General features: G+C 46.0%; 9 non-coding genes across 9 annotated transcripts; all 9 read left to right on the forward strand.

Moving 5' to 3' along the window:
• The first annotated feature begins 1,831 nt into the window (after positions 1-1,831).
• Positions 1,832-1,904, forward strand: TRNAR-UCG (transfer RNA arginine (anticodon UCG)). Its single transcript has one exon. It is a non-coding gene; the product is annotated as a tRNA-Arg (tRNA).
• A 7,963-nt stretch (positions 1,905-9,867) lies between these two features.
• On the forward strand, positions 9,868-9,940 carry TRNAR-UCG (transfer RNA arginine (anticodon UCG)). Its single transcript has one exon. It is a non-coding gene; the product is annotated as a tRNA-Arg (tRNA).
• A 9,193-nt stretch (positions 9,941-19,133) lies between these two features.
• Positions 19,134-19,206, forward strand: TRNAR-UCG (transfer RNA arginine (anticodon UCG)). Its single transcript has one exon. It is a non-coding gene; the product is annotated as a tRNA-Arg (tRNA).
• A 10,333-nt stretch (positions 19,207-29,539) lies between these two features.
• TRNAR-UCG (transfer RNA arginine (anticodon UCG)) lies at positions 29,540-29,612 on the forward strand. Its single transcript has one exon. It is a non-coding gene; the product is annotated as a tRNA-Arg (tRNA).
• A 7,334-nt stretch (positions 29,613-36,946) lies between these two features.
• On the forward strand, positions 36,947-37,019 carry TRNAR-UCG (transfer RNA arginine (anticodon UCG)). The gene has a single exon. It is a non-coding gene; the product is annotated as a tRNA-Arg (tRNA).
• A 9,404-nt stretch (positions 37,020-46,423) lies between these two features.
• TRNAR-UCG (transfer RNA arginine (anticodon UCG)) lies at positions 46,424-46,496 on the forward strand. The gene has a single exon. It is a non-coding gene; the product is annotated as a tRNA-Arg (tRNA).
• A 9,416-nt stretch (positions 46,497-55,912) lies between these two features.
• Positions 55,913-55,985, forward strand: TRNAR-UCG (transfer RNA arginine (anticodon UCG)). Its single transcript has one exon. It is a non-coding gene; the product is annotated as a tRNA-Arg (tRNA).
• Positions 55,986-63,654: 7,669 nt separating this feature from the next.
• On the forward strand, positions 63,655-63,727 carry TRNAR-UCG (transfer RNA arginine (anticodon UCG)). The gene has a single exon. It is a non-coding gene; the product is annotated as a tRNA-Arg (tRNA).
• An 8,105-nt stretch (positions 63,728-71,832) lies between these two features.
• On the forward strand, positions 71,833-71,905 carry TRNAR-UCG (transfer RNA arginine (anticodon UCG)). Its single transcript has one exon. It is a non-coding gene; the product is annotated as a tRNA-Arg (tRNA).
• The last annotated feature ends 184 nt before the right edge of the window (positions 71,906-72,089 follow it).

A 72,089-nucleotide genomic window follows, 5' to 3' on the forward strand; every position in this document is an offset into this window, starting at 1 on the left:
ATTTAGTTTCTATTTTCACTTCAGGGGAGCACATTCCAGTGTGCCAGTAAGAGTCAAATCCCCAGCAGCTTGAAACTGAAGTATTTCCTGGTAATATGGGAATATCACCATCACTTCTGAACACAAGCTTCTTGTCATGAAATAAAAGCTGACAAAGTGAACATTTTGCTTTGTTAGTGTTTCGCAGAAGAGCCACCGTCCTATGCAGCTGCACGGAGCTGTTTCCAATATCAGTCTAACAATAGGTTTCAACTTCATCTACACGCACTCGGCGAAACCACACTGTATTGAGAAAAATTCCTCTTTTGCCCTCTTTCATTGAGAGCACGGTGTTAAGTGCTATTGTCCCAGCAAAAGTGACAGTCACTTAGACAAACCAGCGCTAAACAGCTCTGCACCCGGGTAGTCTATGAGCGCATTTTCGAATCCATGCATACTGCTTCCAACTAAAAACAGCTCCGAATGCGCATCATGCGTTGAATATACTTCAAAAATTTTACAAAAAAAATTATTGTGGCAAAAGAAGCAATATTACGTTTATTTGAAAAATAGCATATTGTTGCCAGACTCTCGTGAAAAACACTGTGGCCAGATTTCGAAAGTAAATTAGTAATTTATTTCCGAACAATATTCTTTAAGAACCAAATATTACTTCACGGCAATAAAAATGATGACTTAAAATTGGCAACGCGTACGTTATAATTTTGAGTTTATGTAATACGCACATTGTGTCTAGATTTTCGAGCTTTAAAAGTGCATAGTGGCCAGACTTCTATGCTAAATGACTTTTTTTTAACACCTTTTAGGAGTCCATTATTACTTAACGTCATTTAAAATGATGACGCAAATTTGGCGACGCGTAGATTATGATTCTATATATGTGTGTGTGTGTGAGGCACATTGTGTGCAGATTTTCGAAGTTAGAAGAGTGGTGGCCAGAGTTATATGCTGACAAAGAAAAACAACTTTTTCTTTTTTGAAACAAGTTTTGCGTTATAGTATACGACGTGTTTTTATATGTGTGGTAAAAAGTTATGATTTCCTTGAAAGGTTCAATTTGCTTTACAGTCTCCAAAATCGACTGCAGTCGACATCGATGGCTGGGCAGGTAAAGCTTCGAATAAAACTAATGTTAGTATAATGTAAAACCATAGCGATAAAGGAACGTTGCATTATTTCTAAGGTTTGACGTATCTCGGAATATTTCTGTTTGGCACGTAGTGAGGTTTTCCTATTAGCAGAACTTTTCTGTTTCATGAGACGGTATTAGAGTAGAACTTTTTGCTGGGATAGATGGTCCATTCTGACGTAAGTTCGGCAGCGCGAATGAAGGTGCCCGAAGGCGTCCCTTCTTCGTTTCTACTTCGAGCTTCTTCATTCGCCCTGCTTTACTTATGCCTTAGAGATTGTGATTGCCATAGAGCGCATGTACAGTCCCGAATTGTCACGAGAAAACTCTAAATGTCACCCATCCGCCGTGATCAATTATGGCACCCTTCACGGTAGGCTGTTTAATCTTGGAGTCGATGCTGTCCGTTTCAAGGGGAATTTTTAAGTAGTACGTATTAATTGTGCTCTGTTGTATTTCGTGTCGCTTTGTAGCCCCAGGCTGCAACGTCTTATTAACTGCGTGGTTTAATGTTTCAAAGTTTAAATGTTTACTGAAGGTCAGGAAAAGTTATTCCAGCGTTTATTTCCAACGTTTATAAAACAACAACAAACGAACATATAGAACAACACACTGACAAAAAAAAGGAACGTGGCAGTTAATCTTTGGTTACACTCTTCCCCTGTATTAATAAATAAAATAGATGAACCCGGAGCTCTCTGTGGGCCTGTGGCGCAACGGATAACGCGTCTGACTTCGGATCAGAAGATTCCAGGTTCGAGTCCTGGCAGGCTCTTTTTTAATTTTTCCCTTCTTGGCCACCATATTGCGAACGGTTTAACATACAAGATATATCGTTCCTCCGACAACCAAAATGTAACCTAGATGGCCAGGTGGTCGAAGTTATTCCGGAACCCTCCACAACGGCACCTCTTTTTTCCCTTACGGCGTGGTTGGGGTGTCCAACGAGAAGTGAGACAATTCCTGCGCCATTTCCTTTCCTCAAAAACCAATCTTTCCACTGTGTGCAACGCGACAGCGGCCAACATACCATCTTATTTGTGTGGGCACGTGAACCATCATTGCTGCTTTAGAAGTATTGCTGTCTTAGAGTATTTCTGTCGGACACGAACCCTTGACTGTGAATACCCGGCCTTCGCCGTGGCTATACCATACTGCAGACTCATCCTGGAGAGAGAGAGAGAGATGACTTTTATTTTTCAGCTCAAGTCCGAGCCTTCCTCATCCTGGAATGCAAGCAGGATTGGGAAGGGAAACACAAACCAAAACAGAAACAAAAGGCAAATAATGAAATTTATGCAGTCACACTTTTCAAAGAGGCAATAAAATCCGCTGCATCTTTACAGACAAGGACACTCTGTGGCGTTCAAAACGCTACGGCTTCCAGTTACTTCTCGGCCACACGGTAGCCACTGTTGCATTGCAGGTCACACTGGACGCGACTGTGTTGCGCATCAAAGCGGCACGCACGAGCAGGCAACGCGTCAGAACACTGAAGAGCATAGAGGTACTTGACGTACTTGAGTGACGTACTTGAGTGTAAACATTCACGCTTTTAAACCCAAAAACCCTACTGAGGGGCATGATGTGGGCAGCCTTCATGGAGAATGCAGCAGCACTGAGCACGCCCGGGGCACCGTCAGAAATCGTCGGCTGAGCGTGCCTCCACACACACACACACACACACACACACACACACACACACACACACACACACACACACACACACACACACACACACACACACACACACACACACACACACACACACACACTCACACTCACACTCACACACACTCACACTCACACGCACACGCACACACACACACACAACATACACGCACGCACGCACGCACGCACACACACACACACAGTTACTAGAACCAACTCAGTTTCACAGCTCCCCATACCGCCCAGCGGAGGAGAGTGTCCCAAGCGGCGTTCACGAGAACTAACGGCGGTGTAGTCGAGCCTTGCTCCCTGCCGGGCGCGTCGTCGGCTACAGGCAGCGCTGAAGCGAGGAGCGGCCGGCACTTATGAGGTTTTGGCGAGCTGCGTTTGCGCTCTACATGGCTGCAGTAAAATAATACTTCAATTGCGGCCGCTTTTCCTTCGAAGCTGCGTGTTATCTTCGAGAACACGTTTGTGTGATGCGAAATTAGGCTTTTAATATCGTGAAAAAAGTCCAAAAATGCTGGCAACACGCTCGCGAGCATTGTTTCTTGCTTTGCTCAATGGCTTGTGTTTTCTAGCGCGTACCCCAGTGCATAGTTCCTATAATGTAAAGAGGTCAGACAAAGTTTCAGTGCGTGGGTGCACTCTACTTTAGGAGGGAACGTAGTGAATAATCGAATATCCACTGCGTTGTCGGTAATGCTGCGGACTCCAGACTGTCACTTTGTGCAGCGCAGCTGGGCATTTCGGAATGCACTTTTGCGATCTCGGAATTCTCTAAGTTACCTCGTGGCACTGCTGTCGCGACACACTGGGCACCGCGATCCATTGGAGGCTTTCTCTTCGGCGTAGTGCATTTTGGCTTTGAAATATGCGCCTGGAATAAAGGAAACAGCTTCGGAAGAGAGCCTGGTGCCAGCATCCATTTCCCTGTCTCCAAAAGCACTTCCGTACCTTGCACTACATGGGGATAGTGCTCTAGAAGGTCTTCTTCTTCGAAATGGAGATCACGAACTTTGCATTTCGAAGTCAGTTTGCGATCCTTTCTGTGAAGTGCACGCTCCCATCTTTTAAACTCGATGTGGTCTTTTGGCGGCCCGAAGCAATGACGGTCCGTTGAGTCATCGTTGCGATACCCGCTATTGCACCCCGGTGAAAAGCAGGTCGGCATGAATAGGTCCGATGTCACAAAATACAAACAAAAATTAACTAAGAAGCAGACGACACAAAGCGGCTGTCGCAAGCGCGCTTTACAAAGGGCGCAGCAGGGCCAGCAACCAGCGTCGCCGCTTCGGCCAACGTTTCTAGGTAAAGACAGTTGGAAAACATGCTCCGGGTATGCGGCCCCTTTCTGTCGCCGATTTCATCTCAAAGAGATACGAGCGCCATCTTTCGGCTGGTAGGAGTACCGCGTTTGTTCTTCCATGGCCTCCGTGCCTCCGTAACCAGCTCAAGCATCGGTACTTTAACACCGCGCTTGATCTCAGAGGCCACGATTTCTCTTCACCGCCGCGGCGCCCATTGGCTCCGCTTGGTCACAGTTTGCTGCGCGAATGATTAGTGTTAGCTCGCGCCTCGCATCGTCTGCGCAGGGGGCGGCTGCTTTTAGCCGCGCTCATCTACGAATGGCGAAGTCCGCGTGCGCTCTACGTCTGGGGTACGTCAGGGCAGGATGCTCGAGGTTGAGCCTCTGGCTGTAAATATCGGAAAAAACTGAAAGCCCTTCTTTCCACGGTTTAGAGAAACATGACGTACCGCTTGCCTCCTCGTAGTTTATGTTGATAATATTATATAAAAACGTTGAGCTGGGAGTAGCAGACGACGCGCTCATCCTAAAGCGACCGCAGCGCCACCGCCTAGACGGTGATCGCGTGGGGCCGCTCTGCTCCCTGGCTCGCCGGCGCAGTTTGCCAACTGTCTTTACTAGAAACGTTGGCTTCGGCGGACGCGGTTACTGCGACGCGCGTCTTTTCTATCTCTGTTGCTGTTATGTTAATATGTAAATAGTTTTATTACCATTGTAACTCTCCCCCTGTCCTTTCTACAATCCTCTCACCTCTTTCATTTCACTCCTACACACTGCCTGCTATCCTTTATTTCTGTTGAACCAGCTGAGGTGCTTTCAGCAGCGATGGCAGATGCCGGAGCTAGCAACAATCTTTTTCCTTTCATTTACCATGTATTGCTTTCAACTCTCTTCTGTCTGCACGTGGCAGCGGTGGTGGCTCAGCTGTATATCGGTGGCCCGAAGAAATGACTGTCCGTCGTGTCATCGTTGCGATACCCGCTATTGCACCCCGGTGCAAAACAGGTCAGCATGAAGAGGCCCGATGTTACAACATACAAACAAAAAATTCAGGCGCCGCTTTGAGGATCTAAAGTGCGCGAGACAAAAGCCTTTCCACGCAACTTTGGCCGCACGGCTGTTGGCACACACGAGGCGGCAGAACCAACGTTATTTTGCGAGGAGGCAATGGGGTGACTTGGTTTGGCTAGCCATGACTAATTGGGTCATGACCCATGCCTTACTAGTCATGATTGGTTACTAACTAGTCATGATTGGTTAATGACTAACTGGCCATGACTAGTTAATTGATGACTGGTTAATGACTAGCTAGTCATGACTAATTAGTTGATGACTAACTAGTCATGATTCGTTAATGATGAACTAGTCATGTCTGGTTAATGACTAGCTAGTCGTGACTAACCAGCAATGACAAACCAGTCATGACTAGTCATGACTAAGCAGTCATTAAGCAATAATAACTAGTCATGTCTGCTTAATGACTGACTACTCATGACTAACCATTCATTGACCAATCATAACTAGTCATGACTACTTAATGACTAATTTATCATGACTGCTTAGTGACTAACCAGTCATGACTAATCAGTAATTAGTCATGGTTAGTAATGACTAACCAGTCATGACTAACCATGAGTGGTTAGTGGCTAGCTAGTCATGACTTACTAGTCATGATTGGTTATTGACTTACTACTCATGATTGATTATGGACTAACTTGTCATGATTAGTTAATGACTAACTAGTCATGATTTGTTAATAACTAGCCATGATTGGTTAATGACTAACTAGCCATGAATAGTTAATTGATGACTGGTCAATGACTAGCTAGTCATGACTAATTAGTTGATGACTAACTAGTCATGATTGGTTAATGACTAATAGGTCAGGACTATTTAGGTCATGACTAATTAGTTGATGACTAACTAGTCATGATTGGTTAATGACTAACTAGTCATGACTAGTTAATTGATGACTGGTTAATGACTAGCTAATTTGACTTATTAGTTAATGACTAACTAGTTATGATTGGTTAATGACTAACTAGCCATGACTAGTTAATTGATGACTGGTCAATGAACTAGGTAGTCATCACTAATTGGTTGATGACTAACTAGTCATGATCGGTTAATGACTAATTAGTCAAGGCTATTTAAGTCATGACTAATTAGTTGATGACTAACCAGTCATGATTGCTTAATGACTAACTAGTCATGACTAGTTTATTGATCACTACTTAATGACTAGCTAGTTTGACTTATTAGTTGATGACTAACTAGTCATCATTGGTTAATGATGAACTAGACATGTCTGGTTAATGACTAGCTAGTCACAACTAACCAATCATGACTAACTACTGATGAGTGATTAATGACTAACGAATGACTAACCAGTCATGACTGGTTAATCATCACTAGTTAGTCATTAAACAATCATGACTAACTAGTCACGAGTTAATGACTGGTTCAAATGCCAAATGAGTAGTTAATGACTTCAAATGCCAAAGGCCCTGGTTCGATGCTCAGCCTCGACACAGCTTTTTAAGTAGTGACGCCGAAACACGGACACATCTGCCGACACGGCTGCAAACGACAGTATGAGGCATTAAAGGCTTTCGCCTTAAAATTAACTGAGAAGCGGACAACACAAAGCGGCTGTCGCGAGTGCACCTTAAAAAGGGCGCAGCAGGGCAGCGAGCCGCACAGAGCGGCGACGAGGGTACGAGGGAGCAAGACTCGATCGCAGCGCCACTAGTTCGCGCGACCGCCACTTGGGACAGCTCTCTGGGCACCGCTGTGAAACTGACTTGGTTCTAGTAACGTTGCACACACACACATACGCCGCCGCGGTGGCTCAGTGGTTATGGTGCTCGGCTGCTGACCCGAAAGACGCGGGTTCGATCACGGCCGCGGCGGTTGAATTTCTTTGGAGGAGAAATTCTAGATGCCCGTGCGCTGAGCGATATCATTCCACGTTAAAGGACCCCAGGTTCGAAATTTCCGGAGCCCTTCACTACGGCGTCCCTCATAGCCTGAGTTGCTTAGGGACGGTAAACACACACACACGAGCGCACACACGATCACGCACACACACACACGCAGGTGGAACCAATGGTTAAAACAACCTGGTTTTGCTGCTGCTGGCCGAGGGACCAGTTGCGATAGCCGCCATAGAAGGAGGAGTCACAGTAGCGACGCGGAGCGTAAGTTAATACCCCTGTCAAGCGGGCAAGTTAAGTGCACTTACGGAAAGTGTACTTTGCTGTAAGTACACTTTGCCGCATCTAAACGACGCGAGTGGAGTGTCACTCGCGGAAAGTGCGCTCCGCCAGGAGTGCGTTTACGGACCATACTTTGCTGGCCGAGTGCGTAGCCTCGACGCCAGCGGTTCCAATGGTACAAAATTTATAATGCATAAAAAGTACTTACGACTTTATTTTACGTGTTATAAACTGTTTTCAGAAAAAAGTTCGTTGGTTATAGCTACAACCGAAGCAACAAAACAAGTAAACGTGATCAGATGCAACATCGCTGCCCGCCGCCATCTTGTTTGTTGTCGAAATTCTGGATAGCCTTGGCTGGTCTTGGCTTTTCTGCTATTTAAATTTTTTTTCATCGTTAAAAACTGTTGAGCCTCGCTTTATTTGCACTATCACGTTAAGCAATCAAATATTATTAGTCCTTTTTTCTTTTCCATCGGCCTGTTCAGAAATTCCGCTCATTTTCTGTAGCAATTATTTTTTTACTATGAGTGCACTTTGCTTTCCCGTTTAGCACCGCGTAGCCCAAAGTGTCACTCGGGATGCCAAAGCGCACTCCCCGTAAGTGCACTTAACTTGCCCGCTTGACAGGGGTATAGAGAGAAATAGGTAGAAATTAATTTAATAAAAATAAACACGTCTTTCCATGAGGGCATAAATATTTAGTTTCTATTTTCACTTCAGGGGCGCACATTCCAGTGTGCCAGTAAGAGTCAAATCCCCAGCAGCTTGAAAGTAAAGTATTTCCTGGTAATATGGAAATATCACCATCAAATACATCTGAACACAAGCTTCTGGTCATGAAATAAAAGCTGACAAAGTGAACATTTTGCTTTGTTAGTGTTTCGCAGAAGAGCCACCGTCCTATGCAGCTGCACGGAGCTGTTTTTTAATATCAGTCTAACAATAGGTTTCAACTTCATCTACACGCACTCGGCGAAACCACACTGTATTGAGAAAAATGCCTCTTTTCCCCTCTTTCATTGAGAGCACGGTGTTAAGTGCTATTGTCCCAGCAAAACTGACAGTCACTGAGACAAACCAGCGCTAAACAGCTCTGCACCCGGGTAATCTATGAGCGCATTTTCGAATCCATGCATACTGCTTCCAACTAAAAACAGCTCCGAATGCGCATCATGCGTTGAATATACTTCAAAAATTTTACAAAAAAATTATTGTGGCAAAAGAAGCAATATTACGTTTATTTGAAAAATAGCATATTGTTGCCAGACTCTCGTGAAAAACACTGTGGCCAGATTTCGAAAGTAAATTAGTAATTTATTTCAAAACAATATTCTTTAAGAACCAAATATTACTTCACGGCAATAGAAATGATGACTTAAAATTGGCAACGCGTACGTTATAATTTTGAGTTTATGCAATACGCACATTGTGTCTAGATTTTCGAGCTTTAAAAGTGCATAGTGGCCAGACTTCTATGCTAAATGACTTTTTTTAACACCTTTTAGGAGTCCATTATTACTTAACGTCATTTAAAATGATGACGCAAATTTGGCGACGCGTAGATTATGATTATATATGTGTGTGTGTGTGTGTGAGGCACATTGTGTGCAGATTTTCGAAGTTAGAAGAGTGGTGGCCAGAGTTATAAGCTGACAAAGAAAAACAACTTTTTCTTTTTTGAAACAAGGTTTGCGGTATAGTATACGACGTGTTTTTATATGTGTGGTAAAAAGTTATGATTTCCTTGAAAGGTTCAATTTGCTTTACAGTCTCCAAAATCGACTGCAGTCGACATCGATGGCGTGGCAGGTAAAGCTTCGAATAAAACTAATGTTAGTATAATGTAAAACCATAGCGATAAAGGAACGTTGCATTATTTCTAAGCTTTGACGTATCTCGGAATATTTCTGTGTTTGGCACCTAGTGAGGTTTTCCTATTAGCAGAACTTTTCTGTTTGATGAGACGGTATTCAAGTGGAACTTTTTGCTGGGATAGATGGTCCATTCTGACGTAAGTTCGGCAGCGCGAATGAAGGTGCCCGAAGGCGTCCCTTCTTCGTTTCTACTTCGAGCTTCTTCATTCGCCCTGCTTTACTTATGCCTTAGAGATTGTGATTGCCATAGAGCGCATGTACAGTCCCGAATTGTCACGAGAAAACTCTAAATGTCACCCATCCGCCGTGATCAATTATGGCACCCTTCACGGTAGGCTGTTTAATCTTGGAGTCGGTGCTGTCCGTTTCAAGGGGAATTTTTATGTAGCACGTATTAATTGTGCTCTGTTGTATTTCGTGTCGCTTTGTAGCCCCAGGCTGCAACGTCTTATTAACTGCGTGGTTAAACGTTTCAAAGTTTAAATGTTTACTGAAGGTCAAGAAAAGTTATTCCAGCGTTTATTTCCAACGTTTATAAAACAACAACAAACGAACATATAGAACAACACACTGACAAAAAAAAAAAGGAACGTGGTAGTTAATCTTTGGTTACACTCTTCCCCTGTATTAATAAATAAAATAGATGAACCCGGAGGTCTCTGTGGGCCTGTGGCGCAACGGATAACGCGTCTGACTTCGGATCAGAAGATTCCAGGTTCGAGTCCTGGCAGGCTTTTTTAATTTTTCCCTTCTTGGCCACCATATTGCGAACGGTTTAACATACAAGATATATCGTTCCTGCGACAACCAAAATGTAACCTAGATGGCCAGGTGGTCGAAGTTATTCCGGAACTCTCCACAACTGCACCTCTTTTTTCCTTTACGGCGTGGTTGGGGTGTCCAACGAGAAGTGAGACAATTCCTGCGCCATTTCCTTTCCTCAAAAACCAATCTTTCCACTGTGTGCAACGCGACAGCGGCCAACATACCATCTTATTTGTGTGGGCACGTGAACCATCATTGCTGCTTTGGAAGTATTGCTGTCTTAGAGTATTTCTGTCGGACACGAACCCTTGACAGTGAATACCCGGCCTTCGCCGTGGCTATACCATACTGCAGACTCATCCTGGAGAGAGAGAGAGAGAGAGATGACTTTTATTTTTCAGCTCAAGTCCGAGCCTTCCTCATCCTGGAATCCAAGCAGGATTGGGAAAGGAAACACAAACCAAAACAGAAACAAAAGGCAAATAATGAAATTTATGCAGTCACACTTTTCAAAAAGGCAATAAAATCCGCTGCATCTTTACAGACAACGACACTCTGTGGCGTTCAAAACGCTACGGCTTCCAGTTACTTCTCGGCCACGCGGTAGCCACTGTTGCATTGCAGGTCACACTGGACGCGACTGTGTTGCGCATCAAAGCGGCACGCGCGAGCAGGCAACGCGTCAGAACACTGAAGAGCATAGAGGTACTTGACGTACTTGAGTGACGTACTTGAGTGTAAACATTCACGCTTTTAAACCCAAAAACCCTACTGAGGGGCATGATGTGGGCAGCCTTCCTGGAGAATGCAGCAGCACTGAGAACGCCCGGGGCACCGTCAGAAATCCTCGGCGGAGCATGCCTCCACACACACACACACACACACACACACACACACACACACTCACACTCACACACACACACAGACGCACACGCACATACACAACACACACGCACGCACGCATGCACACACACAGACAGTTACTAGAACCAACTCAGTTTCACAGCTCCCCATACCGCCCAGCGGAGGAGAGTGTCCCAAGCGGCGGTCACGAGAACTAACGGCGGTGTAGTCGAGCCTTGCTCCCTGCCGGGCGCGTCGTCGGCTACAGGCAGCGCTGAAGCGAGGAGCGGCCGGCACTTATGAGGTTTTGGCGAGCTGCGTTTGCGCTCTACATGGCTGCAGTAAAATAATACTTCAATTGCGGCAGCTTTTCCTTCGAAGCTGCGTGTTATCTTGGAGAACACGTTTGTGTGATGCGAAATTAGGCTTTTATTATTGTGAAAAAAGTCCAAAAATTCTGGCAACACGCTCGCGAGCATTGTTTCTTGCTTTGCTCAATGGCTTGTGTTTTCTAGCGCGTACCCGAGTGCCTAGTTCCTATAATGTAAAGAGGTCAGACAAAGTTTCAGTGCGTGGGTGCACTCTACTTTAGGAGGGAACGTAGTGAATATTCGAATATCCACTGCGTTGTCGGTAATGCTGCGGACTCCAGACTGTCACTTTGTGGAGCGCAGCTGGGCATTTCGGAATGCACTTTTGCGATCTCGGAATTCTCTAAGTTACCTCGTGGCACTGCTGTTGCGACACACTGGGCACCGCGATCCATTGGAGGCTTTCTCTTCGGCGTAGTGCATTTTGGCTTTGAAATATGCGCCTGGAATAAAGGAAACAGCTTCGGAAGAGAGCCTGGTGCCAGCATCCATTTCCCTGTCTCCAAAAGCACTTCCGTACCTTGCACTACATGGGGATAGTCCTTTAGAAGGTCTTCTTCTTCGAAATGGAGATCACAAACTTTGCATTTCGAAGTCAGTTTGCGATCCTTTCTGTGAAGTGCACGCTTCCATCTTTTAAACTCGATGTGGTCTTTTGGCGGCCCGAAGCAATGACGGTCCGTTGAGTCATCGTTGCGATACCCGCTATTGCACCCCGGAGAAAAGCAGGTCGGCATGAACAGGTCCGATGTCACAAAATACAAACAAAAATACAAAAATTAACTAAGAAGCAGACGACACAAAGCGGCTGTCGCAAGCGCGCTTTACAAAGGGCGCAGCAGGGCAGAAACCAGCGTCTCCGCTTCGGCCAACGTTTCTAGATAAAGACAGTTGGAAAACATGCTCCTGGTATGCGGCCCCTTTCTGTCGCCGATTTCATCTCAAAGAGATACGAGCGCCATCTTTCGGCTGGTAGGAGTACCGCGTTTGTTCTTCCATGGCCTCCGTGCCTCCGTAACCAGATCAAGCATCGCTACTTTAACACCGCGCTTTATCTCAGAGGCCACGATTTCTCTTCACCGCCGCGGCGCCCATTGGCTCCGCTTGGTCACAGTTTGCTGCCCGAATGATTACTGTTAGCTCGCGCCTCGCATCGTCTGCGCAGGGGGCGGCTGCTTCTAGCCGCGCTCATCTACGAATTGCGAAGTCCGCGTGCGCTCTACGTCTGGGGTACGTCAGGGCAGGATGCTCGAGGTTGAGCCTCTGGCTGTAAATATCGGAAAAAACTGGAAGCCCTTCTTTCCGCGGTTTAGAGAAACATGACGTACCGCTTGCCTCCTCGTAGTTTATGTTGATAATATTATATAAAAACGTTGAGCTGGGAGTAGCAGACGACGCGCTCATCCTAAAGCGACCGCAGCGCCACCGCCTAGACGGTGATCGCGTGGGGCCGCTCTGCTTCCTGGCTCGCCGGCGCAGTTTACCAACTGTCTTTACTAGAAACGTTGGCTTCGGCGGACGCGGTTACTGCGACGCTCGTCTTTTCTATCTCTGTTGCTGTTACGTTAATATGTAAATAGATTTATTACCATTGTACCTCTCCCCCTGTCCTTTCTACAATCCTCTCACCTCTTTCATTTCACTCCTACACACTGCCTGCTATCCTTTATTTCTGTTGAACCATCTGAGGTGCTTTCAGCAGCGATGGCAGATGCCGGAGCTAGCAACAATCTTTTTCCTTTCATTTACCATGTATTGCTTTCAACTCTCTTCTGTCTGCACGTGGCAGCGGTGGTGGCTCAGCTGTATATCGGTGGCCCGAAGAAATGACTGTCCGTCGTGTCATCGTTGCGATACCCGCTATTGCACCCCGGTGCAAGACAGGTCAGCATGAAGAGGCCCGATGTTACAACATACAAACAAAAAATTCAGGCGCCGCTTTGAGGATCTAAAGTGCGCGAGACGAAAGCCTTTCCACGCAACTTTGGCCGCACGGCTGTTGGCACACACGAGGCGGCAGAACCAACGTTATTTTGCGAGGAGGCAATGGGGTGACTTGGTTTGGCTAGCCATGACTAATTGGGTCATGACCCATGCCTTACTAGTCATGATTGGTTACTAACTAGTCATGATTGGTTAATGACTAACTGGCCATGACTAGTCAATTGATGGCTGGTTAATGACTAGCTAGTCATGAGTAATTAGTTGATGACTAACTAGTCATGATTCGTTAATGATGAACTAGTCATGTCTGGTTAATGACTACCTAGTCGTGACTAACCAGCAATGACAAACCAGTCATGACTAGTCATGACTAAGCAGTCATTAAGCAATAATAACTAGTCATGTCTGCTTAATTACTGACTACTCATGACTAACCATTCATTGACCAATCATAACTAGTCATGACTACTTAATGACTAATTTATCATGACTGCTTAGTGACTAACCAGTCATGACTAATCAGTAATTAGTCATGGTTAGTAATGACTAACCAGTCATGACTAACCATGAGTGGTTAGTGGCTAGCTAGTCATGACTTACTAGTCATGATTGGTTATTGACTGACTACTCATGATTGATTATTGACTAACTTGTCATGATTAGTTAATGACTAACTAGTCATGATTTGTTAATAACTAGCCATGATTGGTTAATGACTAACTAGCCATGAATAGTTAATTGTGACTGGTCAATGACTAGCTAATTTGACTTATTAGTTAATGACTAACTAGTTATGATTGGTTAATGACTAACTAGCCATGACTAGTTAATTGATGACTGGTCAATGAACTAGGTAGTCATCACTAATTGGTTGATGACTAACTAGTCATGATCGGTTAATGACTAATTAGTCAAGGCTATTTAAGTCATGACTAATTAGTTGATGACTAACCAGTCATGATTGCTTAATGACTAACTAGTCATGACTAGTTAATTGATCACTACTTAATGACTAGCTAGTTTGACTTATTAGTTGATGACTAACTAGTCATCATTGGTTAATGATGAACTAGACATGTCTGGTTAATGACTAGCTAGTCACAACTAACCAATCATGACTAACTACTGATGAGTGATTAATGACTAACGAATGACTAACCAGTCATGACTGGTTAATCATCACTAGTTAGTCATTAAACAATCATGACTAACTAGTCTTGAGTTAATCATCACTAGTTAGTCATTAAACAATCATGACTAACTAGTCATGAGTTAATGACTGGTTCAAATGCCAAATGAATAGTTAATGACTTCAAATGCCAAGGGCCCTGGTTCGATGCTCAGCCTCGACACAGCTTTTTAAGTAGTGACGCCGAAACACGGACACATCTGCCGACACGGCTGCAAACGACAGTATGAGGCATTAAAGGCTTTCGCCTTAAAATTAACTGAGAAGCGGACAACACAAAGCGGTTGTCGCGAGTGCACCTTAAAAAGGGCGCAGCAGGGCAGCGAGCCGCACAGAGCGGCGACGAGGGTACGAGGAAGCAAGACTCGATCGCAGCGCCACTAGTTCGCGCGACCGCCACTTGGGACAGCTCTCTGGGCACCGCTGTGAAACTGACTTGGTTCTAGTAACGTTGCACACACACACATACGCCGCCGCGGTGGCTCAGTGGTTATGGTGCTCGGCTGCTGACCCGAAAGACGCGGGTTCGATCCCGGCCGCGGCGGTTGAATTTCTTTGGAGGAGAAATTCTAGATGCCCGTGCGCTGAGCGATATCATTGCACGTTAAAGGACCCCAGGTTCGAAATTTCCGGAGCCCTTCACTACGGCGTCCCTCATAGCCTGAGTTGCTTAGGGACGGTAAACACACACACGAGCGCACACACGATCACGCACACACACACACACGCAGGTGGAACCAATGGTTAAAACAACCTGGTTTTGCTGCTGCTGGCCGAGAGACCAGTTGCGATAGCCGCCATAGAAGGAGGAGTCACAGTAGCGACGCGGAGCGTAAGTTAATACCCCTGTCAAGCGGGCAAGTTAAGTGCACTTACGGAAAGTGTACTTTGCTGTAAGTACACTTTGCCGCATCTAAACGACGCGAGTGGAGTGTCACTAGCGGAAAGTGCGCTCCGCCAGGAGTGCGTTTACGGACCATACTTTGCTGGCCGAGTGCGCAGCCTCGACGCCAGCGGTTCCAATGGTACAAAATTTATAATGCATAAAAAGTACTTACAACTTTATTTTACGTGTTATAAACTGTTTTCAGAAAAAAGTTCGTTGGTTATAGGTACAACCGAAGCAACAAAACAAGTAAACGTGATCAGATGCAACATCCATGGAGGTAAAAAAACTAGGAGGGAGTGCGCTCAGCCTCTGCAAGCCATCCTCCTCTGACGCCGCTGCCGAGGGCCCTTTTGCGCACTGACTCATGGGAAATAGGCCCTCCTCCACAGTTACCAGACTGCCAGCCAGCGGTGCTTTTTAGTGAACGTCCGTGCTCCGAAGTAGCGCAGCGCAGCGCTTTGGCGGAATGCGTACCGAGCTCGAGGTTGTCTGAAGGCTCCGCGTCTCTTTGATTACACTCGAGTTTTTGGGTGCACTGTAGAAAACTGCGGGTAAACTTTTCATCAAAGGGTGCAGCCGCGACCTCGTCACTGTTCAACTGTGGTTCATAAAGAGAATGGAGAGGAATTCCTTTCGTCGTTATACACACATACGGAGCGTTTATTTCAGCGCATGCTATGAGCGGAGAACTCGAGAGTAGGCGAAGAAACGAGCCTCTAAAAAAGGGCGCAGCGGCTTCCAGAGCGCTCACGGCGGACGGACGTGTTGAACGAGCGCTCCGGCGCGCTGCGCAAGATTCTATTTCTCGGGCAGGCGGACTTCGGCCCGCCCATGGGCCCTCCGTTCTCCGCTATTCTCAAGGCACAAGTCGTGCCGAATACGCGCGCGCACATAGGCGGTTCCGACGTGAAATTCAGCAGTGAAGTATTTCTCTCTCTCTCGCTGTCGAGAGAGAGTGCCGGCGGCTTTACGTCTGCCCCAGCGCGGGGTCTCCCGGCCACTGCGCACAATCACTTACAAAAAGAAGTAAACTGTATGTATACATAGCCGCGCGCTCGTAGCGTCCTGTCTCGGACTAATCGCGCGCGCGGCATACTGCACTAGCGGCCGGGGTGGGGCGCCCGGCCGCGTATACCGTCGGAGGTAGCACCCACGGAGCATTCGTGTCACGCGTGCACTACCTGGCGAAGAGCGAGCGGGAAGTCAAGCCCGCCTGTTCGATGAACGCACAGAGGCTCACCACTGTTCTGTCACGGGTATAGAGGCTAGAATATCACGGGAGCGCGCAGTGCCGCGCGGCCACAGGAGCGCTTCGAGACTGTCCGGGATGATTCCCAGCGCCCTGCAGGCCGCGAGAATCTCGCGACGCGGCACTGCAGAAGCGGCACAGCGAAGGAGCATGTGCTCCAAGTGTCTCCACTGCGCCGCAGTCAGCGCACGCGTCGCTCGGGGATGGTGGCCGCTGCGGCGAGCGAGCAGTTTGCGCTCACCACGGAGCCGTCAGTGAACGCAAGCAGATGGTCGCGTAGTTGCTCGTACAGCGAGAGAGCGAAACCGAAACCGAAATCCAGCTAAGAGCTACCACTGCCGTGTCACGTGAGGGCCTATTTCCCATGATGCTTTCCATTATATTTTTTATGACTAGGCTTCAAGATTGTTACGTCATGGTCCCTCCTAGTTTTCTTCCTCCATGGCAACATCGCTGCCCGCCGCCATCTTGTTTGTTGTCGAAATTCTGGATAGCCTTGGCTGGTCTTGGCTTTTCTGCTATTTAAATTTTTTTTCATCGTTAAAAACTGTTGAGCCTCGCTTTATTTGCACTATCACGTTAAGCAATCAAATATTATTAGTCCTTTTTCTTTTCCATCGGCCTGTTCAGAAATTCCGCTCATTTTCTGTAGCAATTATTTTTTTACTATGAGTGCACTTTGCTTTCCCGTTTAGCACCGCGTAGCCCAAAGTGTCACTCGGGATGCCAAAGCGCACTCCCCGTAAGTGCACTTAACTTGCCCGCTTGACAGGGGTATAGAGAGAAATAGGTAGAAATTAATTTAATAAAAATCAACACGTCTTTCCATGAGGGCATAAATATTTAGTTTCTATTTTCACTTCAGGGGCGCACATTCCAGTGTGCCAGTAAGAGTCAAATCCCCAGCAGCTTGAAAGTGAAGTATTTCCTGGTAATATGGAAATATCACCATCAAATACATCTGAACACAAGCTTCTGGTCATGAAATAAAAGCTGACAAAGTGAACATTTTGCTTTGTTAGTGTTTCGCAGAAGAGCCACCGTCCTATGCAGCTGCACGGAGCTGTTTTTTAATATCAGTCTAACAATAGGTTTCAACTTCATCTACACGCACTCGGCGAAACCACACTGTATTGAGAAAAATGCCTCTTTTCCCCTCTTTCATTGAGAGCACGGTGTTAAGTGCTATTGTCCCAGCAAAACTGACAGTCACTGAGACAAACCAGCGCTAAACAGCTCTGCACCCGGGTAATCTATGAGCGCATTTTCGAATCCATGCATACTGCTTCCAACTAAAAACAGCTCCGAATGCGCATCATGCGTTGAATATACTTCAAAAATTTTACAAAAAAATTATTGTGGCAAAAGAAGCAATATTACGTTTATTTGAAAAATAGCATATTGTTGCCAGACTCTCGTGAAAAACACTGTGGCCAGATTTCGAAAGTAAATTAGTAATTTATTTCAAAACAATATTCTTTAAGAACCAAATATTACTTCACGGCAATAGAAATGATGTCTTAAAATTGGCAACGCGTACGTTATAATTTTGAGTTTATGCAATACGCACATTGTGTCTAGATTTTCGAGCTTTAAAAGTGCATAGTGGCCAGACTTCTATGCTAAATGACTTTTTTTAACACCTTTTAGGAGTCCATTATTACTTAACGTCATTTAAAATGATGACGCAAATTTGGCGACGCGTAGATTATGATTCTATATGTGTGTGTGTGTGTGAGGCACATTGTGTGCAGATTTTCGAAGTTAGAAGAGTGGTGGCCAGAGTTATAAGCTGACAAAGAAAAACAACTTTTTCTTTTTTGAAACAAGGTTTGCGGTATAGTATACGACGTGTTTTTATATGTGTGGTAAAAAGTTATGATTTCCTTGAAAGGTTCAATTTGCTTTACAGTCTCCAAAATCGACTGCAGTCGACATCGATGGCTGGGCAGGTAAAGCTTCGAATAAAACTAATGTTAGTATAATGTAAAACCATAGCGATAAAGGAACGTTGCATTATTTCTAAGCCTTGACGTATCTCGGAATATTTCTGTGTTTGGCACCTAGTGAGGTTTTCCTATTAGCAGAACTTTTCTGTTTCATGAGACGGTATTCAAGTAGAACTTTTTGCTGGGATAGATGGTCCATTCTGACGTAAGTTCGGCAGCGCGAATGAAGGTGCCCGAAGGCGTCCCTTCTTCGTTTCTACTTCGAGCTTCTTCATTCGCCCTGCTTTACTTATGCCTTAGAGATTGTGATTGCCATAGAGCGCATGTACAGTCCCGAATTGTCACGAGAAAACTCTAAATGTCACCCATCCGCCGTGATCAATTAAGGCACCCTTCACTGTAGGCTGTTTAATCTTGGAGTCGATGCTGTCCGTTTCAAGGGGAATTTTTATGTAGCACGTATTAATTGTGCTCTGTTGTATTTCGTGTCGCTTTGTAGCCCCAGGCTGCAACGTCTTATTAACTGCGTGGTTTAATGTTTCAAAGTTTAAATGTTTACTGAAGGTCAGGAAAAGTTATTCCAGCGTTTATTTCCAACGTTTATAAAACAACAACAAACGAACATATAGAACAACACACTGACAAAAAAAAAAGGAACGTGGTAGTTAATCTTTGGTTACACTCTTCCCCTGTATTAATAAATAAAATAGATGAACCCGGAGGTCTCTGTGGGCCTGTGGCGCAACGGATAACGCGTCTGACTTCGGATCAGAAGATTTCAGGTTCGAGTCCTGGCAGGCTCTTTTTTAATTTTTCCCTTCTTGGCCACCATATTGCGAACGGTTTAACATACAAGATATATCGTTCCTGCGACAACCAAAATGTAACCTAGATGGCCAGGTGGTCGAAGTTATTCCGGAACCCTCCACAACTGCACCTCTTTTTTCCTTTACGGCGTGGTTGGGGTGTCCAACGAGAAGTGAGACAATTCCTGCGCCATTTCCTTTCCTCAAAAACCAATCTTTCCACTGTGTGCAACGCGACAGCGGCCAACATACCATCTTATTTGTGTGGGCACGTGAACCATCATTGCTGCTTTGGAAGTATTGCTGTCTTAGAGTATTTCTGTCGGACACGAACCCTTGACAGTGAATACCCGGCCTTCGCCGTGGCTATACCATACTGCAGACTCATCCTGGAGAGAGAGAGAGAGATGACTTTTATTTTTCAGCTCAAGTCCGAGCCTTCCTCATCCTGGAATGCAATCAGGATTGGGAAAGGAAACACAAACCAAAACAGAAACAAAAGGCAAATAATGAAATTTATGCAGTCACACTTTTGAAAGAGGCAATACAATCCGCTGAATCTTTACAGACAAGGACACTCTGTGGCGTTCAAAACGCTACGGCTTCCAGTTACTTCTCGGCCACACGGTAGCCACTGTTGCATTGCAGGTCACACTGGACGCGACTGTGTTGCGCATCAAAGCGGCACGCACGAGCAGGCAACGCGTCAGAACACTGAAGAGCATAGAGGTACTTGACGTACTTGAGTGACGTACTTGAGTGTAAACATTCACGCTTTTAAACCCAAAAACCCTACTGAGGGGCATGATGTGGGCAGCCTTCATGGAGAATGCAGCAGCACTGAGCACGCCCGGGGCACCGTCAGAAATCGTCGGCTGAGCGTGCCTCCACACACACACACACACACACACACACACACACACACACACACACACACACACACACACACACACACACCCACACACACACACACACACACACACACACACACTCACTCACTCACTCACTCACTCACTCACTCACACACACACACACACACACACACACACACACACACACACACACACACAGTTACTAGAACCAACTCAGTTTCACAGCTCCCCATACCGCCCAGCGGAGGAGAGTGTCCCAAGCGGCGGTCACGAGAACTAACGGCGGTGTAGTCGAGCCTTGCTCCCTGCCGGGCGCGTCGTCGGCTACAGGCAGCGCTGAAGCGAGGAGCGGCCGGCACTTATGAGGTTTTGGCGAGCTGCGTTTGCGCTCTACATGGCTGCAGTAAAATAATACTTCAATTGCGGCCGCTTTTCCTTCGAAGCTGCGTGTTATCTTCGAGAACACGTTTGTGTGATGCGAAATTAGGCTTTTAATATCGTGAAAAAAGTGCAAAAATGCTGGCAACACGCTCGCGAGCATTGTTTCTTGCTTTGCTCAATGGCTTGTGTTTTCTAGCGCGTACCCCAGTGCATAGTTCCTATAATGTAAAGAGGTCAGACAAAGTTTCAGTGCGTGGGTGCACTCTACTTTAGGAGGGAACGTAGTGAATAATCGAATATCCACTGCGTTGTCGGTAATGCTGCGGACTCCAGACTGTCACTTTGTGCAGCGCAGCTGGGCATTTCGGAATGCACTTTTGCGATCTCGGAATTCTCTAAGTTACCTCGTGGCACTGCTGTCGCGACACACTGGGCACCGCGATCCATTGGAGGCTTTCTCTTCGGCGTAGTGCATTTTGGCTTTGAAATATGCGCCTGGAATAAAGGAAACAGCTTCGGAAGAGAGCCTGGTGCCAGCATCCATTTCCCTGTCTCCAAAAGCACTTCCGTACCTTGCACTACATGGGGATAGTGCTCTAGAAGGTCTTCTTCTTCGAAATGGAGATCACGAACTTTGCATTTCGAAGTCAGTTTGCGATCCTTTCTGTGAAGTGCACGCTCCCATCTTTTAAACTCGATGTGGTCTTTTGGCGGCCCGAAGCAATGACGGTCCGTTGAGTCATCGTTGCGATACCCGCTATTGCACCCCGGTGAAAAGCAGGTCGGCATGAACAGGTCCGATGTCACAAAATACAAACAAAAATTAACTAAGAAGCAGACGACACAAAGCGGCTGTCGCAAGCGCGCTTTACAAAGGGCGCAGCAGGGCCAGCAACCAGCGTCGCCGCTTCGGCCAACGTTTCTAGGTAAAGACAGTTGGAAAACATGCTCCGGGTATGCGGCCCCTTTCTGTCGCCGATTTCATCTCAAAGAGATACGAGCGCCATCTTTCGGCTGGTAGGAGTACCGCGTTTGTTCTTCCATGGCCTCCGTGCCTCCGTAACCAGCTCAAGCATCGGTACTTTAACACCGCGCTTGATCTCAGAGGCCACGATTTCTCTTCACCGCCGCGGCGCCCATTGGCTCCGCTTGGTCACAGTTTGCTGCGCGAATGATTAGTGTTAGCTCGCGCCTCGCATCGTCTGCGCAGGGGGCGGCTGCTTTTAGCCGCGCTCATCTACGAATTGCGAAGTCCGCGTGCGCTCTACGTCTGGGGTACGTCAGGGCGGGATGCTCGAGGTTGAGCCTCTGGCTGTAAATATCGGAAAAAACTGAAAGCCCTTCTTTCCACGGTTTAGAGAAACATGACGTACCGCTTGCCTCCTCGTAGTTTATGTTGATAATATTATATAAAAACGTTGAGCTGGGAGTAGCAGACGACGCGCTCATCCTAAAGCGACCGCAGCGCCACCGCCTAGACGGTGATCGCGTGGGGCCGCTCTGCTCCCTGGCTCGCCGGCGCAGTTTGCCAACTGTCTTTACTAGAAACGTTGGCTTCGGCGGACGCGGTTACTGCGACGCGCGTCTTTTCTATCTCTGTTGCTGTTATGTTAATATGTAAATAGTTTTATTACCATTGTAACTCTCCCCCTGTCCTTTCTACAATCCTCTCACCTCTTTCATTTCACTCCTACACACTGCCTGCTATCCTTTATTTCTGTTGAACCAGCTGAGGCGCTTTCAGCAGCGATGGCAGATGCCGGAGCTAGCAACAATCTTTTTCCTTTCATTTACCATGTATTGCTTTCAACTCTCTTCTGTCTGCACGTGGCAGCGGTGGTGGCTCAGCAGTATATCGGTGGCCCGAAGAAATGACTGTCCGTCGTGTCATCGTTGCGATACCCGCTATTGCACCCCGGTGCAAAACAGGTCAGCATGAAGAGGCCCGATGTTACAACATACAAACAAAAAATTCAGGCGCCGCTTTGAGGATCTAAAGTGCGCGAGACAAAAGCCTTTCCACGCAACTTTGGCGGCACGGCTGTTGGCACACACGAGGCGGCAGAACCAACGTTATTTTGCGAGGAGGCAATGGGGTGACTTGGTTTGGCTAGCCATGACTAATTGGGTCATGACCCATGCCTTACTAGTCATGATTGGTTACTAACTAGTCATGATTGGTTAATGACTAACTAGCAATGACTAGTTAATTGATGGCTGGTTAATGACTAGCTAGTCATGACTGATTAGTTGATGACTAACTAGTCATGATTCGTTAATGATGAACTAGTCACGTCTGGTTAATGACTAGCTAGTCGTGACTAACCAGCAATGACAAACCAGTCATGACTAAGCAGTCATTAAGCAATAATAACTAGTCATGCCTGCTTAATGACTGACTACTCATGACTAACCATTCATTGACCAATCATAACTAGTCATGACTACTTAATGACTAATTTATCATGACTGCTTAATGACTAACCAGTCATGACTAATCACTAATTAGTCATGGTTAGTAATGACTAACCAGTCATGACTAACCATGAGTGGTTAGTGGCTAGCTAGTCATGACTTACTAGTCATGATTGGTTATTGACTTACTAGTCATGATTGATTATTGACTAACTTGTCATGATTAATTCATGACTATCTAGTCAATATTGGTTAATGACTAACAAGCCATGATTGGTTAATGACTAACTAGCCATGAATAGTTAATTGATGACTGGTCAATGACTAGCTAGTCATGACTAATTAGTTGACGACTAACTAGTCATGATTGGTTAATGACTAATAGGTCAGGACTATTTAGGTCATGACTAATTAGTTGATGACTAACTACTCATAATTGGTTAATGACTAACTAGTCATGACTAGTTAATTGTTGACTGGTTAATGACTAGCTAATTTGACTTATTAGTTAATGACTAAATAGTCATGATTGGTTAATGACTAACTAGCCATGACTAGTTGATTGATGACTGGTCAATGAACTAGGTAGTCATCACTGATTGGTTGATGACTAACTAGTCATGATCGGTTAATGACTAATTAGTCATGGCTATTTAAGTCATGACTAATTTGTTGATGACTAACTAGTCATGATTGGTTAATGACTAACTAGTCATGACTAGTTAATTGATGACTGGTTAATGACTAGCTAGTTTGACTTATTAGTTGATGACTAGTTAGTCATCAACTAATAAGTCAGTTGATGACTAACTAGTCATCATTGGTTAATGATGAACTAGACATGCCTGGTTAATGACTAGCTAGTCACGACTAACCAATCATGACTAACTACTGATGAGTGATTAATGACTAACGAATGACTAACCAGTCATGACTGGTTAATCATCACTAGTTAGTCATTAAACAATCATGACTAACTAGTCACGAGTTAATGACTGGTTCAAATGCCAAATGAGTAGTTAATGACTTCAAATGCCAAAGGCCCTGGTTCGATGCTCAGCCTCGACACAGCTTTTTAAGTAGTGACGCCGAAACACGGACACATCTGCCGACACGGCTGCAAACGACAGTATGAGGCATTAAAGGCTTTCGCCTTAAAATTTACTGAGAAGCGGACAACACAAAGCGGCTGTCGCGAGTGCACCTTAAAAAGGGCGCAGCAGGGCAGCGAGCCGCACAGAGCGGCGACGAGGTTACGAGGGAGCAAGACTCGATCGCAGCGCCACTAGTTCGCGCGACCGCCACTTGGGACAGCTCTCTGGCACCGCTGTGAAACTCACTTGGTTCTAGTAACGTTGCACACACACACATACGCCGCCGCGGTGGCTCAGTGGTTATGGTGCTCGGCTGCTGACCCGAAAGACGCGGGTTCGATCCCGGCCGCGGCGGTTGAATTTCTTTGGAGGAGAAATTCTAGATGCCTGTGCGCTGAGCGATATCATTGCACGTTAAAGAACCCCAGGTGGTCGAAATTTCCGGAGCCCTTCACTACGGCGTCCCTCATAGCCTGAGTTGCTTAGGGACGGTAAACACACACACACGAGCGCACACACGATCACGCACACACACACACGCAGGTGGAACCAATGGTTAAAACAACCTGGTTTTGCTGCTGCTGGCCGCAAGACCAGTTGCGATAGCCGCCATAGAAGGAGGAGTCACAGTAGCGACGCGGAGCGTAAGTAATACCCCTGTCAAGCGGGCAAGTTAAGTGCACTTACGGAAAGTGTACTTTGCTGTAAGTACACTTTGCCGCATCTAAACGACGCAAGTGGAGTGTCACTCGCGGAAAGTGGGCTCCGCCAGGAGTGCGTTCACGGACCATACTTCGCTGGCCGAGTGCGTAGCCTCGACGCCAGCGGTTCCAATGGTACAAAATTTATAATGCATAAAAAGTAATTACAACTTTATTTTACGTGTTATAAACTGTTTTCAGAAAAAAGTTCGTTGGTTATAGCTACAACCGAAGCAACAAAAGAAGTAAACGTGATCAGATGCAACATCGCTATAGTGCCTAGAATATACTGGCTAGTGTGCGCAGAGCGCGCGTTTCGTGCGGGAGGGCGAGGCCCCAGCCGCGATGCCTGCGCGGAGAGGCCGCAAGGGGCGCTGCCGGTCGGGAGGGTGCGCGAAAGCCGGCGAACTCCCGTCGTCTGCTGTCGCGCCGATACCTCAGCGTCGCGCGATTGCTCGTGTGAACTCAATGTTTGACAGGCATCATCTCTTGGATTGTGAAGCTGGAAGACGCTAAAAGTGAGCAAAAACATCTTGAAATGTTAAAGGCTAAGCGGCATTGCAAAGAGAGGACGTGTTTTGTTCCGCTGTGTCGAAGCGGTTATCGGCCTAACGAAGAAAAGGTTTCTTTGTTCACTGCATCGGCGGACCCAGCACGGCTTGCTGAATGGAAAAATAAGATCAAGTGGGCAGACAGAAGGCTGACACCGAAGGCTGTCGTATGCGGAAAACATTTCGAGAACGAATGCACAGAAAGATCTTTTTAAGATTACAGTGAACGGCGTCGTGAACGAACTCGCCCGAGCGAAGCCACGCCTGAAGCCCGATGTTGTCCCTACAGTATTCGAAAATTATCCACCTCATCTTGTGCCTAAAAAGACGGTGAAAAGGAAGGTGCGAAACATTTGCGACCAAGGACCGGCACCTAAACAACGGAAGCGAAATGTCGAGCTGGTGGATCCCCAGTTGTGCTCTGCAGTCGACGGTGATGATACGCGGGTTGACTCTCATTGCGTCGCTCGTGGAGGCGCATCAGAGGAACTCCAGAAGCGTTCCGATTCCGAGCAGACAGACAATGCTACAGGACCGGTGTGCGATAGCGAAGCGATACTGCAGTGTCCGTGCCCAAGTGATGTTCGGCACCCGTTCGATAGAATTCTGATTCTGGTGACATGGATGAAGTTGCCTGCTGCGTCAAATGGCGCTTTAACTTATGTCTGTTGCGAGACCGAAGCTGGTGACTTCTCGCAACTATTCATCGAAAGACTGGTGACTTTTGGAAAACCTTTGCGTGAGCACGGTTCTATAATTGCCACAATTTACTTCCGAGGAAGAGAAAAGGAAAAGCGCGTGCTTACAGCCCGCCATGAGGCAGAGACATTAATCAAAGAAATGGCTCTGCGTGGCCTCTGTAATGGATGTGGCATGATTCCTGTTCCAGGCAAGCACACTTCATACAGAAGTATGTACTTTGCAGAGAAATGCTTGCTGACCACCGATGGAAAAGGAGAGTCATGCTTGCACTGCAAATATTTACGGAAGCTCTCGCAGAACATGTACAGAAGAAAAAAGACGAAAGATCCTTGCAGTGGCAAAAAAAAAATTTTCCTCGTGCTTTGAGAAAGACAAATAAAAGCCGGGTCAATGCCCAGCAGCATGTGACTCAAATGAAGGAGCAAAACAATGCACTGAGCGAAGAAGCACTCGAGGCAAAAATACAGTCACTCCCGAAGAAGCAGCAGTTAGCTGTGAGAGCTTGTTTCCTGACCGCAAGACGAAAGTCTCTGAGAGGCATGCCTTATGATGATGCCTGGATTGTGGAGTGTTTGCTAATGAGGATGCGGAGCCCAAAGCTCTACGAGCACCTTCGGAAGCAGAACATTATGATTTTTCCTGGGCGAAAATGCTTGCAAAAATACCTGGAACGATTTAAGGGTGCCTTTGGTCTCAACACGAAGGTTTTTGAGGCTTTAAGCGAAAAGACCAAAAGCACGGACACGTTCAGCCGTAATCGTAACAAGTTTTCTTTACTTGGAACTTTTAAAATTTATATAAACTATAGGCTGCAATAGATTCATAATAGGGTAGTGGTTTATCTGTTTCCGTACTAATATAGTCAAAAGCTGTAAGTTTGATATCCTGCCGCTGTGGCAAATATAAAATGTGCTACTCTATCACACAAGTTAATTTGTGTAGGTGAAGGCTGCACGGTGTCTATCTGTTGCTGGCTATCTGCGACAGTGTCTATCTGTTGCCACTGCAATTGAATACGCGCTTTTTCGTACTTTCTGTTGGCCAAAAAGCATTACCCCCACTCGCACTTCCCCTTTGATTAAACATGCTGCATTTATTCTATTAAAACGAATTGTGTGTTTTGTGAAACGTTTTTTTTTTAGTTGTAACTCCATCAACCGCTTACGCTCGCGTGTGCTTACATTTGGTTAGCGTTTGGTTTGGTTAGCCCTTTCCAACCCTCAGCGGCGCGACGCGTGCGAGAAACCGGCTCGCCTCGACGCGCGCGCTCAACCTACACCCTCTCGCATCGCAGCGCCGCCATGCGGCCGCCGCGGCAGGCATCACCTCGGGTGCCACCGCGCCGCCCGCGCTCAGCACACTAGCCAGTATATTCTAGGCACTATAACATCGCTGCCCGCCGCCATCTTGTTTGTTGTAGAAATTCTGGATAGCCTTGGCTGGTCTTGGCTTTTCTGCTATTTAAATTTTTTTTCATCGTTAAAAACTGTTGAGCCTCGCTTTATTTGCACTATCACGTTAAGCAATCAAATATTATTAGTCCTTTTTCTTTTCCATCGGCCTGTTCAGAAATTCCGCTCATTTTCTGTAGCAATTAATTTTTTACTATGATTGCACTTTGCTTTCCCGTTTAGCAGCGCGTAGCCCAAAGTGTCACTCGGGATGCCAAAGCGCACTCCCCGTAAGTGCACTTAACTTGCCCGCTTGACAGGGGTATAGAGAGAAATAGGTAGAAATTAATTTAAAAAAAAATAAACACGTCTTTCCATGAGGGCATAAATATTTAGTTTCTATTTTCACTTCAGGGGAGCACATTCCAGTGTGCCAGCAAGAGTCAAATCCCCAGCAGCTTGAAACTGAAGTATTTCCTGGTAATATGGGAATATCACCATCACTTCTGAACACAAGCTTCTTGTCATGAAATAAAAGCTGACAAAGTGAACATTTTGCTTTGTTAGTGTTTCGCAGAAGAGCCACCGTCCTATGCAGCTGCACGGAGCTGTTTCCAATATCAGTCTAACAATAGGTTTCAACTTCATCTACACGCACTCGGCGAAACCACACTGTATTGAGAAAAATTCCTCTTTTGCCCTCTTTCATTGAGAGCACGGTGTTAAGTGCTATTGTCCCAGCAAAAGTGACAGTCACTTAGACAAACCAGCGCTAAACAGCTCTGCACCCGGGTAGTCTATGAGCGCATTTTAGAATCCATGCATACTGCTTCCAACTAAAAACAGCTCCGAATGCGCATCATGCGTTGAATATACTTCAAAAATTTTACAAAAAAAATTATTGTGGCAAAAGAAGCAATATTACGTTTATTTGAAAAATAGCATATTGTTGCCAGACTCTCGTGAAAAACACTGTGGCCAGATTTCGAAAGTAAATTAGTAATTTATTTCCGAACAATATTCTTTAAGAACCAAATATTACTTCACGGCAATAAAAATGATGACTTAAAATTGGCAACGCGTACGTTATAATTTTGAGTTTATGTAATACGCACATTGTGTCTAGATTTTCGAGCTTTAAAAGTGCATAGTGGCCAGACTTCTATGCTAAATGACTTTTTTTTAACACCTTTTAGGAGTCCATTATTACTTAACGTCATTTAAAATGATGACGCAAATTTGGCGACGCGTAGATTATGATTCTATATATGTGTGTGTGTGTGTGAGGCACATTGTGTGCAGATTTTCGAAGTTAGAAGAGTGGTGGCCAGAGTTATATGCTGACAAAGAAAAACAACTTTTTCTTTTTTGAAACAAGTTTTGCGTTATAGTATACGACGTGTTTTTATATGTGTGGTAAAAAGTTATGATTTCCTTGAAAGGTTCAATTTGCTTTACAGTCTCCAAAATCGACTGCAGTCGACATCGATGGCTGGGCAGGTAAAGCTTCGAATAAAACTAATGTTAGTATAATGTAAAACCATAGCGATAAAGGAACGTTGCATTATTTCTAAGGTTTGACGTATCTCGGAATATTTCTGTTTGGCACGTAGTGAGGTTTTCCTATTAGCAGAACTTTTCTGTTTCATGAGACGGTATTCAAGTAGAACTTTTTGCTCGGATAGATGGTCCATTCTGACGTAAGTTCGGCAGCGCGAATGAAGGTGCCCGAAGGCGTCCCTTCTTCGTTTCTACTTCGAGCTTCTTCATTCGCCCTGCTTTACTTATGCCTTAGAGATTGTGATTGCCATAGAGCGCATGTACAGTCCCGAATTGTCACGAGAAAACTCTAAATGTCACCCATCCGCCGTGATCAATTATGGCACCCTTCACGGTAGGCTGTTTAATCTTGGAGTCGATGCTGTCCGTTTCAAGGGGAATTTTTACGTAGTACGTATTAATTGTGCTCTGTTGTATTTCGTGTCGCTTTGTAGCCCCAGGCTGCAACGTCTTATTAACTGCGTGGTTTAATGTTTCAAAGTTTAAATGTTTACTGAAGGTCAGGAAAAGTTATTCCAGCGTTTATTTCCAACGTTTATAAAACAACAACAAACGAACATATAGAACAACACACTGACAAAAAAAAGGAACGTGGTAGTTAATCTTTGGTTACACTCTTCCCCTGTATTAATAAATAAAATAGATGAACCCGGAGCTCTCTGTGGGCCTGTGGCGCAACGGATAACGCGTCTGACTTCGGATCAGAAGATTCCAGGTTCGAGTCCTGGCAGGCTCTTTTTTAATTTTTCCCTTCTTGGCCACCATATTGCGAACGGTTTAACATACAAGATATATCGTTCCTCCGACAACCAAAATGTAACCTAGATGGCCAGGTGGTCGAAGTTATTCCGGAACCCTCCACAACTGCACCTCTTTTTTCCTTTACGGCGTGGTTGGGGTGTCCAACGAGAAGTGAGACAATTCCTGCGCCATTTCCTTTCCTCAAAAACCAATCTTTCCACTGTGTGCAACGCGACAGCGGCCAACATACCATCTTATTTGTGTGGGCACGTGAACCATCATTGCTGCTTTGGAAGTATTGCTGTCTTAGAGTATTTCTGTAGGACACGAACCCTTGACAGTGAATACCCGGCCTTCGCCGTGGTAATACCATACTGCAGACTCATCCTGGAGAGAGAGAGAGAGAGAGAGATTACTTTTATTTTTCAGCTCAAGTCCGAGCCTTCCTCATCCTGGAATCCAAGCAGGATTGGGAAAGGAAACACAAACCAAAACAGAAACAAAAGGCAAATAATGAAATTTATGCAGTCACACTTTTCAAAGAGGCAATAAAATCCGCTGCATCTTTACAGACAACGACACTCTGTGGCGTTCAAAACGCTACGGCTTCCAGTTACTTCTCGGCCACGCGGTAGCCACTGTTGCATTGCAGGTCACACTGGACGCGACTGTGTTGCGCATCAAAGCGGCACGCGCGAGCAGGCAACGCGTCAGAACACTGAAGAGCATAGAGGTACTTGACGTACTTGAGTGACGTACTTGAGTGTAAACATTCACGCTTTTAAACCCAAAAACCCTACTGAGGGGCATGATGTGGGCAGCCTTCATGGAGAATGCAGCAGCACTGAGCACGCCCGGGGCACCGTCAGAAATCGTCGGCTGAGCGTGCCTCCACACACACACACACACACACACACACACACACACACACACACACACACACACACACACACACACACACACACACACACACACACACACACACACACACACACACACACACACACACACACACACACTCACAGTCACACTCACACTCACACGCACACGCACACACACACACACACAACATACACGCACGCACGCACGCACACACGCACACACAGTTACTAGAACCAACTCAGTTTCACAGCTCCCCATACCGCCCAGCGGAGGAGAGTGTCCCAAGCGGCGGTCACGAGAACTAACGGCGGTGTAGTCGAGCCTTGCTCCCTGCCGGGCGCGTCGTCGGCTACAGGCAGCGCTGAAGCGAGGAGCGGCCGGCACTTATGAGGTTTTGGCGAGCTGCGTTTGCGCTCTACATGGCTGCAGTAAAATAATACTTCAATTGCGGCCGCTTTTCCTTCGAAGCTGCGTGTTATCTTCGAGAACACGTTTGTGTGATGCGAAATTAGGCTTTTAATATCGTGAAAAAAGTCCAAAAATGCTGGCAACACGCTCGCGAGCATTGTTTCTTGCTTTGCTCAATGGCTTGTGTTTTCTAGCGCGTACCCCAGTGCATAGTTCCTATAATGTAAAGAGGTCAGACAAAGTTTCAGTGCGTGGGTGCACTCTACTTTAGGAGGGAACGTAGTGAATAATCGAATATCCACTGCGTTGTCGGTAATGCTGCGGACTCCAGACTGTCACTTTGTGCAGCGCAGCTGGGCATTTCGGAATGCACTTTTGCGATCTCGGAATTCTCTAAGTTACCTCGTGGCACTGCTGTCGCGACACACTGGGCACCGCGATCCATTGGAGGCTTTCTCTTCGGCGTAGTGCATTTTGGCTTTGAAATATGCGCCTGGAATAAAGGAAACAGCTTCGGAAGAGAGCCTGGTGCCAGCATCCATTTCCCTGTCTCCAAAAGCACTTCCGTACCTTGCACTACATGGGGATAGTGCTCTAGAAGGTCTTCTTCTTCGAAATGGAGATCACGAACTTTGCATTTCGAAGTCAGTTTGCGATCCTTTCTGTGAAGTGCACGCTCCCATCTTTTAAACTCGATGTGGTCTTTTGGCGGCCCGAAGCAATGACGGTCCGTTGAGTCATCGTTGCGATACCCGCTATTGCACCCCGGTGAAAAGCAGGTCGGCATGAATAGGTCCGATGTCACAAAATACAAACAAAAATTAACTAAGAAGCAGACGACACAAAGCGGCTGTCGCAAGCGCGCTTTACAAAGGGCGCAGCAGGGCCAGCAACCAGCGTCGCCGCTTCGGCCAACGTTTCTAGGTAAAGACAGTTGGAAAACATGCTCCGGGTATGCGGCCCCTTTCTGTCGCCGATTTCATCTCAAAGAGATACGAGCGCCATCTTTCGGCTGGTAGGAGTACCGCGTTTGTTCTTCCATGGCCTCCGTGCCTCCGTAACCAGCTCAAGCATCGGTACTTTAACACCGCGCTTGATCTCAGAGGCCACGATTTCTCTTCACCGCCGCGGCGCCCATTGGCTCCGCTTGGTCACAGTTTGCTGCGCGAATGATTAGTGTTAGCTCGCGCCTCGCATCGTCTGCGCAGGGGGCGGCTGCTTTTAGCCGCGCTCATCTACGAATGGCGAAGTCCGCGTGCGCTCTACGTCTGGGGTACGTCAGGGCAGGATGCTCGAGGTTGAGCCTCTGGCTGTAAATATCGGAAAAAACTGAAAGCCCTTCTTTCCATGGTTTAGAGAAACATGACGTACCGCTTGCCTCCTCGTAGTTTATGTTGATAATATTATATAAAAACGTTGAGCTGGGAGTAGCAGACGACGCGCTCATCCTAAAGCGACCGCAGCGCCACCGCCTAGACGGTGATCGCGTGGGGCCGCTCTGCTCCCTGGCTCGCCGGCGCAGTTTGCCAACTGTCTTTACTAGAAACGTTGGCTTCGGCGGACGCGGTTACTGCGACGCGCGTCTTTTCTATCTCTGTTGCTGTTATGTTAATATGTAAATAGTTTTATTACCATTGTAACTCTCCCCCTGTCCTTTCTACAATCCTCTCACCTCTTTCATTTCACTCCTACACACTGCCTGCTATCCTTTATTTCTGTTGAACCAGCTGAGGTGCTTTCAGCAGCGATGGCAGATGCCGGAGCTAGCAACAATCTTTTTCCTTTCATTTACCATGTATTGCTTTCAACTCTCTTCTGTCTGCACGTGGCAGCGGTGGTGGCTCAGCAGTATATCGGTGGCCCGAAGAAATGACTGTCCGTCGTATCATCGTTGCGATACCCGCTATTGCACCCCGGTGCAAAACAGGTCAGCATGAAGAGGCCCGATGTTACAACATACAAACAAAAAATTCAGGCGCCGCTTTGAGGATCTAAAGTGCGCGAGACAAAAGCCTTTCCACGCAACTTTGGCCGCACGGCTGTTGGCACACACGAGGCGGCAGAACCAACGTTATTTTGCGAGGAGGCAATGGGGTGACTTGGTTTGGCTAGCCATGACTAATTGGGTCATGACCCATGCCTTACTAGTCATGATTGGTTACTAACTAGTCATGATTGGTTAATGACTAACTAGCAATGACTAGTTAATTGATGGCTGGTTAATGACTAGCTAGTCATGACTGATTAGTTGATAACTAACTAGTCATGATTCGTTAATGATGAACTAGTCACGTCTGGTTAATGACTAGCTAGTCGTGACTAACCAGCAATGACAAACCAGTCATGACTAAGCAGTCATTAAGCAATAATAACTAGCCATGCCTGCTTAATGACTGACTACTCATGACTAACCATTCATTGACCAATCATAACTAGTCATGACTACTTAATGACTAATTTATCATGACTGCTTAATGACTAACCAGTCATGACTAATCACTAATTAGTCATGGTTAGTAATGACTAACCAGTCATGACTAACCATGAGTGGTTAGTGGCTAGCTAGTCATGACTTACTAGTCATGATTGGTTATTGACTTACTAGTCATGATTGATTATTGACTAACTTGTCATGATTAATTCATGACTATCTAGTCAATATTGGTTAATGACTAACAAGCCATGATTGGTTAATGACTAACTAGCCATGAATAGTTAATTGATGACTGGTCAATGACTAGCTAGTCATGACTAATTAGTTGACGACTAACTAGTCATGATTGGTTAATGACTAATAGGTCAGGACTATTTAGGTCATGACTAATTAGTTGATGACTAACTACTCATAATTGGTTAATGACTAACTAGTCATGACTAGTTAATTGTTGACTGGTTAATGACTAGCTAATTTGACTTATTAGTTAATGACTAAATAGTCATGATTGGTTAATGACTAACTAGCCATGACTAGTTAATTGATGACTGGTCAATGAACTAGGTAGTCATCACTAATTGGTTGATGACTAACTAGTCATGATCGGTTAATGACTAATTAGTCATGGCTATTTAAGTCATGACTAATTTGTTGATGACTAACTAGTCATGATTGGTTAATGACTAACTAGTCATGACTATTTAATTGATGACTGGTTAATGACTAGCTAGTTTGACTTATTAGTTGATGACTAACTAGTCATCATTGGTTAATGATGAACTAGACATGCCTGGTTAATGACTAGCTAGTCACGACTAACCAATCATGACTAACTACTGATGAGTGATTAATGACTAACGAATGACTAACCAGTCATGTCTGGTTAATCATCACTAGTTAGTCATTAAACAATCATGACTAACTAGTCACGAGTTAATGACTGGTTCAAATGCCAAATGAGTAGTTAATGACTTCAAATGCCAAAGGCCCTGGTTCGATGCTCAGCCTCGACACAGCTTTTTAAGCAGTGACGCCGAAACACGGACACATCTGCCGACACGGCTGCAAACGACAGTATGAGGCATTAAAGGCTTTCGCCTTAAAATTAACTGAGAAGCGGACAACACAAAGCGGCTGTCGCGAGTGCACCTTAAAAAGGGCGCAGCAGGGCAGCGAGCCGCACAGAGCGGCGACGAGGTTACGAGGGAGCAAGACTCGATCGCAGCGCCACTAGTTCGCGCGAACGCCACTTGGGACAGCTCTCTGGCACCGCTGTGAAACTCACTTGGTTCTAGTAACGTTGCACACACACACATACGCCGCCGCGGTGGCTCAGTGGTTATGGTGCTCGGCTGCTGACCCGAAAGACGCGGGTTCGATCCCGGCCGCGGCGGTTGAATTTCTTTGGAGGAGAAATTCTAGATGCCCGTGCGCTGAGCGATATCATTGCACGTTAAAGAACCCCAGGTGGTCGAAATTTCCGGAGCCCTTCACTACGGCGTCCCTCATAGCCTGAGTTGCTTAGGGACGGTAAACACACACACACGAGCGCACACACGATCACGCACACACACACACGCAGGTGGAACCAATGGTTAAAACAACCTGGTTTTGCTGCTGCTGGCCGCAAGACCAGTTGCGATAGCCGCCATAGAAGGAAGAGTCACAGTAGCGACGCGGAGCGTAAGTAAGAAATAGGTAGAAATTAATTTAATAAAAATAAACACGTCTTTCCATGAGGGCATAAATATTTAGTTTCTATTTTCACTTCAGACGAGCACATTCCAGTGTGCCAGTAAGAGTCAAATCCCCAGCAGCTTGAAAGTGAAGTATTTCCTGGTAATATGGGAATATCACCATCAAATACTTCTGAACACAAGCTTCTGGTCATGAAATAAAAGCTGACAAAGTGAACATTTTGCTTTGTTAGTGTTTCGCAGAAGAGCCACCGTCCTATGCAGCTGCACGGAGCTGTTTTTTAATATCAGTCTAACAATAGGTTTCAACTTCATCTACACGCACTCGGGGAAACCACACTGTATTGAGAAAAATGCCTCTTTTCCCCTCTTTCATTGAGAGCACGGTGTTAAGTGCTATTGTCCCAGCAAAAGTGACAGTCACTGAGACAAACCAGCGCTAAACAGCTCTGCACCCGGGTAGTCTATGAGCGCATTTTCGAATCCATGCATACTGCTTCCAACTAACAACAGCTCCGAATGCGCATCATGCGTTGAATATACTTCAAAAATTTTACAAAAAAATTACTGTGGCAAAAGAAGCAATATTACGTTGATTTGAAAAATAGCATATTGTTGCCAGACTCTCGTGAAAAACACTGTGGCCAGATTTCGAAAGTAAATTAGTAATTTATTTCAAAACAATATTCTTTAAGAACCAAATCTTACTTCACGGCAATAAAAATGATGACTTAAAATTGGCAACGCGTACGTTATAATTTTGAGTTTATGTAATACGCACATTGTGTCTAGATTTTCGAGCTTTAAAAGTGCATAGTGGCCAGACCTCTATGCTAAATGACTTTTTTTTAACACGTTTTAGGAGTCCATTATTACTTAACGTCATTTAAAATGATGACGCAAATTTGGCGACGCGTAGATTATGATTCTATATGTGTGTGTGTGTGTGTGTGTGTGTGTGTGTGTGTGAGGCACATTGTGTGCAGATTTTCGAAGTTAGAAGAGTGGTGGCCAGAGTTATATGCTGACAAAGAAAAACAACTTTTTCTTTATTGAAACAAGGTTTGCGTTATAGTATACGACGTGTTTTTATATGTGTGGTAAAAAGTTATGATTTCCTTGAAAGGTTCAATTTGCTTTACAGTCTCCAAAATCGACTGCAGTCGACATCGATGGCTGGGCAGGTAAAGCTTCGAATAAAACTAATGTTAGTATAATGTAAAACCACAGCGATAAAGGAACGTTGCATTATTTCTAAGGTTTGACGTATCTCGGAATATTTCTGTTTGGCACGTAGTGAGGTTTTCCTATTAGCAGAACTTTTCTGTTTCATGAGACGGTATTCAAGTAGAACTTTTTGCTGAGATAGATGGTCCATTCTGACGTAAGTTCGGCAGCGCGAATGAAGGTGCCCGAAGGCGTCCCTTCTTCGTTTCTACTTCGAGCTTCTTCATTCGCCCTGCTTTACTTATGTCTTAGAGATTGTGATTGCCATAGAGCGCATGTACAGTCCCGAATTGTCACGAGAAAACTCTAAATGTCACCCATCCGCCGTGATCAGTTATGGCACCCTTCAGGGTAGGCTGTTTAATCTTGGAGTCGATGCTGTCCGTTTCAAGGGGAATTTTTAAGTAGCACGTATTAATTGTGCTCTGTTGTATTTCGTGTCGCTTTGTAGCCCCAGGCTGCAACGTCTTATTAACTGCGTGGTTAAACGTTTCAAAGTTTAAATGTTTACTGAAGGTCAGGAAAAGTTATTCCAGCGTTTATTTCCAACGTTTATAAAACAACAACAAACGAACATATAGAACAACACACTGACAAAAAAAAAGGAACGTGGTAGTTAATCTTTGGTTACACTCTTCCCCTGTATTAATAAATAAAATAGATGAACCCGGAGGTCTCTGTGGGCCTGTGGCGCAACGGATAACGCGTCTGACTTCGGATCAGAAGATTCCAGGTTCGAGTCCTGGCAGGCTCTTTTTTAATTTTTCCCTTCTTGGCCACCATATTGCGAACGGTTTAACATACAAGATATATCGTTCCTGCGACAACCAAAATGTAACCTAGATGGCCAGGTGGTCGAAGTTATTCCGGAACTCTCCACAACTGCACCTCTTTTTTCCTTTACGGCGTGGTTGGGGTGTCCAACGAGAAGTGAGACAATTCCTGCGCCATTTCCTTTCCTCAAAAACCAATCTTTCCACTGTGTGCAACGCGACAGCGGCCAACATACCATCTTATTTGTGTGGGCACGTGAACCATCATTGCTGCTTTGGAAGTATTGCTGTCTTAGAGTATTTCTGTCGGACACGAACCCTTGACAGTGAATACCCGGCCTTCGCCGTGGTAATACCATACTGCAGACTCATCCTGGAGAGAGAGAGAGAGAGAGAGATTACTTTTATTTTTCAGCTCAAGTCCGAGCCTTCCTCATCCTGGAATCCAAGCAGGATTGGGAAAGGAAACACAAACCAAAACAGAAACAAAAGGCAAATAATGAAATTTATGCAGTCACACTTTTCAAAGAGGCAATAAAATCCGCTGCATCTTTACAGACAACGGCACTCTGTGGCGTTCAAAACGCTACGGCTTCCAGTTACTTCTCGGCCACGCGGTAGCCACTGTTGCATTGCAGGTCACACTGGACGCGACTGTGTTGCGCATCAAAGCGGCACGCGCGAGCAGGCAACGCGTCAGAACACTGAAGAGCATAGAGGTACTTGACGTACTTGAGTGACGTACTTGAGTGTAAACATTCACGCTTTTAAACCCAAAAACCCTACTGAGGGGCATGATGTGGGCAGCCTTCCTGGAGAATGCAGCAGTGTGAGGAGGTGAAGACTGCAGGTAAAATTTACGCATTAACACTCATGAGTTAAAGGAAAGAAATAAACGAGGCGGCGTTTGCAGGAAAGGAAAATCTAATTGAAGTATTGAAATGAAACGGGGAAAAAACAGACAAGAGAGAGAACAAAGAGGAAAAAGGAAAGGAAAACAAACACTCGCGAGAAGACAGTCAAAAGGAAAGTCACACTTAAATTTCTTTGTGTCCCAGTGATGAGCCTGGTGCGTCGATCGAGGAGCCGTGGCTGGGCGTCGGGGCAGACTTTAGGCACGTGTGTCGGGTTCCCTTCGTTGACACCCGGTTGGCGGCGTTCTCCACGGCGGCCTCAACGCTGCCGAAGAAAATAGCGTCTGCGTGCTCCGGGCACGGCCCTCAGGTCCGGTAGCCCAGGTACGCCACGGAGATGTCAGAGGCGGCCCGTGTCGAGAAGCTGTCGGCTGGGCGGAAAGAGAGGCGCCTGGATGTGACGGCCGAGGTTCCCGACGACGGCTGTCCGGGTCTGGTCACCCGGACGTCTGCGGCTGAGGCCCAAGCCTGGTAACTCGGGGCGCCAGCAGAAGAGGTCCACCTCCGTCGCCGACCGCCGTCTTCCTCTTCTCTCCCGCACGTTCTCTCTGCCACGTATTCCTTCCTTTTCTTCTTCGTCCGCCTCCCGTGCGTCTTCTGTAACCGCAGTGTGGCGCTGGCTCCTTACAAGCAGCACTGAGAACGCCCGGGGCACCGTCAGAAATCGTCGGCGGAGCGTGCCTCCACACACACACACACACACACACACACACACACACACACACACACACACACACACACACACACACACACACACACACACACACACACACACACACACACACTCACACTCACACTCACACTCACACTCACACACACACACACACACACACACACACACACACACACACACACACACACACACACACACAGACGCACACGCACACCCACATACACAACACACACACACGCACGCACGAATGCACACACACACACACTGTTACCAGAACCAACTCAGTTTCACAGCTCCCCATACCGCCCAGCGGAGGAGAGTGTCCCAAGCGGCGGTCACGAGAACTAACGGCGGTGTAGTCGAGCCTTGCTCCCTGCCGGGCGCGTCGTCGGCTACAGGCAGCGCTGAAGCGAGGAGCGGCCGGCACTTATGAGGTTTTGGCGAGCTGCGTTTGCGCTCTACATGGCTGCAGTAAAATAATACTTCAATTGCGGCAGCTTTTCCTTCGAAGCTGCGTGTTATCTTGGAGAACACGTTTGTGTGATGCGAAATTAGGCTTTTAATATTGTGAAAAAAGTCCAAAAATTCTGGCAACACGCTCGCGAGCATTGTTTCTTGCTTTGCTCAATGGCTTGTGTTTTCTAGCGCGTACCCGAGTGCCTAGTTCCTATAATGTAAAGAGGTCAGACAAAGTTTCAGTGCGTGGGTGCACTCTACTTTAGGAGGGAACGTAGTGAATATTCGAATATCCACTGCGTTGTCGGTAATGCTGCGGACTCCAGACTGTCACTTTGTGCAGCGCAGTTGGGCATTTCGGAATGCACTTTTGCGATCTCGGAATTCTCTAAGTTACCTCGTGGCACTGCTGTTGCGACAAACTGGGCACCGCGATCCATTGGAGGCTTTCTCTTCGGCGTAGTGCATTTTGGCTTTGAAATATGCGCCTGGAATAAAGGAAACAGCTTCGGAAGAGAGCCTGGTGCCAGCATCCATTTCCCTGTCTCCAAAAGCACTTCCGTACCTTGCACTACATGGGCATAGTCCTTTAGAAGGTCTTCTTCTTCGAAATGGAGATCACAAACTTTGCATTTCGAAGTCAGTTTGCGATCCTTTCTGTGAAGTGCACGCTTCCATCTTTTAAACTCGATGTGGCCTTTTGGCGGCCCGAAGCAATGACGGTCCGTTGAGTCATCGTTGCGATACCCGCTATTGCACCCCGGTGAAAAGCAGGTCGGCATGAACAGCTCCGATGTCACAAAATACAAACAAAAATTAACTAAGAAGCAGACGACACAAAGCGGCTGTCGCAAGCGCGCTTTACAAAGGGCGCAGCAGGGCAGCAACCAGCGTCTCCGCTTCGGCCAACGTTTCTAGATAAAGACAGTTGGAAAACATGCTCCTGGTATGCGGCCCCTTTCTGTCGCCGATTTCATCTCAAAGAGATACGAGCGCCATCTTTCGGCTGGTAGGAGTACCGCGTTTGTTCTTCCATGGCCTCCGTGCCTCCGTACCCAGCTCAAGCATCGCTACTTTAACACCGCGCTTGATCTGAGAGGCCACGATTTCTCTTCACCGCCGCGGCGCCCATTGGCTCCGCTTGGTCACAGTTTGCTGCGCGAATGATTACTGTTAGCTCGCGCCTCGCATCGTCTGCGCAGGGTGGCGGCTGCTTCTAGCCGCGCTCATCTACGAATTGCGAAGTCCGCGTGCGCTCTACGTCTGGGGTACGTCAGGGCAGGATGCTCGAGGTTGAGCCTCTGGCTGTAAATATCGGAAAAAACTGGAAGCCCTTCTTTCCGCGGGTTAGAGAAACATGACGTACCGCTTGCCTCCTCGTAGTTTATGTTGATAATATTATATAAAAACGTTGAGCTGGGAGTAGCAGACGACGCGCTCATCCTAAAGCGACCGCAGCGCCACCGCCTAGACGGTGATCGCGTGGGGCCGCTCTGCTCCCTGGCTCGCCGGCGCAGTTTGCAAACTGTCTTTACTAGAAACGTTGGCTTCGGCGGACGCGGTTACTGCGACGCGCGTCTTTTCTATCTCTGTTGCTGTTACGTTAATATGTAAATAGTTTTATTACCATTGTACCTCTCCCCCTGTCCTTTCTACAATCCTCTCACCTCTTTCATTTCACTCCTACACACTGCCTGCTATCCTTTATTTCTGTTGAACCATCTGAGGTGCTTTCAGCAGCGATGGCAGATGCCGGAGCTAGCAACAATCTTTTTCCTTTCATTTACCATGTATTGCTTTCAACTCTCTTCTGTCTGCACGTGGCAGCGGTGGTGGCTCAGCTGTATATCGGTGGCCCCAAGAAATGACTGTCCGTCGTGTCATCGTTGCGATACCCGCTATTGCACCCCGGTGCAAGACAGGTCAGCATGAAGAGGCCCGATGTTACAACATACAAACAAAAAATTCAGGCGCCGCTTTGAGGATCTAAAGTGCGCAAGACGAAAGCCTTTCCACGCAACTTTGGCCGCACGGCTGTTGGCACACACGAGGCGGCAGAACCAACGTTATTTTGCGAGGAGGCAATGGGGTGACTTGGTTTGGCTAGCCATGACTAATTGGGTCATGACCCATGCCTTACTAGTCATGATTGGTTACTAACTAGTCATGATTGGTTAATGACTAACTGGCCATGACTAGTTAATTGATGACTGGTTAATGACTAGCTAGTCACGACTAATTAGTTGATGACTAACTAGTCATGATTCGTTAATGATGAACTAGTCACGTCTGGTTAATGACTAGCTAGTCGTGACTAACCAGCAATGACAAACCAGTCATGACTAAGCAGTCATTAAGCAATAATAACTAGTCATGCCTGCTTAATGACTGACTACTCATGACTAACCATTCATTGACCAATCATAACTAGTCATGACTACTTAATGACTAATTTACCATGACTGCTTAATGACTAACCAGTCATGACTAATCAGTAATTAGTCATGGTTAGTAATGACTAACCAGTCATGACTAACCATGAGTGGTTAGTGGCTAGCTAGTCATGACTTACTAGTCATGATTGGTTATTGACTTACTAGTCATGTTTGATTATTGACTAACTTGTCATGATTAATTCATGACTATCTAGTCATTATTGGTTAATGACTAACAAGCCTTGATTGGTTAATGACTAACTAGCCATGAATAGTTAATTGATGACTGGTCAATGACTAGCTAGTCATGACTAATTAGTTGATGACTAACTAGTCATGATTGGTTAATGACTAATAGGTCAGGACTATTTAGGTCATGACTAATTAGTTGATGACTAACTACTCATAATTGGTTAATGACTAACTAGTCATGACTAGTTAATTGATGACTGGTTAATGACTAGCTAATTTGACTTATTAGTTAATGACTAAATAGTCATGATTGGTTAATGACTAACTAGCCATGACTAGTTAATTGATGACTGGTCAATGAACTAGGTAGTCATCACTAATTGGTTGATGACTAACTAGTCATGATCGGTTAATGACTAATTAGTCATGGCTATTTAAGTCATGACTAATTTGTTGATGACTAACTACTCATGATTGGTTAATGACTAACTAGTGATGACTAGTTAATTGATGACTGGTTAATGACTAGCTAGTTTGACTTATTAGTTGATGACTAGTTATTCATCAACTAATAAGTCAGTTGATGACTAACTAGTCATCATTGGTTAATGATGAACTAGACATGCCTGGTTAATGACTAGCTAGTCACGACTAACCAATCATGACTAACTACTGATGAGTGATTAATGACTAACGAATGACTAACCAGTCATGACTGGTTAATCATCACTAGTTAGTCATTAAACAATCATGACTAACTAGTCACGAGTTAATGACTGGTTCAAATGCCAAATGAGTAGTTAATGACTTCAAATGCCAAAGGCCCTGGTTCGATGCTCAGCCTCGACACAGCTTTTTAAGTAGTGACGCCGAAACACGGACACATCTGCCGACACGGCTGCAAACGACAGTATGAGGCATTAAAGGCTTTCGCCTTAAAATTAACTGAGAAGCGGACAACACAAAGCGGCTGTCGCGAGTGCACCTTAAAAAGGGCGCAGCAGGGCAGCGAGCCGCACAGAGCGGCGACGAGGGTACGAGGGAGCAAGACTCGATCGCAGCGCCACTAGTTCGCGCGACCGCCACTTGGGACAGCTCTCTGGGCACCGCTGTGAAACTGACTTGGTTCTAGTAACGTTGCACACACACACATACGCCGCCGCGGTGGCTCAGTGGTTATGGTGCTCGGCTGCTGACCCGAAAGACGCGGGTTCGATCACGGCCGCGGCGGTTGAATTTCTTTGGAGGAGAAATTCTAGATGCCCGTGCGCTGAGCGATATCATTCCACGTTAAAGGACCCCAGGTTCGAAATTTCCGGAGCCCTTCACTACGGCGTCCCTCATAGCCTGAGTTGCTTAGGGACGGTAAACACACACACACGAGCGCACACACGATCACGCACACACACACACGCAGGTGGAACCAATGGTTAAAACAACCTGGTTTTGCTGCTTCTGGCCGAGGGACCAGTTGCGATAGCCGCCATAGAAGGAGGAGTCACAGTAGCGACGCGGAGCGTAAGTTAATACCCCTGTCAAGCGGGCAAGTTAAGTGCACTTACGGAAAGTGTACTTTGCTGTAAGTACACTTTGCCGCATCTAAACGACGCGAGTGGAGTGTCACTCGCGGAAAGTGCGCTCCGCCAGGAGTGCGTTTATGGACCATACTTTGCTGGCCGAGTGCGTAGCCTCGACGCCAGCGGTTCCAATGGTACAAAATTTATAATGCATAAAAAGTACTTACGACTTTATTTTACGTGTTATAAACTGTTTTCAGAAAAAAGTTCGTTGGTTATAGCTACAACCGAAGCAACAAAACAAGTAAACGTGATCAGATGCAACATCGCTGCCCGCCGCCATCTTGTTTGTTGTCGAAATTCTGGATAGCCTTGGCTGGTCTTGGCTTTTCTGCTATTTAAATTTTTTTCATCGTTAAAAACTGTTGAGCCTCGCTTTATTTGCACTATCACGTTAAGCAATCAAATATTATTAGTCCTTTTTTCTTTTCCATCGGCCTGTTCAGAAATTCCGCTCATTTTCTGTAGCAATTATTTTTTTACTATGAGTGCACTTTGCTTTCCCGTTTAGCACCGCGTAGCCCAAAGTGTCACTCGGGATGCCAAAGCGCACTCCCCGTAAGTGCACTTAACTTGCCCGCTTGACAGGGGTATAGAGAGAAATAGGTAGAAATTAATTTAATAAAAATAAACACGTCTTTCCATGAGGGCATAAATATTTAGTTTCTATTTTCACTTCAGGGGAGCACATTCCAGTGTGCCAGTAAGAGTCAAATCCCCAGCAGCTTGAAAGTGAAGTATTTCCTGGTAATATGGAAATATCACCATCAAATAGTTCTGAACACAAGCTTCTGGTCATGAAATAAAAGCTGACAAAGTGAACATTTTGCTTTGTTAGTGTTTCGCAGAAGAGCCACCGTCCTATGCAGCTGCATGGAGCTGTTTTTTAATATCAGTCTAACAATAGGTTTCAACTTCATCTACACGCACTCGGCGAAACCACACTGTATTGAGAAAAATGCCTCTTTTCCCCTCTTTCATTGAGAGCACGGTGTTAAGTGCTATTATCCCAGCAAAAGTGACAGTCACTGAGACAAACCAGCGCTAAACAGCTCTGCACCCGGGTAGTCTATGAGCGCATTTTCGAATCCATGCATACTGCTTCCAACTAAAAACAGCTCTGAATGCGCATCATGCGTTGAATATACTTCAAAAATTTTACAAAAAAATTATTGTGGCAAAAGAAGCAATATTACGTTTATTTGAAAAATAGCATATTGTTGCCAGACTCTCGTGAAAAACACTGTGGCCAGATTTCGAAAGTAAATTAGTAATTTATTTCAAAACAATATTCTTTAAGAACCAAATATTACTTCACGGCAATAGAAATGATGACTTAAAATTGGCAACGCGTACGTTATAATTTTGAGTTTATGCAATACGCACATTGTGTCTAGATTTTTATTTATTTATTTATTTATTTATTTATGAATACTGTCAACCCTCATTTGAGGGTCATTACAGGGAGGGAAAGTGAAGAGACAAAGAAATGCACATATAACCATGAATGAACAAGCTTCCTTGAGCATACAATACAAGAGAGCGTTGAAACGCAACACAGTTCACACCACTGCAGAACCACCTGCTATAAAAAAAGCAATATTGGACAATCAGTTACGCGCCCATCTACAAGAATCCCATGCCTAGACGGAATCCCCAAGTGCATTCAAGAATGCCGCTACACCTGTAGACTCAGCAACGTGAGCGGGCAGTTTATTCCAGTGCTCAATAGCATCCGGAAAGAATGAGCAGCGAAAGACGTTAGTTCGTGTCAAGTATGGCCGAATTGCTTTGTGGTGGTTAAGGCGGGAGCTTAGTCTACCTGGAGGCTGCAGATATTTTTCTTTATTGATGTTAATTTCTCCGTGAATGATTTGGTAAAGTATTTTTAATCTCTGCCTTTTACGTCTTTTTTCTAATGTTTCTAGACTACATGAGTTTAACATCTCCGTTACCGAATCTGTTTTCCTGTATTTTGAACAAATAAATCTCGCTGCTCGTCTTTGAATCTTTTCTATTTCCGTTGAAAGAATCTTCTGAAAGAAAGAAGCTTTAAAAGTGCATAGTGGCCAGACTTCTATGCTAAATGACTTTTTTTAACACCTTTTAGGAGTCCATTATTACTTAACGTCATTTAAAATGATGACGCAAATTTGGCGACGCGTAGATTATGATTCTATATGTGTGTGTGTGTGTGAGGCACATTGTGTGCAGATTTTCGAAGTTAGAAGAGTGGTGGCCAGAGTTATATGCTGACAAAGAAAAACAACTTTTTCTTTTTTGAAACAAGGTTTGCTTTATAGGATACGACGTGTTTTTATATGTGTGGTAAAAAGTTATGATTTCCTTGAAAGGTTCAATTTGCTTTACAGTCTCCAAAATCGACTGCAGTCGACATCGATGGCGTGGCAGGTAAAGCTTCGAATAAAACTAATGTTAGTATAATGTAAAACCATAGCGATAAAGGAACGTTGCATTATTTCTAAGCTTTGACGTATCTCGGAATATTTCTGTGTTTGGCACTTAGTGAGGTTTTCCTATTAGCAGAACTTTTCTGTTTGATGAGACGGTATTCAAGTAGAACTTTTTGCTGGGATAGATGGTCCATTCTGACGTAAGTTCGGCAGCGCGAATGAAGGTGCCCGAAGGCGTCCCTTCTTCGTTTCTACTTCGAGCTTCTTCATTCGCCCTGCTTTACTTATGCCTTAGAGATTGTGATTGCCATAGAGCGCATGTACAGTCCCGAATTGTCACGAGAAAACTCTAAATGTCACCCATCCGCCGTGATCAATTATGGCACCCTTCACGGTAGGCTGTTTAATCTTGGAGTCGATGCTGTCCGTTTCAAGGGGAATTTTTATGTAGCACGTATTAATTGTGCTCTGTTGTATTTCGTGTCGCTTTGTAGCCCCAGGCTGCAACGTCTTATTAACTGCGTGGTTAAACGTTTCAAAGTTTAAATGTTTACTGAAGGTCAGGAAAAGTTATTCCAGCGTTTATTTCCAACGTTTATAAAACAACAACAAACGAACATATAGAACAACACACTGACAAAAAAAAAGGAACGTGGTAGTTAATCTTTGGTTACACTCTTCCCCTGTATTAATAAATAAAATAGGTGAACCCGGAGGTCTCTGTGGGCCTGTGGCGCAACGGATAACGCGTCTGACTTCGGATCAGAAGATTCCAGGTTCGAGTCCTGGCAGGCTCTTTTTTAATTTTTCCCTTCTTGCCCACAATATTGCGAACGGTTTAACATACAAGATATATCGTTCCTGCGACAACCAAAATGTAACCTAGATGGCCAGGTGGTCGAAGTTATTCCGGAACTCTCCACAACTGCACCTCTTTTTTCCTTTACGGCGTGGTTGGGGTGTCCAACGAGAAGTGAGACAATTCCTGCGCCATTTCCTTTCCTCAAAAACCAATCTTTCCACTGTGTGCAACGCGACAGCGGCCAACATACCATCTTATTTGTGTGGGCACGTGAACCATCATTGCTGCTTTGGAAGTATTGCTGTCTTAGAGTATTTCTGTCGGACACGAACCCTTGACAGTGAATACCCGGCCTTCGCCGTGGCTATACCATACTGCAGACTCATCCTGGAGAGAGAGAGAGAGAGATGACTTTTATTTTTCAGCTCAAGTCCGAGCCTTCCTCATCCTGGAATCCAAGCAGGATTGGGAAAGGAAACACAAACCAAAACAGAAACAAAAGGCAAATAATGAAATTTATGCAGTCACACTTTTCAAAGAGGCAATAAAATCCGCTGCATCTTTACAGACAACGACACTCTGTGGCGTTCAAAACGCTACGGCTTCCAGTTACTTCTCGGCCACGCGGTAGCCACTGTTGCATTGCAGGTCACACTGGACGCGACTGTGTTGCGCATCAAAGCGGCACGCGCGAGCAGGCAACGCGTCAGAACACTGAAGAGCATAGAGGTACTTGACGTACTTGAGTGACGTACTTGAGTGTAAACATTCACGCTTTTAAACCCAAAAACCCTACTGAGGGGCATGATGTGGGCAGCCTTCCTGGAGAATGCAGCAGCACTGAGAACGCCCGGGGCACCGTCAGAAATCCTCGGCGGAGCATGCCTCCACACACACAAACACACACACACACACACACACACACACACACACACACACACACACACACACACACACACACACACACACACACACACACACACACACACACACTCACACTCACACTCACACACACACACAGACGCACACGCACACCCACATACAAACACACACACACGCACGCACGCATGCACACACACAGACAGTTACTAGAACCAACTCAGTTTCACAGCTCCCCATACCGCCCAGCGGAGGAGAGTGTCCCAAGCGGCGGTCACGAGAACTAACGGCGGTGTAGTCGAGCCTTGCTCCCTGCCGGGCGCGTCGTCGGCTACAGGCAGCGCTGAAGCGAGGAGCGGCCGGCACTTATGAGGTTTTGGCGAGCTGCGTTTGCGCTCTACATGGCTGCAGTAAAATAATACTTCAATTGCGGCAGCTTTTCCTTCGAAGCTGCGTGTTATCTTGGAGAACACGTTTGTGTGATGCGAAATTAGGCTTTTAATATTGTGAAAAAAGTCCAAAAATTCTGGCAACACGCTCGCGAGCATTGTTTCTTGCTTTGCTCAATGGCTTGTGTTTTCTAGCGCGTACCCGAGTGCCTAGTTCCTATAATGTAAAGAGGTCAGACAAAGTTTCAGTGCGTGGGTGCACTCTACTTTAGGAGGGAACGTAGTGAATATTCGAATATCCACTGCGTTGTCGGTAATGCTGCGGACTCCAGACTGTCACTTTGTGGAGCGCAGCTGGGCATTTCGGAATGCACTTTTGCGATCTCGGAATTCTCTAAGTTACCTCGTGGCACTGCTGTTGCGACACACTGGGCACCGCGATCCATTGGAGGCTTTCTCTTCGGCGTAGTGCATTTTGGCTTTGAAATATGCGCCTGGAATAAAGGAAACAGCTTCGGAAGAGAGCCTGGTGCCAGCATCCATTTCCCTGTCTCCAAAAGCACTTCCGTACCTTGCACTACATGGGGATAGTCCTTTAGAAGGTCTTCTTCTTCGAAATGGAGATCACAAACTTTGCATTTCGAAGTCAGTTTGCGATCCTTTCTGTGAAGTGCGCGCTTCCATCTTTTAAACTCGATGTGGTCTTTTGGCGGCCAGAAGCAATGACGGTCCGTTGAGTCATCGTTGCGATACCCGCTATTGCACCCCGGTGAAAAGCAGGTCGGCATGAACAGGTCCGATGTCACAAAATACAAACAAAAATACAAAAATTAACTAAGAAGCAGACGACACAAAGCGGCTGTCGCAAGCGCGCTTTACAAAGGGCGCAGCAGGGCAGAAACCAGCGTCTCCGCTTCGGCCAACGTTTCTAGATAAAGACAGTTGGAAAACATGCTCCTGGTATGCGGCCCCTTTCTGTCGCCGATTTCATCTCAAAGAGATACGAGCGCCATCTTTCGGCTGGTAGGAGTACCGCGTTTGTTCTTCCATGGCCTCCGTGCCTCCGTAACCAGCTCAAGCATCGCTACTTTAACACCGCGCTTTATCTCAGAGGCCACGATTTCTCTTCACCGCCGCGGCGCCCATTGGCTCCGCTTGGTCACAGTTTGCTGCCCGAATGATTACTGTTAGCTCGCGCCTCGCATCGTCTGCGCAGGGGGCGGCTGCTTCTAGCCGCGCTCATCTACGAATTGCGAAGTCCGCGTGCGCTCTACGTCTGGGGTACGTCAGGGCAGGATGCTCGAGGTTGAGCCTCTGGCTGTAAATATCGGAAAAAACTGGAAGCCCTTCTTTCCGCGGTTTAGAGAAACATGACGCACCGCTTGCCTCCTCGTAGTTTATGTTGATAATATTATATAAAAACGTTGAGCTGGGAGCAGCAGACGACGCGCTCATCCTAAAGCGACCGCAGCGCCACCGCCTAGACGGTGATCGCGTGGGGCCGCTCTGCTTCCTGGCTCGCCGGCGCAGTTTACCAACTGTCTTTACTAGAAACGTTGGCTTCGGCGGACGCGGTTACTGCGACGCTCGTCTTTTCTATCTCTGTTGCTGTTACGTTAATATGTAAATAGATTTATTACCATTGTACCTCTCCCCCTGTCCTTTCTACAATCCTCTCACCTCTTTCATTTCACTCCTACACACTGCCTGCTATCCTTTATTTCTGTTGAACCATCTGAGGTGCTTTCAGCAGCGATGGCAGATGCCGGAGCTAGCAACAATCTTTTTCCTTTCATTTACCATGTATTACTTTCAACTCTCTTCTGTCTGCACGTGGCAGCGGTGGTGGCTCAGCTGTATATCGGTGGCCCGAAGAAATGACTGTCCGTCGTGTCATCGTTGCGATACCCGCTATTGCACCCCGGTGCAAGACAGGTCAGCATGAAGAGGCCCGATGTTACAACATACAAACAAAAAATTCAGGCGCCGCTTTGAGGATCTAAAGTGCGCGAGACGAAAGCCTTTCCACGCAACTTTGGCCGCACGGCTGTTGGCACACACGAGGCGGCAGAACCAACGTTATTTTGCGAGGAGGCAATGGGGTGACTTGGTTTGGCTAGCCATGACTAATTGGGTCATGACCCATGCCTTACAAGTCATGATTGGTTACTAACTAGTCATGATTGGTTAATGACTAACTGGCCATGACTAGTCAATTGATGGCTGGTCAATGACTAGCTAGTCATGAGTAATTAGTTGATGACTAACTAGTCATGATTCGTTAATGATGAACTAGTCATGTCTGGTTAATGACTACCTAGTCGTGACTAACCAGCAATGACAAACCAGTCATGACTAGTCATGACTAAGCAGTCATTAAGCAATAATAACTAGTCATGTCTGCTTAATTACTGACTACTCATGACTAACCATTCATTGACCAATCATAACTAGTCATGACTACTTAATGACTAATTTATCATGACTGCTTAGTGACTAACCAGTCATGACTAATCAGTAATTAGTCATGGTTAGTAATGACTAACCAGTCATGACTAACCATGAGTGGTTAGTGGCTAGCTAGTCATGACTTACTAGTCATGATTGGTTATTGACTGACTACTCATGATTGATTATTGACTAACTTGTCATGATTAGTTAATGACTAACTAGTCATGATTTGTTAATAACTAGCCATGATTGGTTAATGACTAACTAGCCATGAATAGTTAATTGATGACTGGTCAATGACTAGCTAGTCATGACTAATTAGTTGATGACTAACTAGTCATGATTGGTTAATGACTAATAGGTCAGGACTATTTAGGTCATGACTAATTAGTTGATGACTAACTAGTCATGACTAGTTAATTGATGACTGGTTAATGACTAGCTAATTTGACTTATTAGTTAATGACTAACTAGTTATGATTGGTTAATGACTAACTAGCCATGACTAGTTAATTGATGACTGGTCAATGAACTAGGTAGTCATCACTAATTGGTTGATGACTAACTAGTCATGATCGGTTAATGACTAATTAGTCAAGGCTATTTAAGTCATGACTAATTAGTTGATGACTAACCAGTCATGATTGCTTAATGACTAACTAGTCATGACTAGTTAATTGATCACTACTTAATGACTAGCTAGTTTGAATTATTAGTTGATGACTAACTAGTCATCATTGGTTAATGATGAACTAGACATGTCTGGTTAATGACTAGCTAGTCACAACTAACCAATCATGACTAACTACTGATGAGTGATTAATGACTAACGAATGACTAACCAGTCATGACTGGTTAATCATCACTAGTTAGTCATTAAACAATCATGACTAACTAGTCTTGAGTTAATCATCACTAGTTAGTCATTAAACAATCATGACTAACTAGTCATGAGTTAATGACTGGTTCAAATGCCAAATGAATAGTTAATGACTTCAAATGCCAAGGGCCCTGGTTCGATGCTCAGCCTCGACACAGCTTTTTAAGTAGTGACGCCGAAACACGGACACATCTGCCGACACGGCTGCAAACGACAGTATGAGGCATTAAAGGCTTTCGCCTTAAAATTAACTGAGAAGCGGACAACACAAAGCGGTTGTCGCGAGTGCACCTTAAAAAGGGCGCAGCAGGGCAGCGAGCCGCACAGAGCGGCGACGAGGGTACGAGGGAGCAAGACTCGATCGCAGCGCCACTAGTTCGCGCGACCGCCACTTGGGACAGCTCTCTGGGCACCGCTGTGAAACTGACTTGGTTCTAGTAACGTTGCACACACACACATACGCCGCCGCGGTGGCTCAGTGGTTATGGTGCTCGGCTGCTGACCCGAAAGACGCGGGTTCGATCCCGGCCGCGGCGGTTGAATTTCTTTGGAGGAGAAATTCTAGATGCCCGTGCGCTGAGCGATATCATTGCACGTTAAAGGACCCCAGGTTCGAAATTTCCGGAGCCCTTCACTACGGCGTCCCTCATAGCCTGAGTTGCTTAGGGACGGTAAACACACACACACGAGCGCACACACGATCACGCACACACACACACACGCAGGTGGAACCAATGGTTAAAACAACCTGGTTTTGCTGCTGCTGGCCGAGGGACCAGTTGCGATAGCCGCCATAGAAGGAGGAGTCACAGTAGCGACGCGGAGCGTAAGTTAATACCCCTGTCAAGCGGGCAAGTTAAGTGCACTTACGGAAAGTGTACTTTGCTGTAAGTACACTTTGCCGCATCTAAACGACGCGAGTGGAGTGTCACTCGCGGAAAGTGCGCTCCGCCAGGAGTGCGTTTACGGACCATACTTTGCTGGCCGAGTGCGTAGCCTCGACGCCAGCGGTTCCAATGGTACAAAATTTATAATGCATAAAAAGTACTTACAACTTTATTTTACGTGTTATAAACTGTTTTCAGAAAAAAGTTCGTTGGTTATAGGTACAACCGAAGCAACAAAACAAGTAAACGTGATCAGATGCAACATCCATGGAGGTAAAAAAACTAGGAGGGAGTGCGCTCAGCCTCTGCAAGCCATCCTCCTCTGACGCCGCTGCCGAGGGCCCTTTTGCGCACTGACTCATGGGAAATAGGCCCTCCTCCACAGTTACCAGACTGCCAGCCAGCGGTGCTTTTTAGTGAACGTCCGTGCTCCGAAGTAGCGCAGCGCAGCGCTTTGGCGGAATGCGTACCGAGCTCGAGGTTGTCTGAAGGCTCCGCGTCTCTTTGATTACACTCGAGTTTTTGGGTGCACTGTAGAAAACTGCGGGTAAACTTTTCATCAAAGGGTGCAGCCGCGACCTCGTCACTGTTCAACTGTGGTTCATAAAGAGAATGGAGAGGAATTCCTTTCGTCGTTATACACACATACGGAGCGTTTATTTCAGCGCATGCTATGAGCGGAGAACTCGAGAGTAGGCGAAGAAACGAGCCTCTAAAAAAGGGCGCAGCGGCTTCCAGAGCGCTCACGGCGGACGGACGTGTTGAACGAGCGCTCCGGCGCGCTGCGCAAGATTCTATTTCTCGGGCAGGCGGACTTCGGCCCGCCCATGGGCCCTCCGTTCTCCGCTATTCTCAAGGCACAAGTCGTGCCGAATACGCGCGCGCACATAGGCGGTTCCGACGTGAAATTCAGCAGTGAAGTATTTCTCTCTCTCTCGCTGTCGAGAGAGAGTGCCGGCGGCTTTACGTCTGCCCCAGCGCGGGGTCTCCCGGCCACTGCGCACAATCACTTACAAAAAGAAGTAAACTGTATGTATACATAGCCGCGCGCTCGTAGCGTCCTGTCTCGGACTAATCGCGCGCGCGGCATACTGCACTAGCGGCCGGGGTGGGGCGCCCGGCCGCGTATACCGTCGGAGGTAGCACCCACGGAGCGTTCGTGTCACGCGTGCACTACCTGGCGAAGAGCGAGCTGGAAGTCAAGCCCGCCTGTTCGATGAACGCACAGAGGCTCACCACTGTTCTGTCACGGGTATAGAGGCTAGAATATCACGGGAGCGCGCAGTGCCGCGCGGCCACAGGAGCGCTTCGAGACTGTCCGGGATGATTCCCAGCGCCCTGCAGGCCGCGAGAATCTCGCGACGCGGCACTGCAGAAGCGGCACAGCGAAGGAGCATGTGCTCCAAGTGTCTCCACTGCGCCGCAGTCAGCGCACGCGTCGCTCGGGGATGGTGGCCGCTGCGGCGAGCGAGCAGTTTGCGCTCACCACGGAGCCGTCAGTGAACGCAAGCAGATGGTCGCGTAGTTGCTCGTACAGCGAGAGAGCGAAACCGAAACCGAAATCCAGCTAAGAGCTACCACTGCCGTGTCACGTGAGGGCCTATTTCCCATGATGCTTTCCATTATATTTTTTATGACTAGGCTTCAAGATTGTTACGTCATGGTCCCTCCTAGTTTTCTTCCTCCATGGCAACATCGCTGCCCGCCGCCATCTTGTTTGTTGTCGAAATTCTGGATAGCCTTGGCTGGTCTTGGCTTTTCTGCTATTTAAATTTTTTTTCATCGTTAAAAACTGTTGAGCCTCGCTTTATTTGCACTATCACGTTAAGCAATCAAATATTATTAGTCCTTTTTCTTTTCCATCGGCCTGTTCAGAAATTCCGCTCATTTTCTGTAGCAATTATTTTTTTACTATGAGTGCACTTTGCTTTCCCGTTTAGCACCGCGTAGCCCAAAGTGTCACTCGGGATGCCAAAGCGCACTCCCCGTAAGTGCACTTAACTTGCCCGCTTGACAGGGGTATAGAGAGAAATAGGTAGAAATTAATTTAATAAAAATCAACACGTCTTTCCATGAGGGCATAAATATTTAGTTTCTATTTTCACTTCAGGGGCGCACATTCCAGTGTGCCAGTAAGAGTCAAATCCCCAGCAGCTTGAAAGTGAAGTATTTCCTGGTAATATGGAAATATCACCATCAAATACATCTGAACACAAGCTTCTGGTCATGAAATAAAAGCTGACAAAGTGAACATTTTGCTTTGTTAGTGTTTCGCAGAAGAGCCACTGTCCTATGCAGCTGCACGGAGCTGTTTTTTAATATCAGTCTAACAATAGGTTTCAACTTCATCTACACGCACTCGGCGAAACCACACTGTATTGAGAAAAATGCCTCTTTTCCCCTCTTTCATTGAGAGCACGGTGTTAAGTGCTATTGTCCCAGCAAAACTGACAGTCACTGAGACAAACCAGCGCTAAACAGCTCTGCACCCGGGTAATCTATGAGCGCATTTTCGAATCCATGCATACTGCTTCCAACTAAAAACAGCTCCGAATGCGCATCATGCGTTGAATATACTTCAAAAATTTTACAAAAAAATTATTGTGGCAAAAGAAGCAATATTACGTTTATTTGAAAAATAGCATATTGTTGCCAGACTCTCGTGAAAAACACTGTGGCCAGATTTCGAAAGTAAATTAGTAATTTATTTCAAAACAATATTCTTTAAGAACCAAATATTACTTCACGGCAATAGAAATGATGACTTAAAATTGGCAACGCGTACGTTATAATTTTGAGTTTATGCAATACGCACATTGTGTCTAGATTTTCGAGCTTTAAAAGTGCATAGTGGCCAGACTTCTATGCTAAATGACTTTTTTTAACACCTTTTAGGAGTCCATTATTACTTAACGTCATTTAAAATGATGACGCAAATTTGGCGACGCGTAGATTATGATTCTATATGTGTGTGTGTGTGTGTGAGGCACATTGTGTGCAGATTTTCGAAGTTAGAAGAGTGGTGGCCAGAGTTATATGCTGACAAAGAAAAACAACTTTTTCTTTTTTGAAACAAGGTTTGCGGTATAGTATACGACGTGTTTTTATATGTGTGGTAAAAAGTTATGATTTCCTTGAAAGGTTCAATTTGCTTTACAGTCTCCAAAATCGACTGCAGTCGACATCGATGGCTGGGCAGGTAAAGCTTCGAATAAAACTAATGTTAGTATAATGTAAAACCATAGCGATAAAGGAACGTTGCATTATTTCTAAGCTTTGACGTATCTCGGAATATTTCTGTGTTTGGCACCTAGTGAGGTTTTCCTATTAGCAGAACTTTTCTGTTTCATGAGACGGTATTCAAGTAGAACTTTTTGCTGGGATAGATGGTCCATTCTGACGTAAGTTCGGCAGCGCGAATGAAGGTGCCCGAAGGCGTCCCTTCTTCGTTTCTACTTCGAGCTTCTTCATTCGCCCTGCTTTACTTATGCCTTAGAGATTGTGATTGCCATAGAGCGCATGTACAGTCCCGAATTGTCACGAGAAAACTCTAAATGTCACCCATCCGCCGTGATCAATTAAGGCACCCTTCACGGTAGGCTGTTTAATCTTGGAGTCGATGCTGTCCGTTTCAAGGGGAATTTTTATGTAGCACGTATTAATTGTGCTCTGTTGTATTTCGTGTCGCTTTGTAGCCCCAGGCTGCAACGTCTTATTAACTGCGTGGTTTAATGTTTCAAAGTTTAAATGTTTACTGAAGGTCAGGAAAAGTTATTCCAGCGTTTATTTCCAACGTTTATAAAACAACAACAAACGAACATATAGAACAACACACTGACAAAAAAAAAGGAACGTGGTAGTTAATCTTTGGTTACACTCTTCCCCTGTATTAATAAATAAAATAGATGAACCCGGAGGTCTCTGTGGGCCTGTGGCGCAACGGATAACGCGTCTGACTTCGGATCAGAAGATTCCAGGTTCGAGTCCTGGCAGGCTCTTTTTTAATTTTTCCCTTCTTGGCCACCATATTGCGAACGGTTTAACATACAAGATATATCGTTCCTGCGACAACCAAAATGTAACCTAGATGGCCAGGTGGTCGAAGTTATTCCGGAACCCTCCACAACGGCACCTCTTTTTTCCCTTACGGCGTGGTTGGGGTGTCCAACGAGAAGTGAGACAATTCCTGCGCCATTTCCTTTCCTCAAAAACCAATCTTACCACTGTGTGCAACGCGACAGCGGCCAACATACCATCTTATTTGTGTGGGCACGTGAACCATCATTGCTGCTTTGGAAGTATTGCTGTCTTAGAGTATTTCTGTCGGACACGAACCCTTGACAGTGAATACCCGGCCCTCGCCGTGGCTATACCATACTGCAGACTCATCCTGGAGAGAGAGAGAGAGATGACTTTTATTTTTCAGCTCAAGTCCGAGCCTTCCTCATCCTGGAATCCAAGCAGGATTGGGAAAGGAAACACAAACCAAAACAGAAACAAAAGGCAAATAATGAAATTTATGCAGTCACACTTTTCAAAGAGGCAATAAAATCCGCTGCATCTTTACAGACAACGACACTCTGTGGCGTTCAAAACGCTACGGCTTCCAGTTACTTTTGGGCCACGCGGTAGCCACTGTTGCATTGCAGGTCACACTGGACGCGACTGTGTTGCGCATCAAAGCGGCACGCGCGAGCAGGCAACGCGTCAGAACACTGAAGAGCATAGAGGTACTTGACGTACTTGAGTGACGTACTTGAGTGTAAACATTCACGCTTTTAAACCCAAAAACCCTACTGAGGGGCATGATGTGGGCAGCCTTCGTGGAGAATGCAGCAGCACTGAGAACGCCCGGGCACCGTCAGAAATCGTCGGCTGAGCGTGCCTCCACACACACACACACACACACACACACACACACACACACACACACACACACACACACACACACACACACACACACACACACACACACACACACACACACTCACACACACACACACACACACACACACACACACACACACACACACACACACAACATACACACACGCACGCACGCAAGCACGCACACACACACACACAGTTACTAGAACCAACTCAGTTTCACAGCTCCCCATACCGCCCAGCGGAGGAGAGTGTCCCAAGCGGCGGTCACGAGAACTAACGGCGGTGTAGTCGAGTCTTGCTCCCTGCCGGGCGCGTCGTCTGCTACAGGCAGCGCAGAAGCGAGGAGCGGCCGGCACATATGAGGTTTTGGCGAGCTGCGTTTGCGCTCTACATGGCTGCAGTAAAATAATACTTCAATTGCGGCAGCTTTTCCTTCGAAGCTGCGTGTTATCTTGGAGAACACGTTTGTGCGATGCGAAATTAGGCTTTTAATATCGTGAAAAAAGTCAAAAAATGCTGGCAACACGTTCTCCAGCATTGTTTCTTGCTTTGCTCAATGGCTTGTGTTTTCTAGCGCGTGCCCCAGTGCATAGTTCCTATAATGTAAAGAGGTCAGACAAAGTTTCAGTGCGTGGGTGCACTCTACTTTAGGAGGGAACGTAGTGAATATTCGAATATCCACTGCGTTGTCGGTAATGCTGCGGACTCCAGACTGTCACTTTGTGCAGCGCAGCTGGCCATTTCGGAATGCACTTTTGTGATCTCGGAATCTTCTAAGTTACCTCGTGGCACTGCTGTCGCGACACACTGGGCACCGCGACCCATTGGAGGCCTTCTCTTCGGCGTAGTGCATTTTGGCTTTGAAATATGCGCCTGGAATAAAGGAAACAGCTTCGGAAGAGAGCCTGGTGCCAGCATCCATTTCCCTGTCTCCAAAAGCACTTCCGTACCTTGCACTACATGGGGATAGTGCTTTAGAAGGTCTTCTTCTTCGAAATGGAGATCACAAACTTTGCATTTCGAGGTCTCTTTGCGATCCTTTCTGTGAAGTGCACGCTCCCATCTTTTAAACTCGATGTGGTCTTTTGGCGGCCCGAAGCAATGACGGTCCGTTGAGTCATCGTTGCAATACCCGCTATTGCACCCCGGTGAAAAGCAGGTCGGCATGAACGTCTCTGCTTCGGCGGACGCGGTTACTGCGACGCGCGTCTTTTCAAGGGCGCAGCAGGTCCAGGAACCAGCGTCTCCGCTTCGGCCAACGTTTCTAGATAAAGACAGTTGGAAAACATGCTCCGGGTATGCGGCCCCTTTCTGTCGCCGATTTCATCTCAAAGAGATACGATCGCCATCTTTCGGCTGGTAGGAGTACCGCGTTTGTTCTTCCATGGCCCCCGTGCCTCCGTAACCAGCTCAAGCATCGGTACATTAACACTGCGCTTGATCTCAGAGGCCACGATTTCTCTTCACCGCCGCGGCGCCCATTGGCTCCGCTTGGTCACAGTTTGCTGGGCGAATGATTAGTGTTAGCTCGCGCCTCGCATCGTCTGCGCAGGGGGCGGCTGCTTCTAGCCGCGCTCATCTACGAATTGGGAAGTCCGCGTGCGCTCTACGTCGGGGGTACGTCAGGGCAGGATGCTCGAGGTTGAGCTTCTGGCTGTAAATATCGGAAAAAACTGGAAGCCCTTCTTTCCCCGGTTTAGAGAAACATGACGTACCGCTTGCCTCCTCGTAGTTTATGTTGATAATATTATATAAAAACGTTGGGCTGGGAGTAGCAGACGACGCGCTCATCCTAAAGCGACCGCAGCGCCACCGCCTAGACGGTGATCGCGTGGGGCCGCTCTGCTCCCTGGCTCGCCGGCGAAGTTTGCCAACTGTCTTCACTAGAAACGTTGGCTACGGCGGACGCGGTTACTGCGACGCGCGTCCTTTCAAGGGCGTAGCAGGGCCAGCAACCAGCGTCTCCGCTTCGGCGGACGCTGTTACTGCGACGCGCGTCTTTTCTATCTCTGTTGCTGTTACGTTAATATGTAAATAGTTTTATTACCATTGTACCTCATCCCCTGTCCTTTCTACAATCCTCTCACCTCTTTCATTTCTCTCCTACACACTGCCTGCTATCCTTTATTTCTGCTGAACCAGCTGAGGTGCTTTCAGCAGCGATGGCAGATGCCGGAGCTAGCAACAATCTTTTTCCTTTCATTTACCATGTATTGCTTTCAACTCTCTTCTGTCTGCACGTGGCAGCGGTGGTGGCTCAGCTGTATATCGGTGGCCCGAAGAAATGACTGTCCGTCGTGTCATCGTTGCGATACCCGCTATTGCACCCCGGTGCAAAACAGGTCAACATGAAGAGGCCCGATGTTACAACATACAAACAAAAAATGCAGGCGCCGCTTTGAGGATCTAAAGTGCGCGAGACGAAACCCTTTCCACGCAACTTTGGCCGCACGGCTGTTGGCACACACGAGGCGGCAGAACCAACGTTATTTTGCGAGGAGGCTATTGGGGGACTTGGTTTGGCTAGCCATGACTAATTGGGTCATGACCCATGCCTTACTAGTCATGATTGGTTACTAACTAGTCATGATTGGTTAATGACTAACTAGCCATGACTAGTTAATTGATGGCTGGTTAATGACTAGCTAGTCAGGACTAATTAGTTGATGACTAACTAGTCATGATTCGTTAATGATGAACTAGTCATGTCTGGTTAATGACTAGCTAGTCGTGACTAACCAGCAATGACAAACCAGTCATGACTAGTCATGACTAAGCAGTCATTAAGCAATAATAACTAGTCATGTCTGCTTAATGACTGACTACTCATGACTAACCATTCATTGACCAATCATAACTAGTCATGAGTACTTAATGACTAATTTATCATGACTGCTTAATGACTAACCAGTCATGACTAATCAGTAATTAGTCATGGTTAGTAATGACTAACCAGTCATGACTAACCATGAGTGGTTAGTGGCTAGCTAGTCATGACTTACTAGTCATGATTGGTTATTGACTTACTAGTCATGATTGATTATTGACTAACTTGTCATGATTAGTTAATGACTAACTAGTCATGATTGGTTAATGACTAACTAGCCATGATTGGTTAATGACTAACTAGCCATGAATAGTTAATTGATGACTGGTCAATGACTAGCTAGTCATGACTAATTAGTTGATGACTAACTAGTCATGATTGGTTAATGACTAACTAGTCATGACTAGTTAATTGATGACTGGTTAATGACTAGCTAGTTTGACTTATTAGTTGATGACTAACTAGTCATCATTGGTTAATGATGAACTAGACATGTCTGGTTAATGACTAGCTAGTCACGACTAACCAATCATGACTAACTGCTGATGAGTGATTAATGACTAACGAATGACTAACCAGTCATGACTGGTTAATCATCACTAGTTAGTCATTAAACAATCATGACTAACTAGTCATGAGTTAATGACTGGTTCAAATGCCAAATGAGTAGTTAATGACTTCAAATGCCAAAGGCCCTGGTTCGATGCTCAGCCTCGACACAGCTTTTTAAGTAGTGACGCCGAAACACGGACACATCTGCCGACACGGCTGCAAACGACAGTATGAGGCATTAAAGGCTTTCGCCTTAAAATTGACTGAGAAGCGGACAACACAAAGCGGCTGTCGCGAGTGCACCTTAAAAAGGGCGCAGCAGGGCAGCGAGCCGCACAGAGCGGCGACGAGGGTACGAGGGAGGAAGACTCGATCGCAGCGCCACTAGTTCGCGCGACCGCCACTTGGGACAGCTCTCTGGGCACCGCTGTGAAACTGACTTGGTTCTAGTAACGTTGCACACACACACATACGCCGCCGCGGTGGCTCAGTGGTTATGGTGCTCGGCTGCTGCCCCGAAAGACGCGGGTTCGATCCCGGCCGCGGCAGTTGAATTTCTTTGGAGGAGAAAATCTAGATGCCCGTGCGCTGAGCGATATCATTGCACGTTAAAGAACCACAGGTGGTCGAAATTTCCGGAGCCCTTCACTACGTCGTCCCTCATAGCCTGAGATGCTTAGGGACGGTAAACACACACACACGAGCGCACACACGATCACGCGCACACACACACGCAGGTGGAACCAATGGTTAAAACAACCTGGTTTTGCTGCTGCTGGCCGAGGGACCAGTTGCGATAGCCGCCATAGAAGGAGGAGTCACAGTAGCGACGCGGAGCGTAAGTAATACCCCTGTCAAGCGGGCAAGTTAAGTGCACTGACGGAAAGTGTACTTTGCTGTACGTACACTTTGCCGCATCTAAACGACGCAAGTGGAGTGTCACTCGCGGAAAGTGCGCTCCGCCAGGAGTGCGTTCACGGACCATACTTTGCTGGCCGAGTGCGTAGCCTAGACGCCAGCGGTTCCAATGGTACAAAATTTATAATGCATAAAAAGTACTTACAACTTTATTTTACGTGTTATAAACTATTTTCAGAAAAAAGTTCGTTGGTTATAGCTACAACCGAAGCAACAAAACAAGTAAACGTGATCAGATGCAACATCGCTGCCCGCCGCCTACTTGTTTGTTGTCGAAATTCTGGATAGCCTTGGTTGGTCTTGGCTTTTCTGCTATTTAAATTTTTTTCCATCGTTAAAAACTGTTGAGCCTCGCTTTATTTGCACTATCACGTTAAGCAATCAAATATTATTAGTCCTTTTTCTTTTCCATCGGCCTGTTCAGAAATTCCGCTCATTTTCTGTAGCAATTATTTTTTTACTATGAGTGCACTTTGCTTTCCCGTTTAGCACCGCGTAGCCCAAAGTGTCACTCGGGATGCCAAAGCGCACTCCCCGTAAGTGCACTTAACTTGCCCGCTTGACAGGGGTATAGAGAGAAATAGGTAGAAATTAATTTAATAAAAATAAACACGTCTTTCCATGAGGGCATAAATATTTAGTTTTTATTTTCACTTCAGACGAGCACATTCCAGTGTGCCAGTAAGAGTAAAATCCCCAGTAGCTTGAAAGTGAAGTATTTCCTGGTAATATGGGAATATCACCATCAAATACTTCTGAACACAAGCTTCTGGTCATAAAATAAAAGCTGACAAAGTGAACATTTTGCTTTGTTAGTGTTTCGCAGAAGAGCCACCGTCCTATGCAGCTGCACGGAGCTGTTTTTTAATATCAGTCTAACAATAGGTTTCAACTTCATCTACACGCACTCGGCGAAACCACACTGTATTAGAAAAATGCCTCTTTTCCCCTCTTTCATTGAGAGCACGGTGTTAAGTGCTATTGTCCCAGCAAAAGTGACAGTCACTGAGACAAACCAGCGCTAAACAGCTCTGCACCCGGGTAGTCTATGAGCGCATTTTCGAATCCATGCATACTGCTTCCAACTAAAAACAGCTCCGAATGCGCATCATGCGTTGAATATACTTCAAAAATTTTACAAAAAAATTATTGTGGCAAAAGAAGCAATATTACGTTTATTTGAAAAATAGCATATTGTTGCCAGACTCTCGTGAAAAACACTGTGGCCAGATTTCGAAAGTAAATTAGTAATTTATTTCAAAACAATATTCTTTAAGAACCAAATATTACTTCACGGCAATAAAAATGATGACTTAAAATTGGCAACGCGTACGTTATAATTTTGAGTTTATGCAATACGCACATTGTGTCTAGATTTTCGAGCTTTAAAAGTGCATAGTGGCCAGACTTCTATGCTAAATGACTTTTTTTTAACACCTTTTAGGAGTCCATTAATACTTAACGTCATTTAAAATGATGACGCCAATTTGGCGACGCGTAGATTATGATTCTATATGTGTGTGTGTGTGTGTGTGTGTGTGAGGCACATTGTGTGCAGATTTTCGAAGTTAGAAGAGTGGTGGCCAGAGTTATATGCTGACAAAGAAAAACAACTTTTTCTTTTTTGAAACAAGGTTTGCGGTATAGTATACGACGTGTTTTTATATGTGTGGTAAAAAGTTATGATTTCCTTGAAAGGTTCAATTTGCTTTACAGTCTCCAAAATCGACTGCAGTCGACATCGATGCCTGGGCAGGTAAAGCTTCGAATAAAACTAATGTTATTATAATGTAAAACCATAGCGATAAAGGAACGTTGCATTATTTCTAAGGTTTGACGTATCTCGGAATATTTCTGTTTGGCACGTAGTGAGGTTTTCCTATTAGCAGAACTTTTCTGTTTCATGAGACGGTATTCATGTAGAAGTTTTTGCTGGGATAGATGGTCCATTCTGACGTAAGTTCGGCAGCGCGAATGAAGGTGCCCGAAGGCGTCCCTTCTTCGTTTCTACTTCGAGCTTCTTCATTCGCCCTGCTTTACTTATGCCTTAGAGATTGTGATTGCCATAGAGCGCATGTACAGTCCCGAATTGTCACGAGAAAACTCTAAATGTCACCCATCCGCCGTGATCAATTATGGCACCCTTCACGGTAGGCTGTTTAATCTTGGAGTCGATGCTGTCCGTTTCAAGGGGAATTTTTATGTAGCACGTATTAATTGTGCTCTGTTGTATTTCATGTCGCTTTGTAGCCCCAGGCTGCAACGTCTTATTAACTGCGTGGTTAAACGTTTCAAAGTTTAAATGTTTACTGAAGGTCAGGAAAAGTTATTCCAGCGTTTATTTCCAACGTTTATAAAACAACAACAAACGAACATATAGAACAACACACTGACAAAAAAAAAGGAACGTGGTAGTTAATCTTTGGCTACACTCTTTCCCTGTATTAATAAATAAAATAGATGAACCCGGAGGTCTCTGTGGGCCTGTGGCGCAACGGATAACGCGTCTGACTTCGGATCAGAAGATTCCAGGTTCGAGTCCTGGCAGGCTCTTCTTTAATTATTCCCTTCTTGGCCACCATATTGCGAACAGTTTAACATACAAGATATATCGTTCCTGCGACAACCAAAATGTAACCTAGATGGCCAGGTGGTCGAAGTTATTCCGGAACCCTCCACAACAGCACCTCTTTTTTCCCTTACGGCGTGGTTGGGGTGTCCAACGAGAAGTGAGACAATTCCTGCGCCATTTCCTTTCCTCAAAAACCAATCTTTCCACTGTGTGCAACGCGACAGCGGCCAACATACCATCTTATTTGTGTGGGCACGTGAACCATCATTGCTGCTTTGGAAGTATTGCTGTCTTAGAGTATTTCTGTCGGACACGAACCCTTGACAGTGAATACCCGGCCTTCGCCGTGGCTATACCATACTGGAGACTCATCCTGGAGAGAGAGAGAGAGATGACTTTTATTTTTCAGCTCAAGTCCGAGCCTTCCTCATCCTGGAATCCAAGCAGGATTGGGAAAGGAAACACAAACCAAAACAGAAACAAAAGGCAAATAAGGAAATTTATGCAGTCACACTTTTCAAAGAGGCAATAAAATCCGCTGCATCTTTACAGACAACGACACTCTGTGGCGTTCGAAACGCTACGGCTTCCAGTTACTTTTCGGCCGCGCGGTAGCCACTGTTGCATTGCAGGTCACACTGGACGGGACTGTGTTGCGCATCAAAGCGGCACGCGCGAGCAGGCAACGCGTCAGAACACTGAAGAGCATAGAGGTACTTGACGTACTTGAGTGACGTACTCTAGTGTAAACATTCACGCTTTTAAACCCAAAAACCCTACTGAGGGGCATGATGTGGGCAGCCTTCGTGGAGAATGCAGCAGCACTGAGAACGCCCGGGGCACCGTCAGAAATCGTCGGCTGAGCGTGCCTCCACACACACACACACACACACACACACACACACACACACACACACACACACACACACACACACACACACACACACACACACACACACACACACACACACACGCGCGCGCGCGCACGCACACACACACACACACACACACACGCACACGCACGCACACGCACACGCGCACGCACACACACACACACACACACACACACACACACACACACACACACACACACACACACACACACACACACACACACAGTTACTAGAACCAACTCAGTTTCACAGCTCCTATACCGCCCAGCGGAGGAGAGTGTCCCAAGCGGCGGTCACGAGAACTAACGGCGGTGTAGTCGAGTCTTGCTCCCTGCCGGGCGCGTCGTCTGCTACAGGCAGCGCAGAAGCGAGGAGCGGCCGGCACATATGAGGTTTTGGCGAGCTGCGTTTGCGCTCTACATGGCTGCAGTAAAATAATACTTCAATTGCGGCAGCTTTTCCTTCGAAGCTGCGTGTTATCTTGGAGAACACGTTTGTGCGATGCGAAATTAGGCTTTTAATATCGTGAAAAAAGTCCAAAAATGCTGGCAACACGCTCTCCAGCATTGTTTCTTGCTTTGCTCAATGGCTTGTGTTTTCTAGCGCGTACCCCAGTGCATAGTTCCTATAATGTAAAGAGGTCAGACAAAGTTTCAGTGCGTGGGTGCACTCTACTTTAGGAGGGAACGTAGTGAATATTCGAATATCCACTACGTTGTCGGTAATGCTGCGGACTCCAGACTGTCACTTTGTGCAGCGCAGCTGGCCATTTCGGAATGCACTTTTGCGATCTCGGAATCTTCTAAGTTACCTCGTGGCACTGCTGTCGCAACACACTGGGCACCGCGACCCATTGGAGGCCTTCTCTTCGGCGTAGTGCATTTTGGCTTTGAAATATGCGCCTGGAATAAAGGAAACAGCTTCGGAAGAGAGCCTGGTGCCAGCATCCATTTCCCTGTCTCCAAAAACACTTCCGTACCTTGCACTACATGGGGATAGTGCTTTAGAAGGTCTTCTTCTTCGAAATGGAGATCACAAACTTTGCATTTCGAGGTCTGTTTGCGATCCTTTCTGTGAAGTGCACGCTCCCATCTTTTAAACTCGATGTGGTTTTTTGGCGGCCCGAAGCAATGACGGTCCGTTGAGTCATCGTTGCGATACCCGCTATTGCACCCCGGTGAAAAGCAGGTCGGCATGAACAGGTCCGATGTCACAAAATACAAACAAAAATTAAGTAAGAAGCAGACGACACAAAGCGGCTGTCGCAAGCGCGCTTTACAAAGGGCGCAGCAGGGCCAGCAACCAACGTCTCCGCTTCGGCGGACGCGGTTACTGCGACGCGCGTCTTTTCAAGGGCGCAGCAGGTCCAGGAACCAGGGTCTCCGCTTCGGCCAACGTTTCTAGATAAAGACAGTTGGAAAACATGCTCCGGGTATGCGGCCCCTTTCTGTCGCCGATTTCATCTCAAAGAGATACGATCGCCATCTTTCGGCTGGTAGGAGTGCCGCGTTTGTTCTTCCATGGCCTCCGTGCCTCCGTAACCAGCTCAAGCATCGGTACATTAACACTGCGCTTGATCTCAGAGGCCACGATTTCTCTTCACCGCCGCGGCGCCCATTGGCTCTGCTTGGTCACAGTTTGCTGCGCGAATGATTAGTGTTAGCTCGCGCCTCGCATCGTCTGCGCAGGGGGCGGCTGCTTCTAGCCGCGCTCATCTACGAATTGGGAAGTCCGCGTGCGCTCTACGTCTGGGGTACGTCAGGGCAGGATGCTCGAGGTTGAGCTTCTGGCTGTAAATATCGGAAAAAACTGGAAGCCCTTCTTTCCGCGGTTTAGAGAAACATGACGTACCGCTTGCCTCCTCGTAGTTTATGTTGATAATATTATATAAAAACGTTGGGCTGGGAGTAGCAGACGACGCGCTCATCCTAAAGCGACCGCAGCGCCACCGCCTAGACGGTGATCGCGTGGGGCCGCTCTGCTCCCTGGCTCGCCGGCGCAGTTTGCCAACTGTCTTCACTAGAAACGTTGGCTTCGGCGGACGCGGTTACTGCGACGCGCGTCCTTTCAAGGGCGTAGCAGGGCCAGCAACCAGCGTCTCCGCTTCGGCGGACGCTGTTACTGCGACGCGCGTCATTTCTATCTCTATTGCTGTTACGTTAATATGTAAATAGTTTTATTACCATTGTACCTCATCCCCTGTCCTTTCTACAATCCTCTCACCTCTTTCATTTCTCTCCTACCAACTGCCTGCTATCCTTTATTTCTGCTGAACCAGCTGAGGTGCTTTCAGCAGCGATGGCAGATGCCGGAGCTAGCAACAATCTTTTTCCTTTCATTTACCATGTATTGCTTTCAACTCTCTTCTGTCTGCACGTGGCAGCGGTGGTGGCTCAGCTGTATATCGGTGGCCCGAAGAAATGACTGTCCGTCGTGTCATCGTTGCGATACCCGCTATTGCACCCCGGTGCAAAACAGGTCAGCATGAAGAGGCCCGATGTTACAACATACAAACAAAAAATTCAGGCGCCGCTTTGAGGATCTAAAGTGCGCGAGACGAAAGCCTTTCCACGCAACTTTGGCCGCACGGCTGTTGGCACACACAAGGCGGCAGAACCAACGTTATTTTGCGAGGAGGCTATGGGGTGACTTGGTTTGGCTAGCCATGACTAATTGGGTCATGACCCATGCCTTACTAGTCATGATTGGTTACTAACTAGTCATGATTGGTTAATGACTAACTAGCCATGACTAGTTAATTGATGGCTGGTTAATGACTAGCTAGTCATGACTAATTCGTTGATGACTAACTAGTCATGATTCGTTAATGATGAACTAGTCATGTCTGGTTAATGACTAGCTAGTCGTGGCTAACCAGCAATGACAAACCAGTCATGACTAGTCATGACTAAGCAGTCATTAAGCAATAATAACTAGTCATGTCTGCTTAATGACTGACTACTCATGACTAACCATTCATTGACCAATCATAACTAGTCATGACTACTTAATGACTAATTTATCATGACTGCTTAATGACTAACCAGTCATGACTAATCAGTAATTAGTCATGGTTAGTAATGACTAACCAGTCATGACTAACCATGAGTGGTTAGTGGCTAGCTAGTCATGACTTACTAGTCATGATTGGTTATTGACTTACTAGTCATGATTGATTATTGACTAACTTGTCATGATTAGTTAATGACTAACTAGTCATGATTGGTTAATGACTAACTAGCCATGATTGGTTAATGACTAACTAGCCATGAATAGTTAATTGATGACTGGTCAATGACTAGCTAGTCATGACTAATTAGTTGATGCCTAACTAGTCATGATTGGTTAATGACTAATAGGTCAGGACTATTTAGGTCATGACTAATTAGTTGATGACTAACTAGTCATGATTGGTTAATGACTAACTAGTCATGACTAGTTAATTGATGACTGGTTAATGAGTAGCTAGTTTGACTTATTAGTTGATGACTAACTAGTCATCATTGGTTAATGATGAACTAGACATGCCTGGTTAATGACTAGCTAGTCACGACTAACCAATCATGACTAACTACTGATAATGACTAACGAATGACTAACCAGTCATGACTGGTTAATCATCACTAGTTAGTCATTAAACAATCATGACTAAATAGTCATGAGTTAATGACTGGTTCAAATGCCAAATGAGTAGTTAATGACTTCAAATGCCAAAGGCCCTGGTTCGATGCTCAGCCTCGACACAGCTTTTTAAGTAGTGACGCCGAAACACGGACACATCTGCCGACACGGCTGCAAACGACAGTATGAGGCATTAAAGGCTTTCGCCTTAAAATTAACTGAAAAGCGGACAACACAAAGCGGCTGTCGCGAGTGCACCTTAAAAAGGGCGCAGCAGGGCAGCGAGCCGCACAGAGCGGCGACGAGGGTACGAGGGAGCAAGACTCGATCGCAGCGCCACTAGTTCGCGCGACCGCCACTTGGGACAGCTCTCTGGGCACCACTGTGAAACTGACTTGGTTCTAGTAACGTTGCACACACACACATACGCCGCCGCGGTGGCTCAGTGGTTATGGTGCTCGGCTGCTGCCCCGAAAGACGCGGGTTCGATCCCGGCCGCGGCAGTTGAATTTCTTTGGAGGAGAAAATCTAGATGCCCGTGCGCTGAGCGATATCATTGCACGTTAAAGAACCACAGGTGGTCGATATTTCCGGAGCCCTTCACTACGTCGTCCCTCATAGCCTGAGTTGCTTAGGGACGGTAAACACACACACACGAGCGCACACACGATCACGCGCACACACACACGCAGGTGGAACCAATGGTTAAAACAACCTGGTTTTGCTGCTGCTGGCCGAGGGACCAGTTGCGATAGCCGCCATAGAAGGAGGAGTCACAGTAGCGACGCGGAGCGTAAGTAATACCCCTGTCAAGCGGGCAAGTTAAGTGCACTTACGGAAAGTGTACTTTGCTGTACGTACACTTTGCCGCATCTAAACGACGCAAGTGGAGTGTCACTCGCGGAAAGTGCGCTCCGCCAGGAGTGCGTTCACAGACCATACTTTGCTGGCCGAGTGCGTAGCCTAGACGCCAGCGGTTCCAATGGTACAAAATTTATAATGCATAAAAAGTACTTACAACTTTATTTTACGTGTTATAAACTGTTTTCAGAAAAAAGTTCGTTGGTTATAGCTGCAACCGAAGCAACAAAACAAGTAAACGTGATCAGATGCAACATCGCTGCCCGCCGCCATCTTGTTTGTTGTCGAAATTCTGGATAGCCTTGGCTGGTCTTGGCTTTTCTGCTATTTAAATTTTTTTTTCATCGTTAAAAACTGTTGAGCCTCGCTTTATTTGCACTATCACGTTAAGCAATCAAATATTATTAGTCCTTTTTCTTTTCCATCGGCCTGTTCAGAAATTCCGCTCATTTTCTGTAGCAATTATTTTTTTACTATGAGTGCACTTTGCTTTCCCGTTTAGCACCGCGTAGCCCAAAGTGTCACTCGGGATGCCAAAGCGCACTCCACGTAATGGCACTTAACTTGCCCGCTTGACAGGGGTATAGAGAGAAATAGGTAGAAATTAATTTAATGCTCGGCTGCTGACCCAAAAGACGCGGGTTCGATCCCGGCCGCGGCGGCTAGAATTTCTTTGGAGGAGAAATTCTAGAGGCCCGTGTACTGTGCGATGTCAGTGCACGATAAAGAACCCCAGGTGATCGAAATTTCCGGAGCCCTTCACTACGGCGTCTCTCATAGCCTTAGTCGCTTTGGGACGTTAAACCCCATAAACCAAACCAAACCAAAAATAAACACGTCTTTCCATGAGGGCATAAATATTTAGTTTCTATTTTCACTTCAGACGAGCACATTCCAGTGTGCCAGTAAGAGTCAAATCCCCAGCAGCTTGAAAGTGAAGTATTTCCTGGTAATATGGGAATATCACCATCAAATACTTCTGAACACAAGCTTCTGGTCATGAAATAAAAGCTGACAAAGTGAACATTTTGCTTTGTTAGTGTTTCGCAGAAGAGCCACCGTCCTATGCAGCTGCACGGAGCTGTTTTTTAATATCAGTCTAACAATAGGTTTCAACTTCATCTACACGCACTCGGCGAAACCACACTGTATTGAGAAAAATGCCTCTTTTCCCCTCTTTCATTGAGAGCACGGTGTTAAGTGCTATTGTCCCAGCAAAAGTGACAGTCACTGAGACAAACCAGCGCTAAACAGCTCTGCACCCGGGTAGTCTATGAGCGCATTTTCGAATCCATGCGTACTGCTTCCAACTAAAAACAGCTCCGAATGCGCATCATGCGTTGAATATACTTCAAAAATTTTACAAAAAAAATTATTGTGGCAAAAGAAGCAATATTACGTTTATTTGAAAAATAGCATATTGTTGCCAGACTCTCGTGAAAAACACTGTGGCCAGATTTCGAAAGTAAATTAGTAATTTATTTCAAAACAATATTCTTTAAGAACCAAATATTACTTCACGGCAATAAAAATGATGACTTAAAATTGGCAACGCGTACGTTATAATTTTGAGTTTATGTAATACGCACATTGTGTCTAGATTTTCGAGCTTTAAAAGTGCATAGTGGCCAGACTTCTATGCTAAATGACTTTTTTTTAACACTTTTTAGGAGTCCATTATTACTTAACGTCATTTAAAATGATGACGCAAATTTGGCGACGCGTAGATTATGATTCTATATGTGTGTGTGTGTGTGAGGCACATTGTGTGCAGATTTTCGAAGTTAGAAGAGTGGTGGCCAGAGTTATATGCTGACAAAGAAAAACAACTTTTTCTTTTTTGAAACAAGGTTTGCGTTATAGTATACGACGTGTTTTTATATGTGTGGTAAAAAGTTATGATTTCCTTGAAAGGTTCAATTTGCTTTACAGTCTCCAAAATCGACTGCAGTCGACATCGATGGCTGGGCAGGTAAAGCTTCGAATAAAACTAATGTTAGTATAATGTAAAACCATAGCGATAAAGGAACGTTGCATTATTTCTAAGGTTTGACGTATCTCGGAATATTTCTGTTTGGCACGTAGTGAGGTTTTCCTATTAGCAGAACTTTTCTGTTTCATGAGACGGTATTCAAGTAGAACTTTTTGCTGGGGTAGATGGTCCATTCTGACGTAAGTTCGGCAGCGCGAATGAAGGTGCCCGAAGGCGTCCCTTCTTCGTTTCTACTTCGGGCTTCTTCATTCGCCCTGCTTTACTTATGCCTTAGAGATTGTGATTGCCATAGAGCGCATGTACAGTCCCGAATTGTCACGAGAAAACTCTAAATGTCACCCATCCGCCGTGATCAATTATGGCACCCTTCACGGTAGGCTGTTTAATCTTGGAGTCGATGCTGTCCGTTTCAAGGGGAATTTTTAAGTAGCACGTATTAATTGTGCTCTGTTGTATTTCGTGTCGCTTTGTAGCCCCAGGCTGCAACATCTTATTAACTGCGCGGTTAAACGTTTCAAAGTTTAAATGTTTACTGAAGGTCAGGAAAAGTTATTCCAGCGTTTATTTCCAACGTTTATAAAACAACAACAAACGAACATATAGAACAAACGAACATATAGAACAACACACAGACAAAAAAAAGGAACGTGGTAGTTAATCTTTGGTTACACTCTTCCCCTTATTAATAAATAAAATAGATGAACCCGGAGGTCTCTGTGGGCCTGTGGCGCAACGGATAACGCGTCTGACTTCGGATCAGAAGATTCCAGGTTCGAGTCCTGGCAGGCTGTTTTTTAATTTTTCCCTTCTTGGCCACCATATTGCGAACGGTTTAACATACAAGATATATCGTTCCTGCGACAACCAAAATGTAACCTAGATGACCAGGTGGTCGAAGTTATTCCGGAACTCTCCACAACTGCACCTCTTTTTTCCTTTACGGCGTGGTTGGGGTGTCCAACGAGAAGTGAGACA

This window comes from Amblyomma mixtum, chromosome 3, assembly GCF_055824585.1.
Source record: "Amblyomma mixtum isolate Tamu chromosome 3, ASM5582458v1, whole genome shotgun sequence".
Classification (NCBI taxonomy): domain Eukaryota; kingdom Metazoa; phylum Arthropoda; class Arachnida; order Ixodida; family Ixodidae; genus Amblyomma; species Amblyomma mixtum.